Below are 72,089 nucleotides of genomic sequence, written 5' to 3' on the forward strand. Positions count from 1 at the left end.
ACAGGTTTTTCTTTGTTTGTAGACATACCGTAAAGATCTAGTTTGGCAACCATGATGAGCTGTTCTCATGAGATTTTTAACCTGAAATGGCAGAAATCTTGACTGACATTATAATGATGATAATTTTAGAGATACCTATAGATAGTAAATACATTTGTATTTGTCCGTTCTCCATAGGGTGATGAGGTGTCCAGTTTTCGACCGGAACACCCAGTCGAAAAGGGATTCTGGCGGCTCCAGTCAGCACTGCTGACTGGGCCATTGACTGTCCAGCTGGCAGGCTCCCTGCTACCCTCCATGCTGCATAGCTCCCGGGAAGCAGCCGGCATGTCCAGGTCCAAGGCTTAGGTGTGGCCAGGGGGATACGCCTGCTTCCCTGCCCTCAGACGCAGCTCCCATTGGCTGGGTCAGGGCTGGGGACGAACTAGCGCGACTCGCGAGCGCTCAGTAGGCAGCTATTGAGGGGTTGTGTGGATGCCTCTCCCGCTGCTGCTGGCCCTCTTCTTCTCCTCGTGCTCCTCCTATAGCTGTGCTCCATCTGTCATCCCATCGCTGGCACCCAGGAGTTCGAGGTATCCCCATCTCTGAGTGCTGGGAATGGGGCTGCTGGAGGAGAGGAGAGGAAAATGAGACGAATCCAGCGCCCAGCCCAGCGTAGCCTCCTCAAGGAGTCGGGGCAGGCCCGGCCCAGCAGCACCATCCCAGCACTGCCTCTGCCCTGGCAGCACTGCCTCCCCAGCCCAGGATAATCCTCCTGTGTCTGCTGCTGGCCCCAGCAGCACTTGACTCTGGGCAATTCCTCCCCCACAGCCCTGCACCCCATCACTTCATCCCTCCCCCATCCCACTCCGCCCTGCCCCTCACACCTACCCATCCCAGCCCTGTACCCCTTACAGTGCTCTACCACCCATCCTCTCCACCTCCCAGAGCTGCCACCCCCATGTCCCTCACCTCCCACAGCCCTGCACGCCATTCACCTCCATATACTGCTGCACTCCCATTTTGTCCCTATACACCCCTGTGCCCCCCACATCCTCATACACCTATACCATACACCATACACATGTAGGTTGGATATTAGGAAAAACTTTTTCACTAGGAGGGTGGTGAAACACTGCAATGCGTTGCCTAGGGAGATGGTGGAATCTCCTTCCTTAGAAGTTTTTAAGGTCAGGCTTGACAAAGCCCTGGCTGGGATGATTTAATTGGGGATGGGTCCTGCTTTTGAGCAGGGGGTTGGACTAGATGACCTACTGAGGTCCCTTCCAACCCTGATATTCTATGATTCTATGATTCTACCCTTCTGCCTCCCCCTGCATCCCCATCCTACCCACATACCCCTCCCATACTCCCTCCTCTCTCCTTCACTGCCCTCTCTCACCCTCACCCTGCTCTCATCCTTGGCCTCTTTCCCTCCCCATCCTCTCTCCTCCACACCCCCCACATCTTTTCCCCTCCAACCCACCCTCCTCCCTTCCTGGGCGGGTGATTTAGGCAGCCCCTGGAAGAGTGGAGTCCTCCTGGGCACCATCATAATCAGACAGAGAAAAAAAAAGGCAATAAAACCAGACAATAAAACTCAGCCAGCAGCCCAGGGCCCAGGCAGAGCAGAGCCCCCTCAGTGCCAGGTGGCCAATCTCTGGCCCCTTCGCTCTGGGTACCAACCTTCACACCGGGCATGGCAGTGCTGCAGCCCCCTGGTCAAGGAACCCATGGGCACGGGAAGTCTCCTGCAGATAGGGTGACCAAGCGTCAGAGGGAGGAGGGATGGAGTGAGTGGGGGACAGGGCCTCAGGAAGGGGTAGGGCTGGAGGCAGGGCATGGGTGTTCGGTTTTCTGGAATTAGAAAGTTGGCAACCCTACTTCTCCATACTCTCAAATTTCAGGAATGGGGTTACTGAGGCCCATCAGGAGTTAATAGATCCTGATTATTTCTAAATGAGAACTCTATAAATATCAAAACAGTTTTTAAAAGTCTTTGTAACTCTTTCACTAGCCACATAGTTGTATATGGTCTCTGTGAAACAGACATTTTAATGATGCTTCCTAGCAGAAGGCTCTCCGTGAAATAGGGAGGAATTCATGGCATGCAGATGCCATTTGAATGTAAAGGCAAACAGGAGACTTTTAAATTTGTTTTAAGGACAGTTCTAGCTTAAAAATATTTTAACAGCAAAAAAGAAAATGGTTTTACTATATTAACCACCGTTCAGATCTCTGGCTATACTTGTCACTGGCTAAACTGTGTATGACACAATAGTGCTTTTGTGATCTGAACCACAAAGAATTTAGGACTCCATTTACTGAAATTAAAAAACTACATATATAGGTGAGAAATCTTGTTTTTATTTCTTTTGCTTGACTGTGCTTTCGTTATTACTTACTTATTACTTATTACAAGATAAATCAGACCAAAACATTGACTTTCCATTTATTCCATAATGAATGGTTGGGCATGTATAAGGTCAGTATGCAGAAAGATGCTGAAGACTGAGTCAGGCACTGGTAGTATGAGGAATGGTTTGAAAACTGGAAATTTGAAGACTGAAGATGCCAGGAGTTAGATTTTTTAACATGCAAAGTGGAACAAAAAGCTACTCTTTGCAGCTTACCTCAGAGGGTATTCTTTTTCCCATTTTCCCTCTCCTATGTCCTCTTATTTGCTTGCTTAAACAAAAATTTGAAACTAGAGAAGTAATACTCAAGACACATCATTCCTTACTTCTTATTAATATGGAAGATGAGCTGGAATGTACTGTAGTTTCATTCTTGCATACTGTGTAACAATAGCAATTTTTAATCATATATTATTTTGTTTTAACCTACATGCTGATAAGATTAATTTGCTACTCTGTATTAAAGGAAACAAATTATAGAACAGCATGATGATTTGATAATACAAAGAAAGCTTTTTAATGGAGATAATAGCCCCTCTAGGAACTGAAATACAATCTGTTCCTGATCTCATTGACACCATTTTTACATCAGTGTAACTTCAATAACTTAACTGTTACTGACTTATTTTTTCCTCTGAGGTACTAAACAAAAATGCTGAGGGGCGGGCGGGGGAGGAGAAATATAGGAGAGTTTAAAAGTTATTACAAGTACATTTTTTCTGTAGACTATTTCAGGGGTTCTCACACTGGGGATCGGGACCGCTCAGGGGGTCGCGAGGTTATCACATGGGAGGTTGCAAGCTGTCAGCCTCCACCCCAAGCCCCGCTTTACATCCAGCATTTATAATGGTGTTAAATATACTTTAAACTGTTTTTAATTTATAAGGGAGGGTCGCACTCAGAGGCTTGCTATGTGAAAGGGGTCACCAGTACAAAAGTTGGAGAACCACTGGACTATTTTAACTTATTTCAGATGAATGTGCACCAGTCAAGTCTACCAATTTCCCATCTATTGCAAAAAGATTTTACTGCCTCTGTACCATTAGAGGAAAACTACAGTGTAATATAAAAGCTATTCTAATCAGCATACCTAATTATAAAGAAGAGTAAATCATTTGAATTTTTTAAATGCATCTTAAATTTGTCAAAGACTAAAAAAAAAATCAAGCAAGAAGCAACATACTTTTAACAGTGTGAGGATGCATGTAGAATAAGATTCTAATTCTTTCTAATTTGTTTTAAGGAAAGTTCTGATTTAAAAAAAAAAGGTATGTATGAATTTAAGGGCTTTGTCTACACAGAGATTTAAGGTTTGGCAAGTTGGGAAATAAATCAGTTGCACGCTCGCTGCTATGCAGTCCTTTCCATGAGGACCCTGCTGCCACACTTTAAAAGTTCTGTAGCATACTTTGACCTGCTGTTTTGGAAACAAAGCAACAAGGAGAGATTGGAAGCAAGGTTCTCACTGCTCACAAGTTTCAACTCAATTATTAACAAAGTTTGTATTGGGAAACTTCTGTATGATATGGTGATGAGTACAATGGAATTGGGGCGGGGGGGAATATAACAAACCGTATAGTGGCTATGAAGGACATTTGTCTCTTAAGAGAGAATGCAGCTACAGCAGCCTTCTATCCTGACTCGCCAACCAAGTGCAAACTCTCATAACACAATTCTTCCATGGAAGCAATTTGGAGGATGGGCCACCTTAATAGAGAAGAAAAAGGGATAGATTTCAATCACATCCGGCAGAAGACAGTGTTACTTCCATTAAAAGTAGCAGACGGTCATCTGTCCAGCCATTAGAACCACATTTCAGTTGCTCCAAATTGATGTTGGAAATGATTTGCTGGCTGAATTTAATAAGTATGTTAGGAGACCTGTTTGGCTATCTTGCATGTGTCCAAAGATATTGTCTTTGTATCATCATTCTGCTTTCTCTACTTATGCAGTTATGTTTTCTTTGCAGGGATAATAGTAATTAGTTCATTAATATTTTATTTTTATTATAGTGACTTGTAAAGACCCTAATCATATTGGAGCTGCATGGTACTGCGTGCTGTACAAATACATAAGACAACATAGTCCCTAGCTATGAAGAGCTTACAATCTAATTTATGACAAATAGTCTCACTTTTGGAATTATGGGATAGAGCAGTTCTTTGGTTGTAGAAGTATTTATTTCTCTTAGCTACCAGTGAACAGCAATTTCTGGTACCACACACCTTGCTTTCTTGTACAGAGGACTTCCTCTAAATTCTGTGATTTAAATTGTTTTAAGCCTGTTTATTGGCTGTCAATAGTACAAACGAAACTTTGAACATTTAGGCCCTAATTATTATTAATAATTATTATTGGTGCTCCAGTCATTAGATCTCCCTTTTAGTCAGACAGTGCATTGCACAGAGTCTGCTCATGTTTGGGAGGACCATCAGTTTGCCCTTCTTGTCTGAGTCTCTATAGTCCTATTCTGGAGACAAGGATGTTAATTTCTGTCCCATTGGGATGTACAGGTTTCCCCTTATGTTTGGTCCTTGTCCTCAAGAGGCCTGGAACCTCTTTGGTTCTTAAGTCTCTGCTAAGGAGTAGATAGGGGAACCCAGGCCCACCCACTCCACTGGTTCCTGCACAGGACCCTTAACCCAGGCAGGCAGAATCAGTGCTCAACAATTCTTCTGCTGTAACTTGAGCTCCTTCCTATCTCCCTTGGTTCTGTAGGCTTCTGCAGCCTGTGGCTCTGGTCATCCCTTCTTTGGATTGTGGTCACTCTGGGACAGTTTCTCACCAACTTTCTGCAGGACCGTCTCCTTGCACCTTGGGTGGCCATCCTGCTCTTCTGTGTCTCAGCTCTTTTATTCTCTCAGCTGCTGTTAGGCTGCTAATCAGCACTGGCTGGCAGTTCCTACATTAACTCCTTGGTTGCCAGGCCCGCGTGGGCTCTATACACCCCATAACACGGTGGAAATAATAGTGCCTTAGGGCCCCAATCGTGGATCAGCTATGATAGCAATCTGATCCATATAGGCATCTATTCCCATTAGGGTTGCCAGGCGTCCGGTTTTTCGACTGGAATGCCCGGTCGAAAAGGGACCCTGGTGGCTCCAGTCAGCACCTCTGACTGGGCCATTAAAAGACCAGTTGGCGGCGCAGCGGGGATAAGGCTGGCTCCCTGTTTACCCTGGCTCTGCACAGCTCCCTGGAAGCAGCCGGCATGTCTGGCCCCTAGGTGCAGGGGCAACCAGGGAAGTTCTGCGTGCTTCCCCCACCCCCAGCGCCATCTCCGCAGCTCCCATGGACTGGGAACCGTGGCCAATGGGAGCTCCGGGGGCGGTGCCTGCAGGTGCAGGCAGCGTATCTCCATATAGGGGCCAGACATGCTGGCCGCTTCCAGGAGAAGCGTGAAGCCGGGGCAGAGGGGGAGCCTGCCTTAACCCTGATGCGCGACCAACCAGGAGCCACCTAAGGTAAGCGCTGCCCAGCTGGAGCCTACACCCTGAGCCCCCTGCCCCAGATCGGAACCCCCTCCTGCACCCTAACTCCCTTCCAGACTACGCACCACCATCACTTGCACCACCTCCCACACCCAAACCCCTATTCCACCCCTGAGCTCACTCCCACACTCCAAACCTCTCAGCCCCAGCTCAGTGCCTCCTCCTGCATCCTAAATCCCTCATCCCCAGTCCCATCTCAGAGTCTGCACCACCAGCTGGAGCCCTCATCCCTTCCTGCACCCCAGCCCTTCTCCCCAGCCCAGTTAAAGTGAGTGAGGGTGGGGGAGAGTGAGCAATGGAGGGAGGGGGGCTGGAGTGGGTGGAGGTGGGGCCTCGGAGCAGGAGCGGGGCTAGGGTGTTTGGTTTTGTGCAATTAGAAAGTTGCCAACCCTAATCCCCATGTAGAGTTCCATTGTACAGTCATTATCACTGTACTTCCATTGTCTACTGCCAGCATGCTCATGGCCGCTATGACGTACAAGCTTACATTCTGATTGCTTAGGGGCTTGATTCAAAGCCCCTTGAAGTTGTTGCAAGTGTTTCCATTTACTACATTGGGCGTAGACCATATGGTAGCAATGGAAGTAAACCTGTATCTCTCATGTTCAATTTCTCTGAATACTGCAAGAGAATTCACTATTGTTCTGTTTTCTTCAGATCTAAGATATATTTTGAACATATCCCATTGCAGTCAATGGAACTTCTATTGACTTCAGTAGGATTTGTACAATCATAAACTTCTGGCAACCTGAGGAAATGGACTGAAGTGAAAGTTACAGTGCTGGGTACCCAGCACATCATCCTTCTGCTTGTGATGGTAGAACCTTCAAAAAGTATAAGTTCTCTAAATAACTGTAGATCACTTTGTGAAGTTCTAGGGCCATATCCTCTCCTGTCCCTCGGGAGTACTTTTTGCACTCTCCCAATGCTGAGCCTGCCAAAAGCTCAAAAGAACTGTTGGAGAAGGTGGGGATCTTATTGGCATCTGGGAGCCCAAGCAAATCCCATTGCCAGCAGATCGAGGGACGTGATCATTCCCCTCTATTCGACATTGGTGAGGCCTCATCTGGAGTACTGTGTCCAGTTTTGGGCCCCACACTACAAGAAGGATGTGGAAAAATTGGAAAGAGTCCAGCGGAGGGCAACAAAAATGATTAGGGGACTGGAATACATGACTTATGAAGAGAGGCTGAGGGAACTGGGATTGTTTAGTCTACAGAAGAGAAGAATGAGGGGGGATTTGATAGCTGCTTTCAACTACCTGAAAGGGGGTTCCAAAGAGGATGGATCTAGACTGTTCGCAGTGGTAGCTGATGACAGAACAAGGAGTAATGGTCTGAAGTTGCAGTGAGGGAGGTTTAGGTTGGATATTAGGAAAAACTTTTTCACTAGGAGGGTGGTGAAACACTGGAATGCGTTACCTGGGGAGGTGATGGAATCTCCTTCCTTAGAAGTCTTTAAGGTCAGGCTTGACAAAGCCCTGGCAGGGATGATTTAGTTGGGGATTGGTCCTGCTTTGAGCAGGGGGTTGGACTAGATGACTGTATATCAATGATGAGATAGAATGTAAAGAAATAAGAAGCGATGAAATGGATATGACTGAGTCTGTCTGGGCAATAATTAAATTGGGGAAGAAAACTATTAGAGCCTCCCCTAGGATAGTGCTTGGGGTGTGCTATAGACCACCGGGATCTAATTTGGATATGGATAGAGCCCTTTTTAATGTTTTTAATAAAGTAAATACTAATGGAAACTGTGTGATCATGGGAGACTTTAACTTCCCAGATATAGACTGGAGGATGAGTGCTAGTAATAATAATAGGGCTCAGATTTTCCTAGATGCGATAGCTGATGGATTCCTTCAACAAGTAGTTGCTGAACCGACTAGAGGGGATGCCATTTTAGATCTGGTCTTGGCGAGTAATGAGGATCTCATAGAGGAAATGGTTGTAGGGGATAATCTTGGCTCAAGTGATCATGAGCTAATTCAGTTCAAACTGAATGGAAGGATTAACAAAAATAAATCTGCAACTAGGGTTTTTGATTTCAAAAGGGCTGACTTTCAAAAATTAAGGAAATTAGTTAGGGAAGTGGATTGGACTGAAGAATTTATGGGTTTAAAGGTAGAGGAGGCCTGGGATTATTTTAAATTAAAGCTGCAGAAGCTATCGGAAGCCTGCATCCCAAGAAAGGGGAAAAAATTCATAGGCAGGAGTTGTAGACCAAGCTGGATGAGCAAGCATCTTAGAGAGGTAATTAAGAAAAAGCAGAAAGCATATAGGGAGTGGAAGAAGGGAGGGATCAGTAAGGAAAGCTACCTTATTGAGGTCAGAATATGTAGGGATAAAGTGAGACAGGCTAAAAGTCAAGTAGAGTTGGACCTTGCAAAGGGAATTAAAACCAATAGTAAAAGGTTCTATAGTCATATAAATAGGAAAAAAACAAAGAAAGAAGAAGTGGGACCGCTAAAAACTGAGGATGGAGTGGAGGTCAAGGATAATCTAGGCATGGCCCAATATCTAAACAAATACTTTGCCTCAGTCTTTAATAAGACTAAAGAGGATCTTAGGGATAATGGTAGCATGATAAATGGGAATGAGGATATGGAGGTAGACATCACCATATCTGAGGTAGAAGCGAAACTCAAACAGCTTAATGGGGCTAAATCGGGGGGCCCAGATAATCTTCATCCAAGAATATTAAAAGAATTGGCACAAGAAATTGCAAGCCCATTAGCAAGAATTTTTAATGAATCTGTAAATTCAGGGGTTGTACCATATGATTGGAGAATTGCTAACATAGTTCCTATTTTTAAGAAAGGGAAAAAAAGTGATCCAAGTAATTATAGGCCTGTTAGTTTGACATCTGTAGTATGCAAGGTCTTGGAAAAAATTTTGAAGGAGAAGGTAGTTAAGGACATTGAAGTCAATGGTAAATGGGACAAAATACAACATGGTTTTACAAAAGGTAGATCGTGCCAAACCAACCTGATTTCCTTCTTTGAGAGAGTAACAGATTTTTTAGATAAAGGAAACGCAGTGGATCTAATTTATTTAGATTTTAGTAAGGCGTTTGATACTGTGCCACATGGGGAATTATTAGTTAAATTGGATAAGATGGGCATCAATAGGAAAATTGAAAGGTGGATAGGGAATTGGTTAAAGGGGAGACTACAACGGGTCCTACTGAAAGGTGAACTGTCAAGTTGGAGGGAGGTTACCAGTGGAGTTCCTCAAGGATCAGTTTTGGGACCAATCTTATTTAATCTTTTTATTACTGACCTGGGCACAAAAAGTGGGAGTGTGCTAATAAAGTTTGCAGATGATACAAAGCTGGGAGGTATTGCTAATTTAGAGAAGGACAGGGATACCCTACAGGAGGATCTGGATGACCTTGTAAACTGGAGTAATAGGAATAGGATGAAATTTAATAGTGAGAAGTGTAAGGTCATGCATTTAGGGATTAATAACAAGAATTTTAGTTATAAGCTAGGGACGCATCAACTAGAAGTAACGGAGGAGGAAAAGGACCTTGGAGTATTGGTTGATTATAGGTTGACTATGAGCTGCCAATGTGATATGGCTGTGAAAAAAGCTAATGTCGTCTTGGGATGCATCAGGAGAGGTATTTCCAGTAGGGATAAGGAGGTTTTAGTACCGTTATATAAGGCACTGGTGAGACCTCACCTGGAATACTGTGTGCAGTTCTGGTCTCCCATGTTTAAGAAGGATGAATTCAAACTGGAACAGGTACAGAGAAGGGCTACTAGGATGATCCGAGGAATGGAAAACTTGTCTTATGAAAGGAGACTCAGGGAGCTTGGCTTGTTTAGCCTAACTAAAAGAAGGTTGAGGGGAGATATGATTGCTCTCTATAAATATATCAGAGGGATAAATACCAGAGAGGGAGAGGAATTATTTAAACTCAATACCAATGTGGACACAAGAACAAATGGATATAAACTGGCCACTAGGAAATTTAGATTAGAAATTAGACGAAGGTTTCTAACCATCAGAGGAGTGAAGTTTTGGAATAGCCTTCCGAGGGAAGTAGTGGGGGCAAAAGATCTATCTTGCTTTAAGATTAAACTCGATAAGTTTATGGAGGAGATGGTATGATGGGATAACATGGTTTTGGTAATTAAATATTCATGGTAAATAGGCCCAATGGCCTGTGATGGGTTTTTAGATGGGGTAAGATCCAAGTTACCCGGGAAAGAATTTTCTGTAGTATCTGGCTGATGAATCTTGCCCATATGCTCAGGGTTTAGCTGATCGCCATATTTGGGGTCGGGAAGGAATTTTCCTCCAGGGCAGATTGGAAGGCCCTGGAGGTTTTTCGCCTTCCTCTGTAGCATGGGGCACGGGTCACTTGCTGGAGGATTCTCTGCTCCTTGAGGTCTTCAAACTACAATTTGAGGACTTCAATAGCACAGATATAGGTGTGAGGTCTTTTTTAGGAGTGGTGGGTGAAATTCTGTGGCCTGCATTGTGCAGGAGGTCAGACTAGATGATCATAATGGTCCCTTCTGACCTAAATATCTATGAATCTATGAATCTATGAAACCTCCTGAGGTCCCTTCCAACCCTGATATTCTATGATTCTATGATGCTTTTATATTTTTATAAAGACAGAAATACAGTAAGGATACTTGTGGCCCAAGCTCATCTAGCCCTGTTCCAAGATTCTGCCCCTTTAAGCTCAATGAAAGCTAGCTCAGCTAGACAGAGATGCTGCAATCACACCTCCCAGTTGTGGTTTAGTCACACCCTGTAAGCTTATATCTCTATGTATGTAATGTAAATGTAAGCTTAAAATGTAAGCTTATATCTCTATCAGAAGAGGAGAAACCTGGAGGAAGGCTCTTTTGCAAATGGAGCAAGGCTGGAAAATCTTGCAACCTAGGAACTAGGGCTCTAGGCAAGCCCCTAGGAGGAGCGAGGAAACCCTGTGTCAAGGGATAAAAATTTATTAGGTGTATCCTCTAGAAGAAGGGCTGTAAAGAACCCTGCAACAAAGTGGAAGTGTTGTATTAGGAGTGGCGGGGCCGGGGGGGAGGATTGAGCAGGGGGAGAATAGGCTGCAGAGGACCTAAAGAACTGTGTGTTGTTTGTTTGGTGTTAGTAAATCAAATTCCCCAAAATGTGGAATTTTTTTGAACATGTGAGTATGTGTTTGTCTGAGAGGGAAGCTGGGGTTACTGAGGTGCTGTGCTGTAGCATAGCCTGTACTGGACAACACTCTGCAACATTCAGGCTTTTAGGAAAAATCAGTGCTGTGAACTCCCCTTCAAGAATGTTATCTAGCGTCTAAATTCCCTGCATGCCAATATTATGAATCTGGAGCAGTCTCCTCATAATAGTTTTATGTTTTCCTCTCCTTAAAGTAGATTTCTTTCTAAGTCTGATGTAACTTATTTCCACACATCTTCTAGCTTTATATGTTTACCACAGCAAATATAGTTGCCTTGTGCCATCTCATCATGGCTAGCTGGGACATCCAGAACATAATTCTAAAATTTTTGTTTTCTTAAAAAAATATCTTGCAGGTCACCTTTAAATAGCTCTCTAAATTTAGTTAATTTTCTCCTCATCAAGCAGTTTCTCTAAGAAATTCTCTGTCTGGTATTCTCACAATTCGTGATACTAGTTGCTACTTGATTTTTTTTTTCCTTTAGAGTATCCTACAAATTCAGAGCTAATCAGTGAATATGAGCAGTTTAGATAATTTTTGCTAATATAAATTTCCTTAATTTATCCAGGTTAAATTGCAACTGCCATCACGATGTCTGATCCCTATAGTGTTTAAATCCATCTGATCCCTATAGTGTAGTTTCTTGCAGTCCTCCTTAGTTTTTTATTAACCAAAACACTTTTGAGTCTTCCGGAATCTGTAAAAAGGGTTTAAGTGACAATTATATGACAATTATACGTATACTCTCTTGCATAATTAGTGAAACAAATAGGTGTAAAACGTAATGAGTACATTTAGACTTTACAGTTTGCTTTTCAACAAGCATAGCAGAAGCTGCTAGGGCATCAGGGATTCATCAAAGCTTTCAGTGCATCATCAGTGTAGTGTAGAATAGATGCATCTCAATGCCAATGCATCCATGCAGCCAGGTAGGGGGTGGAAATGCAGGACTTACTAGTTATAAATGAAACAACAAGTAGTCTTTGTGGCACTTAGAGACTGACAAATTTATTTGGGCATAAGCTTTCGTGGGCTAAAACCCACTTCATCAGATGCATGGAGTGGAAAATACAGGAGCAGGTATAAATACATGAAAAGATGTGAGTTGCCTTACCAAGTGTGAGGTCAGTCTAATGAGACTATTCAATTGACAGCAGGATACCAAGATTTTCCTAATTTCCCCTATACTAATTTTCCCCTACTGTTACTCACACCTTCTTGTCAACTGTCTGAAATGGGCCACTCTCATTACCACTTCAAAAGTTATTTTTCGTCCCTTGGTATCCTGCTGTCAATTGAATTGTCTCGTTAGACTGACCTCACACTTGGTAAGGGTTTCTGGGCTGCTGCAGCCCCTTGTCTATCAGTTGTGTTAATATGCCAGCTGTGTATGGTGCCTGTAAGCCTATCCAGGGGCCTATGACAGCAGTTGATTAAAAAGACTCAGAAACAGCTTATTTAAAAACAAAGCATTGTTTATTCACTCAAAGATACATAGCATGCAAAACAAAGGGATATAATAATAAATGCCTCTGTTAGGATATAGATATTCAGGCCTGTCTGTAAAGGCCTATACTTTAAGAATTTAGGTATATGTTTATCATTTAGCTAGTTATAGAGGTATAAAAGAAAGAATTAAAATCACTGTCTGCCTGTGTAAGGGCCTTCTTTTACTGTGACAGTCTGAGGCCCTGTTCTTAAGCTAAGGCCTTTTGCTAAACAGTGGGAGCAGCCATAAGCTGGAAAGCGTACGGTCATGTCCTCACACACTTACAAACCAGTCTTACTGAAATAAGGCAATCTGGGGCTGTTAGAAAGGTGAGCCGATCTATTACCTCCAGATAAAGAAAAGAGCCTCGAAGATGTAAAAGGAAATTTAGTTTGATAGTTTCCTGTTTGGTAAGAACTCACTTATCAATAGACATAGTTAAAAAAACCCTATGTCTTTATAGATGTAGTTGTAAAATCCTCACTTCTGTATTGTTTTGTCATTATAGTTCCCACTTTGCTATTGTTTATTTGCATGGTCTCTGTCTGGTTCTGTGATTGTTTTTGTCTGCTGTATAATTAATTTTGCTGGGGATAAACTAATTAAAGTGTTGGAATATAATTGGTTAGCTAATCATGTTACAATATATTAGGATTGGTTAGGTAAATTTCAGTTAAATGATTGGTTAAGGTATAGCTAAGAATATTACTATGTAAATTGGGGCAAACGGGAAGTAAATTGGGATTTGAAAATAAGGAAAAAGGAACTTGGATTTAAGCTTGCTGGAAGTTCACCCCAATAAACATCGATAACAGCTTCTATGAATGTTTCCCTATGTTTTCATCTTTTCTTACAAGCTTTGGTAAATTCCACAGAGTCCAGTTGCCTCCATCTCTGGCTGGGGGAGACAGTCAGCTCCTGCAGCCTGCACTCAGTGTCTCTCTGTCAGAGATGCCCTTCCATCCTCTACCTCTGGCTGGTCAACCCTCTTCCTTTTTCCTGGAGGTTTTTTATAACTGTTTATGACATTTTTGACATCTAGGCTTTCACCTTTGGCAAACCAGCCAAGTATAATTCTGTCTGGCACCTTGAAAATAGCATCTTCCAATTAATGGCCCAGCTTTGGTATCTTAACTCTCTTGAAATAGTTTACCCCCGTATATTTTATCTTCACCATTGTTTTGTTTCTTGTTTGTTTCTCTGCCTAACAGCCTCCTTTAATTTAACGCCAGGCAGACAGGCAGGCTCGTATCAAGCAGGTAAATTGAGCCATATATGATATTCATAAAAAATAATGCAAATAACTGTCTCATTCACCGCATTATGTTTAGATTTTTTTTCTGCTTAGGAAGTTCTGAGGTTTGGAAAAGTAAGCAGAAAACAGACCCTGCAAAATCTCTAAGCCTGGGAAGATTTGAATAGCGAAATACTCAGCTAGCTGAGAGCCCTGCACAAGGCATTAGGACCATTAATTAACCAAATTAATTATTCACATCACTTGTTTGCTTGCTTAGGAAAAAAGTCTACTACCGTAAATCATAAACTGTTTTTGTCAGGTCACAGTCAATCTGTGCTGTGGGCAATATCTGTAAATCCTAAAGTATTTCTCTTAGGGTATGTCTACACAACGAAATTAGGTCGAATTTATAGAAGTCGGTTTTTTTGAAATCGGTTTTATATATTCGAGTGTGTGTGTCCCCACAGAAAATGCTCTAAGTGCATTAAGTGCATTAACTCGGCGGAGCGCTTCCACAGTACCGAGGCAAGCGTCGACTTCTGGAGCGTTGCACTGTGGGTAGCTATCCCACAGTTTCCGCAGTCTCCGCTGCCCATTGGAATTCTGGGTTGATATCCCAATGCCTGATGGGGCTAAAACATTGTCGCGGGTGGTTCTGGGTACATATCGTCAGGACCCCGTTCCCACCCTCCCTCCCCCCATGAAAGCAAGGGCAGACAATCATTTCGCGCCTTTTTTGTCTGCTGCCAGCCAAAGATGTAAAGGATCGATGGAGTGGGTCAGAACAAGAAATAGACCAGATTTGTTTTGGACTCATTTTCCTCCTCCCCTGTCTAGATCACACTGCAGTCAGTCACAGAGAAGGCGCAGCGAGGTTAATCTAGCCATGTATCAATCAGAGGCCAGGCTAACCTCCTTGTTCCAATAAGAACGATAACTTTGGTGCACCATTTCTTATTGGAACCCTCCGTGCAGTCCTGCCTGAAATACTCCTTGATGTACAGGCACACCCTTTGTTGATTTTAGCTCCCTGAAGCCAACCCTGTAAGCCGTGTCGTCAGTCGCCCCTCCCTCCGTCAGAGCAACGGCAGACAATCGTTCCGCTCCTTCTTTCTGTGCGGACGCCATACCAAGGCAAGCATGGAGGCCGCTGAGCTCATTTTGGCAATTAGGAGCACATCAACCACCACACGCATTATCCAGCAGTATATGCAGCACCAGAACATGGCAACGCGATACCGGGCGAGGAGGCGACGTCAGCGCGGTCCCGTGAGTGATCAGGACATGGACACAGATTTCTCTGAAAGCATGGGCCCTGCCAATGCATGCATCATGGTGCTAATGGGGCAGGTTCATGCTGTGGAACGCCGATTCTGGGCTCGGGAAACAAGCACAGACTGGTGGGACCGCATAGTGTTGCAGGTCTGGGACGATTCCCAGTGGCTGCGAAACTTTCGCATGCATAAGGGCACTTTCATGGAACTTTGTGACTTGCTTTCCCCTGCCCTGAAGCGCATGAATACCAGGATGAGAGCAGCCCTCACAGTTGAGAAGCGAGTGGCGATAGCCCTGTGGAAGCTTGCAACGCCAGACAGCTACCGGTCAGTTGGGAATCAATTTGGAGTGGGCAAATCTACTGTGGGGGCTGCTGTGATGCAAGTAGCTCATGCAATCAAAGATCTGCTGATATCAAGGGTAGTGACCCTGGGAAATGTGCAGGTCATAGTGGATGGCTTTGCTGCAATGGGATTCCCTAACTGTGGTGGGGCTATAGACGGAACCCATATCCCTATCTTGGCACCAGAGCACCAAGCCGGCGAGTACATAAACCGCAAGGGGTACTTTTCGATAGTGCTGCAAGCTCTGGTGGATCACAAGGGACGTTTCACCAACATCAACGTGGGATGGCCGGGAAAGGTGCATGACGCTCGCATCTTCAGGAACTCTGGTCTGTTTCAAAAGCTGCAGGAAGGGACTTTCTTCCCAGACCAGAAAATAACTGTTGGGGATGTTGAAATGCCTATATGTATCCTTGGGGACCCAGCCTACCCCTTAATGCCCTGGCTCATGAAGCCGTACACAGGCAGCCTGGACAGTAGTCAGGAGCTGTTCAACTACAGGCTGAGCAAGTGCAGAATGGTGGTAGAATGTGCATTTGGACGTTTAAAGGCGCGCTGGCGCAGTTTACTGACTCGCTTAGACCTCAGCGAAACCAATATTCCCACTGTTATTACTGCTTGCTGTGTGCTCCACAATATCTGTGAGAGTAAGGGGGAGACGTTTATGGCGGGGTGGGAGATTGAGGCAAATCGCCTGGCTGCTGGTTACGCGCAGCCAGACACCAGGGCGGTTAGAAGAGCTCAGGAGGGCGCGGCACGCATCAGAGAAGCTTTGAAAACCAGTTTCATGACTGGCCAGGCTACAGTGTGAAAGTTCTGTTTGTTTCTCCCTGATGAAACCCCCCGCCCCTTGGTTCACTCTACTTCCCTGTAAGCTAACCACCCTCCCCTCCTCCCTTCGATCACTGCTTGCAGAGGCAATAAAGTCATTGCTGCTTCACAGTCATGCATTCGTTATTCATTCATCACACAAATAGGGGGATGACTACCAAGGTATCCCAGGAGGGGTGGTGGAGGAGGGAAGGAAAATGCCACACAGCACATTAAGCACAGCACTTTAAAAGTTTACAACTTTAAAATTTATTGAATGACAGCCTTCTTTTTTTTGGGCAATCCTCTGTTGTGGAGTGGCTGGTTGGCCGGAGGCCCCCCCACCGCGTTCTTGGGCGTCTGGGTGTGGAGGCTATGGAACTTGGGGAGGAGGGCGGTTGGTTACAGAGGGGCAGCAGTGGCAGTCTGTGCTCCAGCTGCCTTTGCTGCAGCTCAACCATACACTGGAGCATTCTGGTTTGGTCCTGCAGCAGCCTCAGCATTGAATCCTGCCTTCTCTCATCACGCTGCCGCCACATTTGAGCTTCAGCCCTGTCTTCTGCCCGCCACTTACTCTCTTCAGCCCGCCACTTACTCTCTTCAGCCCTCCACCTCTCCTCCCGGTCATTTTGTGCTTTCCTGCACTCTGACATTATTTGCCTCCACGCATTCGTCTGTGCTCTGTCAGTGTGGGAGGACAGCATTAGCTCGGAGAACATTTCATCTCGAGTGCGTTTTTTTTTTCTTTCTAAGCTTCACTAGCCTCTGGGAAGGAGAAGATCCTGTGATCATTGAAACACATCCAGCTGGTGGAGAAAAAAAAAGGGACAGCGGTATTTAAAAAGACACATTTTATAAAACAGTCGCTACACTCTTTCAGGGTAAACCTTGCTGTTAACATTACATACATAGCACATGTGCTTTCGTTACAAGGTCGCATTTTGCCTCCTCCCACCGCGTGACTACCCCCTCAACCCTCCCCCCTCCCCGTGGCTAACAGCGGGGAACATTTCTGTTCAGCCACAGGCAAACAGCACAGCAGGAATGTGTCCCTGAAGAAAAGCACCCTATTTCAACCAGGTGACCATGAATTATATCTCACTCTCCTGAGGATAACACAGAGAGAGAAAGAACAGATTTTGGTTGAATGCCAGCAAACATACACTGCAATGCTTTGTTCTACAGTGATTCCCGAGTATGTGTTACTGGCCTGGAGTGATAAAAGTGTCCTACCATGAAGGACGAAATAAGGCTGCCCTCCCCAGAAACCTTTTGCAAAGGCTTTAGGACTACATCTAGGAGAACCGCAAATGCCAGGGCAAAGTAATCCTTTCACATGCTTGCTTTTAAACCATGTATAGCATTTTAAAAGGTACACTCACCAGAGGTCCCTTCTCCGCCTGCTGGGTCCAGGAGGCAGCCTTGGGTGGGTTCGGGGGGTACTGGCTCCAGGTCTAGGGTGAGAAACAGTTCCTGGCTGTCGGGAAAACCGGTTTCTCCGCTTGCTTGCTGTGAGCCATCTACAACCTCCTCCTCCTCCTCATCTTCTTCGTCCCCAAAACCTGCTTCCGTATTGCCTCCATCTCCATTGAAGGAGTCAAACAACACGGCTGGGGTAGTGGTGGCTGAACCCCCTAAAATGGCATGCAGCTCATCATAGAAGCGGCATGTTTGGGGCTCTGACCCAGAGCGGCTGTTCGCCTCTCTGGTTTTCTGGTAGGCTTGCCTCAGCTCCTTCAGTTTCACGCGGCACTGCTTCGTGTCCCTGTTATGGCCTCTGTCCTTCATGCCCTGGGAGATTTTCACAAAGGTTTTGGCATTTCGAAAACTGGAACGGAGTTCTGATAGCACGGATTCCTCTCCCCAAACAGCGATCAGATCCCGTACCTCCCGTTCGGTCCATGCTGGAGCTCTTTTGCGATTCTGGGACTCCATCATGGTCACCTGTGCTGATGAGCTCTGCATGGTCACCTGCAGCTTGCCACGCTGGCCAAACAGGAAATGAGATTCAAAAGTTCGCGGTTCTTTTCCTGTCTACCTGGCCAGTGCATCTGAGTTGAGAGTGCTGTCCAGAGCGGTCAGAATGGAGCACTCTGGGATAGCTCCCGGAGGCCAATAACATCGAATTGTGTCCACAGTACCCCAAATTCGAGCTGGGAACGTCGATTTAAGCGCTAATCCACTTGTCAGGGGTGGAGTAAGGAAATCGATTTTAAGAGCCCTTTAAGTCGAATTAAAGGGCTTCACTGTGTGGACGGGTGCAGGTTTAAATCGATTTAACACTGCTAAATTCGACCTAAAGTCCTAGTGTAGACCAGGGCTTAGAATCTATGCCATCCTAGGCATCTTCCATTCCCCTTGAATTCAGTGGAAGTTGAAGTACTCAGTAGCTCCCAAGGCTAAATTGACTTTCAGTCTGTTCTATGGATAATATATGAAGTTTATAAATCATTATAAATTGTTTGCTTTGATCTGTGCTATTCTTTGGGTAACGTATCTGAATCCCTGTGCTACCCTGTATCTGGTCAGTGTCACTCTTCTTTGGGTAGGCCTCATACTAGAAGTCTCAAATTATAGTAATACAGATTCAAACTGCATTTTAATAAAAGCAGTCCCTCTTCTCTTTAAACTTGTTTGTAGAAGACACTCACACAATACCATCTAACTAGGAAATATTTAGCTCTGGTTTAGAAATATAAAGCCTGATCCTACAAGGTAAGAAATGCATCCTTTGAGTGACCTAACTCTCTATTGACTTCAGTGGGAAAAGAGGGTTCTGTGGATTAGTCTTAGAGGACCTGATTTCAATTTTGCTTGTAGTGGCTTTATACTTATTTACTTTCATTGAGTTCAGTACAATTACTCCAGAATTTATTCCAGTGTGAGAGAAGAATCAGACCCAGAGAACACTGGTACACAGACCACTTTGCTCTGTTTACTTTCCAAGTTACAGTTCTCTTATTGTATCATTTCTGAATGATCTTAAATAGAGATAACTGTTGAGACTTCAATTCTTGTTTTCCTAATTAATCATCCTTCAAAAACCAAAAACTAAACCCAACAAACAAACACAAATTCCCCACAAACACAAAAAAACCCCTAAAAAACTAAATACTGTGGTTCTGTCACAGCGGCAATTATTAATAAGAGCCCTGGTGATGTTTCCGCATTAGATAATGAAAAGGATAATAATGTTGCTTCTGAGGGTGAGGCAAGGCATATCAGTGGCATTAATAATTACATTGAACTCTCCTCATTTGAATTTTTCAGGCCAGCTGCTATACAATGGAAGTAATGCTGCCTGTGATTTAAGAGATAAAAGTATAGGTCTGTCCCAGTCTATCCTACCAGATCTTTCTGTAATGATTTATGGTACAAAAGAGAGACATTTATAATATTTAATAGTACGAAAGTTATATTGGTCTGAATAGAGCTGTGAGAAATATATCCATTAACTGGCCAGCAGAATGCTGAGGACACATTTACACCCAAAGCCTTTACAGTCTGGGAGGGAAAAATAAGCACTAGGAAAATCAGTTTTCCAGAGCGCTTGGAAAATTAATGGCAGGTTGGGCTATGTACACAAGTCATCTATACACAAAGCCAACATTTTTCAGTAAGTAAAACTCAACAAGATGCAAAATTCAGAGGAGAGGAGAATGCACAAAACTACTTCTAGAACTCACTAATTTATTTGATAAGAAATGGTACAACTCTTCATAGCTGCAATGATTGAAAGCAGAACCCTAACAACAACAGCTTATGGAAAGATATTACAGGTAGTCTACCAAGCTCAGGGAATTGGAAATGGAATATGGATTCTTTTATCATCAGGTTACTAGCTTAAATTCAGCCTTGGTAGATGAGGGCCATAAGTTCACTCATTATTATATGATGGCTATTGTGTTCAATGGCTTATGTGAAATGAGTTGGTGGTCTCATTCCATTTCCTCGTGAACACGTGTGCACATTACAAAAAGCCATCATCCCAATTGGCATTAATTTGCCATCCTTGTTGGCAGTCTCAGCAGAGAGGCCAAGGGCAGAGTAAGCATGGAGGCTGATGCACTCGCTAACCCCTAGAAGCCCTCCATCCAGTATAGGGTTGGGAAACTTTGGCATGTCCTAAGGGGAGAAGTTTACACTGTCACTGCCAATGCTGATAATGTCACCCTAGGTAAACAGAGGATTTTCCAGGCCTGTAAATTTTGCCGCCTTATATGAGCCTGATATTCATGTAATATATTTTTAAAAAGTGATACTGTGACTACTATTTAATGGTAAATGGTTCTGTGCTAACCCATGCCCCATCTCTCATCAAAATATAAACTGGAGTCATTCATCTTGCAAAGTGTGCGTTGTTGATGCAATGGTAAGTTAAGCAAAGCCAGTTGTGTTTTTAGTTGAAGCCTTTCAGGACAGACCACATTAAGAACAAATTATTTGTGTCAGATATATCTATTATTATTGACCAGTAAAGAGAAAATAAAAGGATTCTTGGATTTACCAAAGTTGTTGTTCTGGATGATAAAAGGCTTATTGTATTGTCCTGTGTCAAAATACTGGAAAAAAATTGGTGTTTGTGGGTCTTGTGCCATGTCTGTTTCCCAAACAGGTGATGGAAGCCAGCATAACAAATAACCATCACAGTGGACTTAAAAAGCATTTTACAGACTCTCCAATCCATTAGTCATGTCTGTCCACTGCTCTGTTCAAAAGTTAGATGTTGCTCTTTTGGCCACCTAATTTCTCTTCATGTGAGAGACCTATTCTACTATTTTTGCAAGGTGTGCATTCATTCCTTTCAATATGTGTAATACATACTAAGGCATTTAATGAGATTTAAAAAGAAACAAGATTAGCCAAACCGTGGTAACTCAAAGGGTTTGACTAGCACTAGAAGGGAATGCCAGAAAAGGGCACTAGCGGCAATGAAGAACGCTTACAAAGGCATTCTTAATTTAACTATCTACAACCACAAAAATGCAGTTAGAGTTCAGGTTGTACAAAATGCTTTGATATACAATACTAGTTTTTCTTTTTTTCTTTTTCTTTTTACTTTTTCATCTTTTATCAGGTAGTGGGATTTGCAGAAGGCCTTCACAACTTATTGAACTGGAATTGCTCACTAGTGTGCTGGCCCCACACTCTTCTAAATCTACACTACTACTGGAGGTAGCAAAGGCCCTTCTTGTTCATGATTGGCAGGAGGCAATACTTATATGCAGTGGCAATAAGTGAATTTTAGATTTGTTCCAGTTGTCAGAGAGAAGGGTTTATGGTCAAATAGTATGAACACAGGACAGGGGTCCAGGGATTCCTAAGTTCTGATCTCAGCTATTGCAGCACAGTGTTGCAGTAAAGGCACTGGAGTGAGATTCAGGAGAGCTGATTCAGTTCCTGGCTGTGACACAGACTTCCTATGTGACCTTGGGCAAATAATTTAGGCCCAGATTTTTAAATATGCAGTGGTGTTGTAGCTGTGTCATTCTCAGGATATTAGAGAGACAAGATGGGTGAATAATATCTTTTATTGGGCCAATTCCTGTCACTCACCAACAGAAGTTGGTCCAATAAAAGATATTACCTCACCCATCTTGTCTTTCTGTTTTTTAAAGCTATTTAGGTGTTGTGACACTCAACATTGCAACACTAACTGATTTAGGAGGCTGTTTCATTTTCTAAAGTGATTTAGGCACCAAAGCCTAAATACCATTGACTGTCAATGGGACTCTGGCATCTAAGTGCCTAAATCCCTTTTGAAAATGAGATTTAGGCCTGGTCTATGCTACAGAGTTATGTCGATGTCAGTCACCTTATGTTGACCAAGTTGTTCATGTGTCTGTACTCAAATTTGTCTCCAAGTAATGTAAGCACTTCATTATGCTGATGCAGTAACACCACCTCTCCAAACAGCAATAAGTTATGGTCAACCCACTGAGGTCGATCCACGTGCGTGTAGACACTGCATGACCTATTTCGACCTTAACAGACCTCCAGCAGCTGTCCCACAATGACTGACAATGACTGTTCTGGTCACAGTTGTCAACTCCACTGCCCAGAGGTCACGACCAGAAGCCATCTCCCCTTTAAAACTCCTGCATATTTTTGAAATGCCTTTTCCTGATTGCCTGCCTTGGCAAGCACATCTAGCATCCATCCATTGTTGAGAGCAACTGACCAGGCCAACTCCACACACTAGATGTGCTCCTGCCTAGAATAGACAGGCTTTATTGGATCTCCTGGGTCTGTGGGGAGAAGAGACTGTGGAAGCACAGCTATGAACAGGTAATAGAAACATAGACATCTACAAAAAAATTGAATAGGCAATGGGGTAAAACAGGGATCAGAAGCAGTGCTTCATGAAAGGAAAGGAACCTCAGCAGGCATACCACAAGGTCAGGGAGGCCAACAATCAATCTGGTGCCAAGCCACAGACCTGTCACTTTTAGAATGAGCTGTATGCCATACTTGGTGGAAAGAGCACCAATACCCTGCAGACCATTGTGAATACCTATGAACATGCTGAGACACCAAATCCTGCCTTGAACATCAAGGAGGGGGAAGAAGAGGAGGAAGGGGAACACGCGTCAGGGAGTCCATCTATGCCATGAGCTAGTATCTTTTTTCAATACTCCATTGCAATCTGGCAAGTCCCACAAGCCAAAGATGAACAAGCTTAATGAAGGGAAAGGAACCTTGGGTAACTTTGTTCATGCATTTTTCCTTACCAGTGTTTAAAAATAAAGATGGTGCCCAGCCGAACACCAAGTTAGCAGGACACAGGTATCAACTTCTCACTGTTTTACTCATACAAGAAGATGTAACAATACAACAAGCAGAGTTATTTGTTTTTAATTCCCTTGTAGGATTAGGCAGCCATTGCATGCGGAGCAGTTTATTTATGTACATAGGGCTCTTCCTTATATCCTCATGCGAGATCTTGATGAATCTTTCATGGAGGTATTCTGCAATCCTCTCGTGAAGGTTTCTAGGGATGGCAGGCAGCCTTATTTCTTCCTCCGTGGTAGGATACTTTCCCAGGCCATTCCCAATGACTTCAGCAGGCACCATTGCAGTAAACAGGCTAGTGGCATATGGGCCTAGCCAGTTTTGGGATGCCAACAGAAGCTGTGCTCTCTGTCCCTTTGCTACCTGCAGGAATGAGATAGCTAAAATCACCACCGCCTGTGGAAAACAGTGCCAGTACTCAGTGCCTTTGCCCTGTACTTGTACGCATGAAAATAGGGGCCTAAATTTTATTGTTTCATGCAACCAAACAGTTCCCTCCTCGTTTCTGCCTTCCCTCAGCCCTGGCTTCTATTGGCTCAGACTGGAGAGTGAAGCTGTGCAGAGGCGCTGCAAAGCTGAAGTGTCAATAAGCAGATCTTACTTAAAACGCTTATGGGAATAAGAGGGGGGAGTTCTGAAACTTTCCATTGTGACTGAAAATACGATACATCTATTCATTTTATCTGTGGTTGCTGCCATTGTGGCCTTGCGGGGTGCCCCCTCCACACCTGCAGAACGCCTGACCCTGATGAGGAGAAAGAAGAGCACTAGGGAAGATATGTTTAGTAAGATCCTGCAAGGCAGTTGTGACAGTAGAATGAATTATATTGAAATTATAATTCATTAAAGAAATGCTACTTGAAGGGTTTGTTAAAATATAGTTGTCAGGAAGAGAAACATTAAGGAGTGTGAGACAATGGGTCCTCAAACTAATTAACTTAGAGCTCCTACTGAGCTAGGAGATTGGTAAACGTTAGTATGCAAATAAGATATGTATGTATATTTGTCAGTTTCTGCTTCCTTTTGTCTCTTATGTTAAATTGGCTTTGGTTTATTTGTATAAATAAGTTAGCTTGAGCCTCAGAGAGGGGCTCACATATCTGGGTGCATTGGCAAAGTGCTTTGCTAATAAACAGTGTGGTCTGACAAATTATGTGAGTCCTGAATCTGACTTTGACACAGTGTTGCATCAGACCGTGAACAGAGGTTCTGGAGGGTGAATATGTCAGGCAGGCCCAGGAATCCCAGCAGGAAAAGGAGAAGGAGGACATAATGGGGATTCTCAGGCAGTAAACACTACCCTTACCTCTCCAATGTGGGACAACCGTAGCTTCACAAATACTAACCTGTGAGGGCAACAGTTCGTGTACATGTAGCCAAAATGGACTGAAATGGATATGAATATTTTCTACCATTCAAATGTTAAAGGTCTGTTCTCTTAATTTGTAATTGCACATTATTTTTGCACTCTTTTTGGTATGCAATGCATTTATATTTTTTTGGAAAAAATTAATCTTTATTTCAGAATGCATGGAGCTATTCAAAATACCCATTAGTTGTAAAAATTGTACAGAACTACAGAACTCATAGATTCAGTAAAAAACCAGTGTAATAATTATAAATGTACAGCAAGCACTGCATAATTCATAGCTTTATGAGCCAGGGGAGCATGAGGTAGGCTGGGTACCCCAGGATCACTGCTATTTGCATTTCAAATTGCCAGTGGTAATCCACTGGACAGGAAAGAATGTCCCTGTTTATAGCTTCTGAACAGTTTTGGATTCTTAAAAATGCAAGCGTCATGCACCTTCCCTGACCAGCCCATAGTGATATTGGTGAAATATCCCCAATGATCCACCAGTGCTTGCATAACCACTGACAAAGTAGCCTTTTCTATTGATGATCTCTGTGGCAAGATAAGCTGGTGCCAAAATAGGGATGTGCATGCTGTCTGTTGCTCTATTACAGTTCACCAACAACACAAGCACTGCTGGTGAGCATGCGCAGTGCAGATGCAAACAACTGCGTATGCATACACACAAGCAATATAGTGACTGCAGTGTCTTTAGGCTGACATAACTTGTGTCGACCAAAGTTTATAGTGTAGACAAGAGTGTAAGCTCTTAATATTAGTTAGGAGCGCCGAACACCTGAATACCTTTAAAAATCTGGCCTTAATCTCTCCGTGCCTCAGTTCAGCTTCCCAACCTCACAAGCTTGTAATGATGAAATATTCCTTAATCTTTGTGAGACACTCACATACTACTGTGTTGGAGACTATAAGTACCTAGAAAGGTGGACTCTGACTCCTCAGTTTCCGCATCTGTACTACATGGATAATATATACCTCAGAGGGATGTTATGAGGATTAATTAGATAAGGGTTGCACAGCACTGTGAAGATTGAAAGAGTGTTTTAGGTACTATCTTACTACTATTGGAATGGTCTTCAGTCTGTTCGCAGGGTGAAACGGTGGGACAAGATTCCCAATACTGAAATCCTTAATTCTTGTCAAATGTCTGCCATTCAAAGCTTGCTCATAAAAGCTCAGCTGCATTGGTCTGGGTTTGTCATTTGAATGGCCGACTCAAGACTACCCAAAGCCCTATTTTATGCTCAGGTGAAGCAAGACACCTGTTCTTATGGTGGCCAGTACAAACAAACAATATAAAGACACACTGAAGTCAAACTTAAAAGCATGTGAAATTGACCCCAGCAACTGGGAAGCAACAGTCCATGACAGAGCAAGGTGGTGGCAGATTTGTCATGTCACCATTAACCACTTAGAAACAAGGTGCATTCACACCTTTATGTGAAAAATATGAATAGGTCAGAGCAAGGACACAACAGCTTGCAATGGTCAAGGACAATCTTGTCTATCCCACATGTAACCTGCGTTTGTGATTCTCACATTGTCTTGACCTCCTATGTATGTGTTCATCTATGTTTGGTGAATCCTCATACACTGATGTTGATGTAAGAATCATCATAGGTACTAAATATTATAAATGTTGAATGGGGTTTTCAGGATTGTGGCTGCCACACTTCTGGAGCTCCCCCATTCAGCAGTCGTGGTTGGTTGGAAAGGAACTATGGTCAGGCTGTGTTCTTCTACTGCTCTCCACTATCTAGCTGGCTCCCCTATATGGAGTCAATCTGTAGATTTCCTGAGAAGGCTTGTATGCATTGCCACCATAGTCATCACTGGGGCAGATCTGGGACTTTCAGCATTGAAAACACCTGCCTCTACCACTTATACCAAAGGAGAACTCCTTTAACTGCAAGTAAATAGCAAGTTATAGTTGCAGGACTCAGCCATCAGAGAAAGACATGATCATAATATATTGTGCAGGAAGCACAGTGCCCTCCCATGCAGGGCCAGATCCCAAGTGTTAACCCTGTGTACTATCACTGTTAGACAGTGATAAATCTGAATCTCAATATACATTGAACACTAATATTCCTTATGTTTTCAGAGAATTGATCTTAATTCTGTTTGGCTTTAGCCAATCAAGGAAAAATTTTGAAGATCATTGTCTTCATTTCCGCTAACACTGTTGTATTTGCAGTGGGATATTTAGAACACCTCCTATGTACGGTTAATATAGTTCACCTGGATACCGCCTGTTAACTTTTTCTCTGCATTAGTTTTTGACCATTTCATATCTATGTATTTTGGACCCTGACTCAGTGTCAGTGAACTTTCTCAACAAGAGCTATTTAGCAAGTCAGTGAGAAAACAGGTTTATAACTTTTATTTTGTGAGCTACTTATGTTTTTTCCCGCTGATAAAAATCCAAGTTGTACAGTCAGAAGAGTTGTTCAAAATTACCTTGTCAAGTCTGATTCATTGGGGGATGGGAGGGAAAAAAGGGCTTGAGGGTTCTTTCTGCTGTGACTATCCATAAAACTGCTCCTGAAAAGCAGCAGGGAGTTATAGTAGTGATGTGGTCCTGAAGATCTGTTTCTGAGGAAACAAAAAATATTTCACAACATGAAGCTGAGAAATATTAGCAACGCTTCAAAAGCTGAGTTGGCAGGTACATTTGTTAACCAAAAGGGGGGAAAAAAGCATGCACAACCACCACAGTGGCTAAAACAGAGTATTTATGATTTAACACAACAAAACAGATTGATTGAAATGTGAGCTTTAGATGCTGCAGTGTTAGTGAAGTGCATTGGTTTGACAAACAGCCCTAAATGCTCCAACTAAGAGAGACACAAAAGTTAGAATAAAAAAGGTGCCATTAGACAATCAGGTCTCAAGATCAGTATTCAATTAAGACAAATACAGAATGAATGATTATAAGGATTTTTAAAATGAGCTTTGAGTAAGGATCTCAAGGATCCAGTTCAATTCCTATTGATATCAATGGAAAGACTTACATTAACTTCAGATGGAGATGGAACAGATGCTAAAGACCTATATTGCTTACAGCAAGTAATGGAAGAAGAATTACAAATTCCAGTAGTGTACAGGGAAGCAGTAAGAACACTTTGGGTCCTATTCACTTCAGACAAAGCTCCTATATACATTTAAAAAAGAGAATGAGTTCTAAATAGGGGTCTTAGTGTAGCAGAATATAAACCTAAAGGTATACTATGTGTTACCAGTTACATAATCCCCTTTATGATCTTATTTAAAATCCTGTGCATATCCAGTAAGGACAATGTATTCATAAAGTTTGTTTGTTTAATTTGAAGTATTGAGGCCTTGTCTACACCACAGAGTGGGGGGGAGATCAATGTAAGTTACGCAACTTCAGCTATGTGAATAACGTAGCTGAAGTCGATGTACTTAGATCTACTTACCGCGGGGGACACACTACGCTATGTCGATGGGAGAAACTCTCCAGTCAACTCCCCATTCAGGTGGAGTACAGGAGTCACCGGGAGAGTGATCTGCGGTCGATTTAGTGGGTCTTCACTAGACCCGCTAAATTGACTGCTGATGCATCGATCGCCACACGTCAATCCCCCAGTAAGTGTAGACAAGCCCTGAGAAAATTGAGGTTGATCCCTATTTTTCGGTTTGTTGTTAAAAGGAAAGCCAGCTGAAAAGAACAAAAGTTTCATACCGAAAGACAGTAAAGTCAGGATTTGCTTAATCTACAACAAGATCGTTTGAGGAATACCTATACTTTGTTTACTCTGATTCCAGGATTGCATGAGAGATTCTTTGGATTGTTGATGCAATTGAATTAAAGCAGTTGGATTTTAAATTATTGCTTTCTTCAGTTCATCCAACTGGCAGAAGAAAATATAAACTGCAATGGAGAAAAAATAAAGACTCAGAAGAAATGTTAGGAAGCACTTTTTTTTAATACAGTAAATCAGAAATGGGTAGAATAGTCTTTCATGGTTATTGGGTTTGTCCTGAGAAATGTCTTACAAATAATTGATACAAAAACCCAATCCTGAGCCCAGTGCAGAGCCTGCATGAGGGCCCAGTTGGAGAATGGGTATGAAGCTGTTTTGTCCCGGGAGGAGCACTGGGAGAGATTGTGGCTCAGGAGGCACAGTCGCTCCCAGCACCTCTCGCTGTGCAGAGGATTGGGGGAACCACACAGATGGTGTAGATTGGGTGCAGAATGAGGGCCAGGCCATAGCCTTAGCTCCTTCCCATGCATTTACTCTCAGGAAGGAGCAAGGACTAAGCAGTCTTTGTTCACAGGGATGGCTATTATGCTCTTTGCTTATGTGGGCCATTCAAAGGCTTGGCTTCTTGCAAGCCCCGTACATCATTTGTACAATGGGAGGCAGAACACAATTTAAGTGCACTTCAGAAGACTGTGGGGAATGGAGACGGGGCACTGGACTAGGAGTCAGAAGACGATTCTGTATGGCTATAGCACTGATCTGCTGCATGACCTTGATCGCTTAACTTCAGGGTGCTTTGCTTCTTTTTCCCCATCAGTAAATGGGGATAATGATAATTACCCTCTTATGTAAAGTGTGTTGAGATCTCCAGATGAAAAGTATTGTGTAAGAGCTAAGAATTAGCATTTGTATTTATTAGCTGATGAAAATCTGCAGTTTTCACAAACATCAATTTGTTAATGCAAATCTTTGCTTCCTTTAATGCAGAAAAATAATTTTCATCTTCTGAGCTTCGACAGCTACATCTTCAGAATTTTATAATCTAGTATATTTTTCAACAACAGTCCATGTTAAATTATGTCAAAGTGCTAATCTGCTGTAAACTGTAGATTAAGCATACGGGTTTAGAAACCAAGGCGATAGCTAGATATCTTAAGTAGATGGATTGGCAGATAGGTGATTAACTGTATTTGCAGCTAGTAGGAGCATATGCAGCTCCACTGAATTTATGTAGTTGCACCAAGTGAGGCCAATGGTGAATCTGGCCTGATATTTTAGTGAACATTAATTTTTACCTAGACCTAATTAAGCTACCTAATAGTCTTACCTGGATTCTAAACTATCTTTCACTTTAGTCTTCGAGCTACATGTTACTTAGATACACTGGTGTAAATTTAGAGCAAGTTCTCAAAAGTTAATATTACACTATATTTACACCACTGTAACTGAGAACAGAATGTCCAGCTGTATTATTAGTAGTAGTATTAGTATTTATGTTGTTATTTTCACAGCAGTCACAGTATGCGACACATTGTCCATACACATACAGGAAGACAGTAAATCTCTCAGACTGTAAGAAGAGCTAAGATTCTAAAGTCATGGTCCTGCAACTGGATTCATGAGGGTAAACCCCAAATGCAGGATCAGAAAGAACAAAGACACTGAAATTTAGCACAGAATAATCAAAGATCTAGTGCAAACCGTATACAAATGTTACTTTTTTTTCATTTCAGTGGCTCTTGCCAATTGTCCTGGCTGAAATTTGCCCCAAGGCAAAGGTTCTGCACAAGGCCTAGATACCACTTAAATGCTAAAATAGGGTTTCACTGAGCCTTAAGCAATGCATGGGCCTTGCACTTGGAGGGGAGAATTTCACCTCCACATACTTCCTATTCGCCTCACTAATTAGGCTCTTTCCGCACCCCAACTCAACGTGAGTGGCAGAGAGCCTCAACAGAGTTCTTTGCCACAGTGCTGTGGGGTTGCTGAGTTGTTTGTCTGGCCTCTCCACGTCTGGATCTACTGCACAGCAGAAACATTGTGTTTCTCCTGCGTTTTGAATCTTGTACACCTACTTGAGATCACGTGTCAGTATTTTCCCTTAACTGTACAAGCAATACTAAAGGGGTGACTGACTTGATAGATAGAACATAAACTTAAGACGATAGCATAGGATAGCTGGGAGCAATACACTAGAACCTCAGAGTTACGAACACCAGATTTACAAACTGACTGGTCAATCACTCACCTCATTTGGAACCAGAAGTACTCAGGCAGCAGCATAGACAAAAAAAGAAAAAAAAAGAAAATACAATACAGGAGGTAAACTACTAAAAAAATAAAGGGAAAGTTTAAAAAAATGGATTTGACGAGGTAAGGAAACTATTTCTGTGCCTGTTTCATTTAAATTACAATGGTTAAAAACATCATTTTTCTACTACACAGTAAAGTTTCAAAGCTGTATTAAATCAATGTTCAGTTGTAAACTTTTAAAGGAACAGCCATAACGTTTTCTTCAAAGTTACAAACATTTCAGAGTTGCGAACAACCTTCATGCCCAAGATGTTGTAACTCTGAGGTTCTACTTTACTCATATTCTACACATTGGTTTTACAGTCTGCTTTCCAAGGCCCTAAAATAAAATGTTTTTTCAGATGGATTAAAATGATAGTCAGAGGCACCACAATACAAACTCACAATAACCAAGATATAATGTAGATTTTTTCTTCATTATTCATTAGATATGGGCCCAAACCAAAGCCTTGGATTAAAACGTCCCAAACTTTGATTAACATATGTATGGATCTGAACTTTGTAGACCAGATTCTGATATGACCCTGTAAATCAATAGCAGCTCCATTGAAGAGAATGGAATTGCAATGGCTTAAGTGAGGGGAAAATCTGATTCTATGGCTCAGGCTCATCTCTAATATATATATATATATATATCATTTATGGTATGAATAATCATTCTTCTTAAGTTTTGATTCTGCCTTACAGGCATGGCCATGCATTGAAGGTGGCGCAGAGCTGCGCTATTCCAGGGACCATTCCGGTAATGATGACTCAGTACGCAAAATTATTCCTCTAGCTTACTTTTGGACTCTGGGAACATGTTTGCTGCTTCACCCCTTCCAATGGTGCAGCATACTCCTTGTTGCTCTCTGGTCCTGCTCTGTGGGTTGGTGTGTAAGCAAGGGTGGTGGTGGGTTCTTGCACCCCAGGTGAGGAAAGAGGGAGCAGATCTCACACTAAGGCCTTGTCTAGACTGCCAAGTTTCTGCACAGTAAAGCACCTTTCTGTGCTGTAACTCCCTAGGTGTACACACTGCCAAGCCACTTAGTGCGCAGAAACTGCACAGTTGTAGCACTCTAAAAAACCACCCCAACAAGAGGTGTACAGCTTTCTGCATCATGGCTATAGTGCTGCAGTGCCAGTGTAGACACCATGGCGATGATAGCACTGAGATTGGCCTCCAGGAGGTGTCCCACGATGCCTGTTCTCACCTTTCTGGTCATCGGTTTAAACTCTACTGCCCTGCCCTCAGGTGACCAACTGTCATCCCCACCCCATACATTCCTTTGCAAATTTGAAAGTCCCCTTCCTGTTTGCTCGGTGATGCATGCAGTGGTGGCCATGCCTCCTCCTCTTTCCTCCTCCTGCCTCCTCCTCTTTCCAGGTGGCCATGCCTCCTCCACACACCAGGCAATCCCCCACTTGGAGCAATGCCAAGCTACTGGACCTCATCGGCATTTGGGGTGAGGAGGCTGTGCAGTCCCAGCTGCACTCCAGCCATAGGAATTATGATACCTATGGACAGATTTCATGATGCATGATAGAAAGGGGCCATGATAGGGACACATTGCAGTGTAGGGTAAAAGTGAAGGAGCTGCGGAACGCCTACCACAAGGCACAGGAGGCAAACCGCCATGCCAGTGCTGCGCCCACGAGCTGCCAGTTCTACAAAGAGCTGGATGCGATACTTGGTGGTGACCTCACCTCTACTGCAAAGGCCCCTGTGGATACTCCATTGGCTCACGTGCCAGTTGAGAGTGGACCAAGCCAGGAGGAGGAAATCTTGGACCAGGAGGGGAAGGGAGATCCGGAGGCAGAGGATGACTCGGAGGCCAGAGATGCATGCAGTCAGGAGCTCTTTGCTACCTTGGAGGAGCTAGCCAGTCACAGCAGTCGGATCTTGGCAAAGCGCAAACAGGAGAGGAGGCCCCTGGTAAGTGGATCTGATTTTGGGAATTGCTGAAGCAAGTTGTTGGGGGCAGGAGGGTTGCAGAAAGCAGGCTTGTCTCCCACTGCATGCCTAGTCTGAGCAGCGGAACAGGCTGTTGATAAACTCCCTCCCTTCATGGGAATATCCCTCAGAGATCTCCAGGAAACTCTTGTGGCGATAGAATCATAGAACTGGAAGGGACCTCAAGAGGTCATCTAGTCCAGTCCCCTGCATTCAAGGCAGGACTAAGTATTATCTAGAGCATCCCTGACAGGTGTTTGTCCAACCTGCTCTTAAAAATTCCCAATTATGGAGATTCCACAACCTGCCTAGGCAATTTATTCAAGTGCTTAACTACTCTGACAGTTAGGAAGTTTTTCCTAATGTCCAACCTAAACCGCCCTTGCTGCAATTTAAGCCCATTGGTTCTTGTCCTATCCTCAGAGGTTAAGAAGAACAATTTTTCTCCCTCCTCCTTGTAACAAGCTCATATGTACTTGAAAACTGTTATGTTCCCTCTCAGTCTTCTCTTTTCCAGACTAAACAAACCCAATTTTTTCAATCTTCCCTCATAGGTCATGTTTTCTAGACCTTTAATCACTTTTGTTGCTCTTCTCTGGACTTTCTCCAATTTGTCCACATCTTTCCTGAAATGTGGCGCCCAGAACTGGACACAATAATCCAGTTGAGGCCTAATCAGCGCGGAGTGGAGTGGAAGAATTACTTCTCGTGTCTTGCTTACAATACTCCTGCTAATACATCCCAGAATGATGTTTTCTTTTTTTGCAGCAGCATTACACTGTTGACTCAATTTAGCGTGAGATCCACTATGACGCATAGATTCCTTTCTGCAGTACTCCTTCCTAGGCAGTCATTTCCCATTTTGTATGTGCGCAACTGATTGTTCCTTCCTAAGTGGAGTACTTTGCATTTGTTCCTATTGAATTTCATCCTATTTACTTCAGACCATTTTTCCAGTTTGTCCAGATCATTTTGAATTTTAATCCTATCCTCTAAAGCACTTACAACCCCTCCCAGCTTGGTATCGTCCACAAACTGTAAGTGTACTCTCTACGCCATTATTGAAATTATTGATGAAGATATTGAACAGAACCAGACCCAGAACCGATCCCTGCGGGACCCCACTCATTATGCCCTTCCAGCATGACTGTGAACCCCTGATAAGCACTCTCTGAGAACCATTTTCCAACCAGTTATGCACCCACCCTATAGTAGCTCCGTCTAGGTTGTATTTCCCTAGCTTGTTTATGAGAAGGTCATGAAAGACAGTATCAAAAACCTTACTAAAGTCAAGATATACCAAATCTACCACTTCCCTCCATCTACAAAGCTTGTTACCCTGTCAAAGAAAGCTATCAGGTTGGTTTGACACAATTTGTTCTTGAGAAATATATGCTGACTGTTATTTATCACCTTATTATCGTCTAGGTGTATTCAAATTGATTGCTTAATTATTTGCTCCCCATTATCTTTCCAGGTACAGAAGTTAAGCTGACTGGTCTGTAATTCCCCAGGGTTGTTCTTGTTTCCCTTTTTTATATTTGCCCTTTTGTCCTTTTCCAGGCTTCTGGAATGTCTCCCATCTTCCATAACTTTTCAAAGATAATTGCTAATGGCTCAGATATCTCCTCAGTCAGCTCCTTGAGTATTCTAGGATGCATTTCATCAGGCCCTGGTGATTTGAAGATATCTAATTTGTCTAAGTAATTTTTGACTAGTTCTTTCCCTATTTTAGATTCTGATCCTACCTCATTTGCAGTGGCATTCACTATGTTAGATGTCCAGTTGCCACCAACCTTTTCTTGGTGAAAACTGAAACAAAGAAGTCATTAAGCACCTCTGCCATTTCCACATTTTCTGTTATTGTCTTTCCCCACTCATTGAGTAACAGGTCTACTCTGTCCTTGGTCTTCCTCTTGCTTCTAATGTATTTGTAGAATGTTTTCTTGTTTCCTTTTGTGTCCCTAGCTAGTTTGATCTCATTTTGTGCCTTGGCTTTTCTAATTTTGTCCCTACATAATTGTGTTGTTTGTTTATATTCATCCTTTGTAATTTGACTGAGTTTCCACTTTTTGTAGGACTCTTTTTTGAGTTTTAGATCACTGAAGATCTCCTGGTTAAGCCAGGTTGGTCTCTTGCCATACTTCCTATATTTCCTACACAATGGGATAGTTTGCTCTTGTGCCCTTAATAATGGCTCTTTGAAAAACTGCCAAATGTCTTCAATTGTTTTTTCCCTTAGACTTGCTTCTTATGGGATTTTACCTACCAACTCCCTGAGTTTGCTGAAGTCTGCCTTCTTGAAATTCATTGTCTTTACTGTGCTGTTCTCCCTCCTACCATTCCTTAGAATCATAAACTCTACCATTTCATGATCACTTTCACCCAATTGCCTTCCACTTTCAAATTTTCAACCAGTTCCTCCCTATTTGTCAAAAACAAATCTAGAACAGGCTCCCCTCTTGTAGCTTTCTCTACTTTCTGAAATAAAAAATTGTCTCCAATACATTCCAAGAACTTGTTGGATAATTCGTGCCCTGCTGTGTTATTTTCCAAACAGATGTCTGTTCCCCCATCATCACCAAGTCCTGTGCTTTGGATGATTTTGTTAGTTGTTTAAAAAAAGCCTCATCCATCTCTTCTTCCTGGTTTGGTGGTCTGTAGTAGATACTGGGCAATCCACTGCCGCAGGTTCCTTGGTAGAGCTGCTTTGTTTCTTGCCCCATTAACAGTAACTTTCCTGCGCCACTTTCCCATCATGGGGGGGGGAGGGGGGAGGAGAGGCAAGCCACATGGGGCCAGGGCAAAAGCCGCGGGCTTGGAGAAGACCCTCCCTTGATTCCCTGCTCACCCTCAGCAGCAAGATACCTTCCATAATGATCACATCCTGTGGAAAATGTGGATGCAGGAATGATTAACCGCCCCCCCCCCCACAGTGCTGTCTCTCCCCAAGAGCAATGTGCCCAGTGTACAGCAGGGTCCAGGAAGAGTGATTTACCCTGCCCCTGCGGCTACTCACCATTTTGGGGGTCTTGTGGCTCATGTGTGCTTGTCTGGGGTCAGCCAGTTAGTGACAGGTGTGTGAGTACTGGCTGTGTTTTAAAGCACTGAATCAGTGTTGTCTGTGTTGCAAACAATACTGCTTCTGTAAAATGTTGCATTTATACTTCAGAGATGACCTTGGGAGCCGAGCCTCCCTCTTTGTTATTGATGGCAGAACGGCTGTGCAGAATTAGAAAGCGGACAAGAAGAACTAAGGACTTTCTCTGTGAGGTTATGATGCACTCTGCCGCTGAGAAACAGGAACTGAAGGAGTCGTGGGATGGTGAGAAGAGGGACCGAAAGGAGAACGCGGCACACCAGAAAGAAGCCACGGAGAGGCTCTTAAACATTATACAGCGCCAAGTGGACACGCTTCAGGTGATACTAGCTCTTCAAACTGAGCAGCTCCATGCCCGCCCTCCCCTGCAGCTGCTGTGACAAAACTCTTTCCCATGCACCCCCCAACACACCGCCAACACACCGTTATCAACCTCCTGGCTCCTCTCTCTACCTGTAGCATTCCACTCCTCCCTCCTCACAGTCCAGCACTGTGGATTCCCACTACACATTGCACTCAACACCCATCCCCCTGCAGTTTGGCCCTGCTGAAGTACAACACCCACTGCATTGTACTCCAAAGGAGACAGTTGGGTATGATCCCTGGACATACACAAATCTGTAGTCGTCCCGAGACCCCTCCTCTTCTTGAGACCTTCCCTTCCCCCATCCCCCTCTCTGCTGATGAATTTGTTCATTTGACTCTCTCCTCTGGTTGTTGTCTTTTAATAAAAGAATTGTGTTGGTTTGAAAGCAATCTTTATTCTATTAAGTGAAAGCAAAAAAAGCACTGCAAAGCAACATACAATTATGTTAAGCACCCTTCTTGCATCATGTGCACCAATCACCTCCTAGCATTACAAGCACTGCAATCCCAAGCATAGCAACAAATATTAGTGGCTTTCAGCTTTAAATTGCTGCCTCAAGACATCCCTGATCCTTATGGCCCCACGCTGTGCCCCTCTGATAGCCCTGGTCTCTGGCTATTCAAACTCAGCCTCCAGGCCCTGAGCCTCTGCAGTCCAGCCCTGAGTGAAACTTTCACTCTTCCCTTCACAAATATTACGGAGAGTACAGCACATGGCTATAAGCACAGGAATATTGTCATCATCCATGTCCAGCTTCCCATACAGGCATTGCCAGCAGGATTTTAAACAGCCAAATGCACAGTCAACAGTCATTCTGCACTTGCTCAGCCTGTTGTTGAATCAGTCCTTGCTGCTGTCATGTTGTCCCATGTATGGCTTCATAAGCCACGGCATTAAGCAACTTCTTGAACAGGCCAGTGTTCCGAAAGATGCGTGCATCATGCACCTTTCTGGACCAGCCTGCATTAATGTCTGTGAAACACCCACGGTGATCTACAAGAACTGGAGAACCATTGAAAAATACCCCTTGCAATTAATGTACTCAGTGGTTAGATGGTCTGGTACCAGAATTGGAATGAGCGTGCCATCTATTGCCCCTCCGCAGTTAGGGAAGCCCATTTGTACAAAGCCACCCACAGTGTCATGCACATTGCCCAGAATCACGGTCTTTCGGAGCAGGATGCGATTAATGGCCCTGCATACTTCCATCAGCACAACTCCAGTGGTCGACTTTCCCACTCTGAACTGGTTAGCGACCGATTGATAGCAGTCTGGAGTAGCCAGCTTCCACAGTGCAATCGCCACGCGCTTCTCCAGCGACAGGGCAGCTCTCATTCTCATGTCCTTGCGCCACAGGGCTGGGGTTAGCTCATCACACAGTCCCATGACTGTGGCTTTCCTCATGCAAAAGTTCAGCAGCCACTGCTCGTGATCCCACTATGTGATCCCACCAGTCAGCGCTTTTTTCCTGAGCCCAAAAGTGGCATTCCACTGTCTGCACCTCCGTGAATGCCACAAGCAATCTCGTGTCGTAGCTACTATGCGTGGCGAGATCGATGTCACATTCCTCTTGCCTTTGTCGTTTAAGGAATAACTCCACTGCCACTCATGACATGTTGGTCAGAGTGAGCAGCATACTGGTCAGCAGTTCGCAGTCCATTCCTGCTGCCCGAAAGAGGCAGGGTGCACAGTACACAAACTGTTGAAAGATGGCGCCAAATGCAGACAGAAGCACAGGGATTGCTGGGATGCAAAGCAATGCATCACAGGACATTGGGACAGGACCCAGGATGCTGCGCGACCCACCCCCCTCCACCTTCCCACAAGTCTTAGCAGCAAAAGAGAAAAACGTGCTCTGTGGGATAGCTGCCCAGAGTGCACCGCTCTGAATAGCACTGCAAGTGCCGCAAGTGTGAACATGTTATTGCAGCTGTCAGTGTAACACACAACAGTGGTTTTCCTTCTACGCTCTTTGAGCGGTGCTGTAACTGCAGGCGCTGTAATTTTGCCAGTGTAGACATGCCCTTAAGGAGTACAGGAACTGTGCTGGTACCCAGCCACTGTACAGGAGTGTGAGAAAGGGGAAGGATTCTTACGTGCACTTCCTTCTTCTTGTGCACTCCAAGCATAACATAGCTCTTAGCAGCTTTTTTGAAGCAAAACCCCAGAAGGGCTTCCAATTAAGCATTACTGAAACAGCTTTTAATAATGCAGCTTTTTCTGAATGGAAATAGTCACATTGTGAGCCTGTTTCCAATGTCTTTGTGGTTTTGAATGCTTATGAATAAATGCTGGCCTTGAAGTTTGTTTTACTGTGTAAGATTCAGACTGTGTGCTAAAGTGTGGTGACAGATTGGCACAGTGAATGCTTGCAAGACTCTGCTAGCCTGTGTATCCCAGCCATATATACAAAGGATTGTTTAAATTATTCATAATTTAGTATGCCTTGGGACAGAAAAGAGAAAAAAATTGCATCCAGATCCAAACTAATTAAAAGTGAGTATTTTTGGACTGGATTTATCTCTCCTGTTGCTAGGAAAGCTGTGCAGACAAATCACTTATAGCACAACTAGGGGACAAAATTTTATTTTGATGAGTTCCAAAAAAATGAAAATTTTAAAAATGTTAATTTTAAATGGCTGTTATAGACGGTGAAGGCAGTTTTTTGGTTGGAAAGGTGTCATTTTGCCATAAAGTGTTTTCCTTGCAAAAATATTTAATTTATCCTTGTGACAAAATTCACAAAAAAATCAAGAATTTTGCTCCCATGCTGGAATTCTTGCTACAGAAAATTGTTCTCACTGGCAGGAAGAGAGGCATGGGCCCTGACTTCACAGTGCTTTCGGAGCAGTTTTATACCTCTTTGCAGGGGAACCCTTAGCAATGTTCAACCATAAGTGGCTCGTGGCTACTGCTACTGGCCTAGGTAATGTGTTCAAAGAAAAGAAGGTGTGACTAGTGCTCCCTTATGTCCTAGGTGCTAGAACTGCCCCTTGGAAGACTGCTCTAATGTATGCTGTCATAAATATAAAGGGAAGGATAAACACCTTTAAATCCCTCCTGGCCAGAGGAAAAACCCTTTCACCTGTTAAGGGTTAAGAAGCTAAGATAACCTCGCTGTCACCTGACCAAAATGACCAATGAGGAGACAAGTTACTTTCAAAGCTGGAGTGGGGGAGGGAAACAAAGGGTCTCTCTCTGTCTGTATGATGCTTTTGCTGGGACTAGAGCAGGAATGCAGGTCAGAACTCCTGTAAAGAGTTAGTAAGCAATCTAGTTAGATATGCATTAGATTCTGTTTTGTTTAAATGGCTGATAAAATAAGTTGTGCTGAATGGGATGTATATTCCTGTTTTTGTGTCTTTTTATAACTTAAGGTTTTGCCTAGAGGGATTCTCTATGTTTTGAATCTGATTACCCTGTATGGTATTTACCATCCTGATTTTACAGAGGTGATTCTTTTGCTTTTTCTTTAAGTAAAATTCTTCTTTTAAGAACCTGATTGCTTTTTCATTGTTCTTAAGATCCAAGGGTTTGGGTCTGTGTTCACCTATGCAAATTGGTGAGGATTTTTATCAAGCCTTCCCCAGGAAAGGGGGTGTAGTGCTTGGGGGGATATTTTAAGGGGGAGAGACTTTTTCAAGTGGGCACTTCCCCTGTTCTTTGTGTAACACTTTAGTGGTGGCAGTGTTTAACCTAAGCTGGTAAGAATAAGCTTAGGGGATCTTTCATGCAGGTCCCCACATCTGTACCCTAGAGTTCAGAGTGGGGAAGGAACCTTGACATATGCCATGGACTGGACCAGTGCCAGGATTGTCCCAGAACTGGGGTGTTGAAAGGAGGATTAAGGCCACCTTTGCACTCCACCCTCTTGAACTGCCCTGGTTGAAGCTCAGGATTTGGACCATTCAGTCTGGACCAAATTTGTGAAAAATCCCTAATGCAGATATTAAAGCATAATGGTTTACAAGGAAATACGTCAAAGCAAAGACTGATTACCTCAGTTCTAGCTGGAATATCGATTCTGGGTGTGTATTGCTGAAAATGAAGGCCCTGGAACTGTTGATCTGCTTTGAAAGTTGACTTTGAAAAAATGTGAGGTCTTATGTTTATTGTCTGGCATTTAACTTCAGATCAAATATGGAAAGCCTGGAAAAAAAATTGTTTATTTCTAACTGGTAGCTCTACAGATTCATCCTGGAATCTGAAAGTCAGGCTGAGTTCTTTGTGGCTCCTGTGTCGTCAGCTTTACAGATGCTGCACTCTGAACTTATTTAAGTTAGTTCTCTAGGTGATGAAACAGTCAAAATAGAATCCAGCTCTCGCTCGCTCTCGTAGCTGCTTTGGCTCTGCTATGCCAATGGAAGTAAAAAGGAGTAGATATTTTCTCCAGTCAGTAAAGTCTGAATACACATAGGGAGCAGATTGGTTGAATAAGAAGTTGCTGTTTTTTTACAAATCATAGTCAGTCTTCTGAGTAGAATGCCTCTTTAAAATATGAAATACTGTTATCCTAGTCTAATACGGGTCAGTGGTTTGAAAATGACTATTCTATTCTAAAACTTATCTAATTAATTGAAATTTAAACTTGTCACATCTTTTTTTAAGGATGACATTGTAGTTGTGTTAAAACATCTGTCATCTTGTCATCTGTACGAACATTTTTTCTTAATGGTCAGCTTGCCACAGTTAATTAGTCTTTAGACATATGGACAGTTATAAAGCAATGTGACTTTGAAAATCCTTTCTAGTTACCTGTAACATAGAACTCTAGAGAGACAATGCACTCACTGGATATTTGTACCACAAAGCCCCTTCACAATGTGAGTTGTAGTTTGCACTTTGCTGAGGGAATACATGTTTCTCCATGGGAAACATTTCTTGTTTCTGTTATTATTTCCTATGTGTATGTTTCCAGCACAGAACTTTGTATTGATTTTGACTAGAGATTGGCTCCAGCTGCAAAATGCAAATCCAGACCAGAATTTTGAAGCCCTTCCCACAACATCTGGGGTCCAGTCTATCATTAGTGCCTAGAGTTTTTTGTGCACCTTAATTTCTGGGCGCCCAACTTGACATATTTTAAAGGGGGATTGATTTGCAGAAAATACTTGCCTTCTGAAAACCAAGTCCCTTTATGCGTGGCCCAAATTGGCACCCACCATCCCTAGTCACTTTGAAAAACCTTGACCAGGATGAGTTCAGATTTATGGGGTTTGATTTTGTCCATTATAAAAGTATGGGCTGTTTGCAAAATATAACTCTGATCCAGACTTGTACTTTGGAGGTGTTCAAAGCCCAAGTGGGTTCAGATTCAGGATTTTGGTTCAGCCCCATCCATCTCTTGTTTTGAATGTTGAATGTGTACATACAGCCATATTGCATAATACAATGTGGTGCATATGTATGAGCCTGATTCTGCAGGGAGGTAAAGGCCTCCTGCAAGGTGCTGAACTCCCTCAAGTCTTCCTGACTTCAGTGTGTATTGAGTGCACTGACCACCTTGCAGAAGGCACATCAGCTACTTGCAAGATTGGGCTTTCTGATGTATTTGCCATAAAGGCAGACAGAAAAGTAGCAAAATCTATAATAATTCTTGTCCGTTCACAGAGGTCCAGGAACTGAGACTAGGTGGTATTGAAAATATCTAAACTGATCAATATTTTGAAAGATGTTCTTTCCTTTACAGCAACAGTTCATTTGCCCTTTTTACATATATGATGATTCCCATTTCACAAGAATTAATTTCTTTTCATATCGGAATCAGTTTTGTAAAGTCTTTGGCTATGATGTTATGAAAATAGATAAGTCCCTGTGATGGACTGTTGACCCCACACTTGCCCTGAAGGGGTTAATGGAGGTCAGATGAGCCAATTAACCTATTAGGCTGAAGGATGAGAGGAGAGCCCTGATTAGGGAAGTTTACCTCTGCAGGAACAGGCATGGCTTCTATAAAGCCAGGGAGCGGATAGCAGGAAGGAGGCTGTGGGGAGGTAGTCTCTAGTCACTTCCTGGGAGAAGTGTTTGGAGGCTATTAGAGACAAATAGCCCACAATTGCTTCTTGGGAGGAGGGAGTAGAAAGGCCTGCAAACCCCAGGCAGAGGGGAGTGCCAGGATAGGAAGCAGCCTAGGGAGTAAGCAGCAAGGTTGGGGACTGAACAGACCTTGGCTGCATGTTGTAGGGTCCCTGGGCTGAAACCCAGCATAGAGGGTGGGTCCAGGGTCCCCCATCTGCCACTGTGGAAGTGGCACTGTTGGGACAGTGAGCTGGAAGACTGCCTGGGTCTCTGTGGGAGTGATAGACTTCAAAGGACTATATGCCAGAAAGCAGGGGAGGGGGTGGGAACACTGAATGACCTGGCTGCAGGACCAAGCACAAAGAGGCCACAGCAGCTCCTGGAGTGAGAGAGGGGCTGCAGACAGTGACAGAGGAGAAGGGATGGTGTCATGCAACAGCAGGAAGGGGCATCAACCTGGGCTATTCCCCAGAGTGACCAAGGAGAAGGTGCCATCCTAGCAGTGAGTGGAGCACCCTGTGAAAATCCCCCAAAACAGAGACCAATGCTAAATTTAGGCCCATAATTAATTTTATCCAGACAATAACCCCGTCTCCAAAAATATTTTAATGTGTGTATTTGAAACTATACAGCTGGTCTGTCTTCACTTTCCTGTATTCTCTAATGGATTTTTAAAACATTCATGAGAATGGAGAAGGGATTAATTGTTGTTGTAAGGGGCCACCAGACCACACCACAGGCAGCATCTGTTCTAATGTTGTCATTGATACCCTTTTATTTTTAAGAGAGTGGTAGGACCTGCATAAATTCCAGCAGACAAAAGATCTCCTCAATGGTTTGTGCAGAAATAGTCAGACCCTCCCATGGCACTGTTTCCTCCCTATTTGGGGACCAAAAAATGGCTCTTTTCTGAGTCCGGGACCCCTGTGTGCTGGTGGGGATGAGGCTGGACCTGGTGCAGGGCAGGGGGCACAGGTTCTGTCCAAGCACCTGATGAATACTCAGTAAAGCTAATATCTGCAGTCCCTTCCATGCTGTACAACCCTTCTCTCCTCCCTCTCCCCGTGCCCCCAAGAGGGGGAGGGGTGTTCCAGAAGCAGCCACAGGCTAGGATGTCACTGGCACCATGAATTAATTAGAGTTGTGTTGCTAGGGAGCAGGAGAGGCTCCAGATGGTGTGGAGTCACAGGGCCTCCATGCTGACAGCCCTTTCCTCAGGCAGACCTCAGAAATCTGGGCAGATCTTGGGAAATCTGTGGGCTCCTGGGGCTGAACCTCTTACTTCTGTGCAGAGGGTCCTATTCCTGCTCAAGAATTCAGAGAAAAACCTGTGAGGTTCTCCCTCCTGGCTCCTTGAGACAGGTTTTAACAGACAAAGCGGTGTTTGGGGCAATGTGATTAAATCCTTCAGTGAGCACAGGAGGATATTTTCCCATGATAACCGTAATTCAATTTTGTGTGAATTTGTGTCTCCCCAGCACCTGATCAGCATGTCACAATATTGCCATGTAATGCAGTGATTCTTCTCTTTGAATCAAGCATTCAGCATGCAGCCTGGCTGCTGTATAAGAGATCCATGACAAAATTACAGAACACTCTCATAACTACTTTTATGAATCAAGTCCTGAGCCTTTGTACTCCTTCACATACACTCTAAAACAGGCACTGTCATGAAATGTTTTGGACATTGAAACAGTTTGCCAAATGCCGGAGTAACACAACACAATAAACAGATTAGCAAAATGGAATCATGATACTCCGAAAAATGCTTAATACACTGCATGTCTGATATTAGACTTGAAGAGTCAGATTCTCAACTGGTGTAGATCAGCAGAGGTTCATTGACCTCCATGAATTTACACTAGTTGTGAGTGTGGACCTAAATTTGTATATTCCTTCCTCCCTATAGCATGATCTGTGAGCCCTGCTTGTAGAGATTGAAGATCGTGCATATTTTGTTAGGATCATGATGCAAACTTCGGATCAGACACTACAAGGTACTAAGCACCTGCAATGTTCATTGATTTGTCCTGGCTCAAAGAGCTGCTGCTCAGCACTTCTCTTTATTTGGTCCATAATCAGGCACACTTCCCTCCAGCAGCACTGAGAGTCAGGACAAATCATTAAAAGGTGGCTAACACAATCTCAGAGCTCCTCTTTAGACCTTGATGGACATGTTATAGCTGTTTTTCATTCCATACAGGTGATGGAGGTTTCCCTATGAAATCATGTTTGATGATATGCATTCTAAATTACTATACCTCTGCAGAGTTGAGGTATTAACAAGGTTTGTAAGATCTTCATATTAGTGATACCAGAGACATTTGGCATTCAGACAATGTTTCAGATGTGTAGATAGATCTGGTGATATGTTACCCTGTAGCCTCAAAGTCTGTAAGCTGCTGCTTGCATGCTGTAGTTTATTTAATATAGTTATCAACCACAGAATACCTTTAATGGAAGCAAGGATATTAATATACAAAGAATCACAGCAATTGGAATTGGTATATATGTTAATACCTGTCTACTCACACAGTCAGTGTGTTTGCACATGCAGTTATGGGGTTGGCCCTGCATATTAGGGTCTAGGTCAATGTACATATTTTGCACAGGGACCACAGCCTCCATCCTTTTAAACATTTGACTCTAAATATGGAAGAAAATCCTGCTTTCACTTTGCCAACTCTTCCTGTCTGTACTGATGTTCTGCTTATCTGTGACAACACAGTATTTGCAGGTGTACTCTCAAAGTTTGTATGGCCTACACATGTATTTTCCCAAGACAAAATAATAAAATGCTTTCCTAGCACAGAGGTCAGGATACTTATCAATAATTCATGAAGCATAAGGTGAAAATCAAATATAACAGAGATGGGAAAAACTAATATCCTAGATCCAAGTACTCCTGAACTTCAGTAAAGCTAAGCTTGAGAGCTGTGCTTTGCAGCCCACTTTGCTCAGGCCCAAGTCTAGAATAATTAAGAAAAAAGTCCCCATGCCAATGTCCCATGTAATCCATGTCAGGTACTATAGCAACTTGAGTCTTATTGAAGCTTTTGTGTGTGGAATCTTACTAGTGCTACAATATGCAGCTCAATATATAACAGCAGGTGATTTACAGTTGAGTTGAATTGCTTTACTGCATTTATTATGTCTTCACCTCTCCACAGTGGAATTAAAACTATGATTTAATCAGTTGCTGATCTGAAGTATATACATTCAGATAAAAATCCGTCCGATCTCTGATTTCAAAAAATAACATTCTCCTTATATAAGGTATCCTTTTTTGCAATGCACAACTCATCTAAGCCTCTCTGTCGACCGTGCAACTTTAGAGAAGCATGCTTAATGGCTTCAAGCAACCTTCATACTCCCTAGTTTGGGGGTTGCCGGGCACCCAGTGAATCAGAAGGAAAAATGCAAAGTACTACAGTTAGGAAGGAGTAATCAACTGCACAAATACAAAATGGAAAATGACTGCTTAGGAAGGAGTACTGCAGAAAAGGATTGAGGGGTTTGTAATACTGTTGCCAAAAAATGTAAACATCATTCTGGGATGTATTAGCATTCAGAGTTGTAAACAAGACACAAGAAGTAATTCTTCCATTCTACACAGCACTAATAAAGCCTCAGGTGGAATATTGTGTCCAGTTCTGGGTACCACACTTTGGAAAGATGTGGACAAATTGGAGGAAGTCTAGGTGGGAGCAACAAAAATGATTAAAGGTCTAGAAAACACGACCTACAAGGAAAGATTGAAAAAAAAATTGTTTAGTCCGAAAGGGGACAACTGAGGGGGAACATAAGTCTACAAGTACATGAAAAGCTGTTATAAAGAGGAAGGTGATAAACCTTAACTACTGGGGACAGGACAAGGAGTAATTGGTGTAAATTGTAGCAAGGGAGATTTGTTAGATATTAGGAAAAACTTCTGAACTTTAAGAGTAGTTAAAGACCTGGAACAGATTTGACCTAGAGACTTTGTGGAATCTCCATCACTGCGGGTTTTTAAGAACAGGTTAGACAAACTTGTCAGGGACAATCTGGACTAGATGGGGGACTGGACTAGATGACCTATTAACGTCCCTTCCAATCCTACATTTTTATGATTCTATAAGGTGCAGTTCAAAGCTCCCTTTAAGTTGCAAAGCAGCCCACAGACTCTTGTGTATGATCTTCAGAACTCATCTTCCTGATCCATGGAAATCCTTTAAGTTTCCAGGAGATAATGCATTCTGAATTGAGGGAATCCATGATTTGGAATTTCCCAAGCCACCAGCTACTGTTTGGTATGTCACATTTCCCTTTACGTCCAAAAAGTGGCCTATTAAGTTTGTGACTCTTATTTGTTTTAAATAAACACAAATGCAAAATTTTCCTCTAAGATTATGCTACTTAACAGACACCCATGTACTTGTTAACAAAGGCCTCATTCTCCCCTATGTGGGAGTTATCCATAGTGGGAGGGAGAGAACTGCACCAATTCTGACTTGCAAACTTTCCTAGGAATTCTTCTGTTTATGGAGGTAAGCTTTTCTCCCTCCCTTTGGAAAAAGCAAGAAGTTCATTCCCTGAACATACTGATTTCCAGAGGTCTGCATAATCTTGGGGATCTCAATTACTTGTAAACACCATGTGTGTGGACACACTGTGCATCTGCACTAGCTTTGGACCCTGGTGTTCCTGGACAGTGCACCTCCACTGAGGCCACTCAGAGAGAGGTTGCCAGGCATCCAGTTTTTGACAAAACACCCGGTCAAAAAGGGACTCTGGCAGCTCCAGTCAGCACTGCTGACTGAGCCGTTAAAAGTCCGGTCAGCAGCGCAGTGGGGCTAAGGCAGGCTTCCTGCCAGCTGTGGCTCCGCCCAGCTCCTGGAAGCAGCAGCATGTCCCCCTTACTGCTCTTAAGCATAAGGGCAGCCTCAGCCTTGAGCCCCCTCCCATACTCTGAGCCCCTTGGCTTCACCCCCCAGCCCAGAGCTCCCTCCTGTACCGCAAACCCCTCATCCCCAGCCCCACCCCACAGCCTGCTCCTCTAGACTGAGCCCTCACTCTACCAACCCCCAGCCCAGAGCCCCTTCCTGCACCCCTCATTTCTGGCCCCATGCTGGAACCCACACCCCTAGCCAGAGCCATCACTCCCTCCTGCACCCTAACCCCCTGAGCCAGCCTGGTGAAAATGAGTGAGTGAGGGTGGGGGAGAGCAAGCCACAGAGGTAGGGGATGAAGTGAGCAGGGGTAGAGCCTCAGAGGAGGGGTGGGCAGGGGTAGGGCAAGGGTGTTTGGTTTTGTGCTAGTAGAAGGTTGGCAACCCTACTCAGAGTAAGTCACCCACCACAGTTTTTTTTTTTTTGGAGTTCCATAGTACAGATATAGTACAAATTGGCGGCGGGGGGGGGGGGGGAAGAAACAGCTGGAGGCTATGATAACTTCTCTTTCCCCCCCACCCTGGCTACAGTTTTTGGGGAAAAGAAATTAGAAGAGAGGCCATGGCTCCCCTGTCTATTTGTTTGACTGAGGATCCCTGTGAACAACAATCCTGGGTGTTTATTTTATCCACTACATTTTTTGCCAGATAGCCACGAGGCAAACTTCTTTGCCAAGGTTCCCTTAAACTGACATTTTACCAGCTATGGATCTTTATATTTCATTACCTCCTCCACTAGCATTAAAGTTTGTTTCCTTCAGAGAAAAGCTTAGTTTCCTGGAAACTGGCATTTCTCTTGGCTCATGATCCCCTGCCCAGATGTTAAAACTTCCTCTCTGTTTCTTCAAAGGTGTCTTGTAGACTACTGAAGCTTGTCTAGGGACCCACAGGATCTTTACATAGGACTCCACACAGCTTATGCTTCATTCAATTTCTTTCTTACCTCCTCAAGTTATGCAGTATAAATAAAACCAGAAAAGTTAGAACTTAATATGGCTGGTGACACCCTTAATAGACATTGATGCCTAACAGCATTTCAGTGAGGAATTTTGCTTGAAAAAAATCAGTCCAAATGCAAGTGTGCATCACAGATTAGTGACAGCATGGAAAAGGGGGACAGGTAACTACAGCATTGCCAAATGCCAGTGCTTTCAGCATCAAAGCAGCTCATGAAAAAGTACATTTTGATTTGCATGGGTTTGTATCCTGGACATTTGGTTTGGAATTTCCACTTTGATTTTTAGGTTAGGACACCCCTAAAGCTCAAAACAATTCAGCCAACAATGCTCAATTTCACCTGATTTTCTATCCAAACTCCTACATTTTAGCACTTTGGCTCCAGATCTGAACTTTGCCAAAGCAAAACCCTGGAGTCAGACAAGAATTTTGAGAACATTTGCAGCTTTGTTTAGATCTGAACTTTGAATTTCAGGTTCAACCCTAGCTTCCAGAAATCAGCCCAGGTTTGCACAATGCTGTTCTCAGATTCTCTTGAAAAAGGTTCACAAACTTTTTAATGACTTGAGCTGAGTTTCAAGTTCGTTATGGAATTTGAAAACTAGGCAAGGTTGGCATGGTTTTAGGGTTTGATAAGAACATTTTTCACAGCTCTGCATTGGTCAATGCTTGAGACATTAAGTGAGTTTCTTGAAAAGCAAATATTTTCCAAATTTTCAAGTATGTGTTGTGGGAACAACAGGCAGTTTCACCTTTGTTACAGCCATATTCTTGTCTGCCAGAAATAAAGTGGCTGAACAGATCACTAGTACCTCCAGAAAAATTTCAAGTGGAAAAAAATTTCTTCTGGGTTCCTTCTGCTGCTGACCCTATGCTTGTAATGTGTAACTTTTTGGCATCTTCATCCAAAACTGTAATATGTAGGGGAGATGCCATTATAAATGAATCTGAAGGACTCCCTTTCTCTGCACTCTTCCCAGCACATATGGGGAAATAAAGATACCATGCAGTCTAGTTGAGGTATACACATTCTTTGCAATACACATGTTTCTTGGATGCCACATGTGACAGAACACTTAGCAGCATATTTCCATGCAGCTGTCACAGTCTCTTCAGTTCAGTCTATGCCAAAATTCTGCTTCCAAGTTGAAAGAGGCTTTATTTATGACTTGATTTAAAACTGTACTGAAGATTAAGAGTACTTAGTAATTTAATGGTAAAAATCCAAACAGCATAGTTACAAACTCCCATCCAGACAAACCAAACCAACTTTTAGCAGGACAAGAAATACAGAATTAAATACAGAATTACCCTCCAAACATTTGAGATTCACAGTAAGGTACCCATACACAGCCTTAAATCTGTGCCTACAATGAGGCCAGCCTCCCAGTTTCCTTCTTTATTCCTTTCATACCTACTAGGATACATTTGCTATTTTTGGATCCATAATGTTTTAAGAGGAACTTAAGTCTAACTGATTGCAGATATTTTACATTTTGGGGAAAAAACCTGTCCTGATACATGACAATACCATTTCCATCCTCCAGCCTTCCATTCCTTACCTTCTTTCACAAAGCCTTTAGTTTGTCTAGCTGGATGCATCTTCAGTTTAGATCAGCTGGTTCTTCTTCAAGTGATGGTCCCTATTGTAGACCACTTTGGGTTGTGCGCGCGCATCATGTGCCTGGAGCTGGAGAATTTGAAAGTAGTGTCTGCTGGTCCATGCATGCGCTCTAGTTCATCTTGTGCCTCTGTCCAAAAAGATAAAGAGCTGGGTGGACCAACTGTCTGTACAGTTCCTTCTCACTGACATGGTTAAGGCTAAGATTTTGTCATGGATATTTTTAGTAAAAGTCATGGATGGGTCATGGATAAAAGAGAAAAATTCACGGAAGCAGTGCCCTGTCCATAACTTTTACTAAAAATATCCATGACAAAATGGGGATCTGTGGGTCCCCACTCTGCCTGAAGCGGGACAGCTGCTCAGGGGATAGGAGCTTCCTGCAGTAGCTGGAGGCTGTGGGGTACCCCCACCACCCGCAGCTCCAGAGGCTGGGGCAGCTGGGAGCTGCAGGCTTCCCCCAGTGGCCGGGAGCTGCAATGCTCCCCACTGCTCTCAGCAGTTTGGAGCTCCGGGGGCCACCACAGCTCCCTGTCCCATGGGTGGCAGGAGACCCTGCAGCTCCCAACTAGCACAGGCTGAAATCATGGAGGTCACTGGAAGTCATAGATTCCGTGACTTCCACGACTTCTGTGACTAAATCGTAACCTTACACATGGTCCAGATTGGAACCTTCAGTGTCCATAGCTTTAGCTTCATCCTACAAAATAAGAATTAGATCTAGTTTTGTAATTAGTTTTTACAGTCTACAGTTTAGTGTCTTATAGATCTATTAGTGCAGTAGTCACCATCCAGTCGATCGTGATCGACTGGTCGATCCTAGAGGATCTCCCAGTTGATGGCGATCTCTGGCGGCACAGCGGGGCTGCTGCTAAGGCTGGCTCCCTGCCTGCCCTGGCTCCACGCCTCTCCCAGAAGTCCCAGAGACGGGGCAGGGGTCTCCCTCCAAGTGCTGCTCCTGCCTGCAAGCACCACCCCTGCAGCGCCCATTGGCTGGGAATGGGGAGCTGTGGCCAATGGGAGCTGTGGGGATGGTGCTTGCAGAGAGATGCAGCGCATGGAGCCACATGCCCACCACCCAGGGACCACAGGGGCACATTGGCCCTTTCCAGGAGTGGCGTGGGGCTGGGATAGGCAGGGAGCCTGCCTTAGCCTCACTGCGCTGCTGACCGGGAGCCACCCAAAGTAAGTGCTGCCTGGCAGGAGGCTGCACCGCAACCCCCAGCCCTGAGACCCCTCCCAGAGCCAGCACCCATTCCTGCACCCCAACACATTGCGCCAGCCGGAGCCCCTTCCTGCACCCAAACTCCCTCCCAGAGCTTGCACCCCTCACCCTTTCCTGCACCCTAAACTCCTGTCCCAGGTTCAGCCCAGACCCCCTCCCACACTGCGAACCCCTCAGCCCCAGCTCAGAGCCTAGACCCCCTCCCGTACCCCCACCTGCTGCCCCAGCCTGGTGAAAGTGAGTGAGGGTAGCGGAGAGCGAGCAATGAAGGTGGGAGGGGATGGAGTAGGCAGGGCTTTGGGGAAGGGGCAGGGCCTCGGGTAAGAGGCAGGGTCAGATCCTGGGTTGCCCTTAAATTCAAAAAGTGAAGTTGGGCATAAAAAGGTTGGAGACTGCTGTATTAGTGTATAGTCTTTTGGGGAACTGCCCCTGGTACCAGGCTGTTCTTGTACTGGACTGTGCCTAGGATTCTAGGCTTCAAACTCTGTGCTTCCTCCCCAGGATCCTTCTCAGTCAGCTATGGCCACCAGTGCTGTCTGTACTGCCCTGGGGGAGCCATATCTGAGATGGGTAGGAACTTCATCTTCACAAATGGCTCAAGGAGAAGGCCATGAGATCCTAATCAGATCCAGACCAGGTACCCCCTGTACATCAGCCTCATTCAGCAAGGCTTGAGCCTCCTGCTGCAAAGTCTGACTCTGGTGTGGGAGAATCTTACCCCCCCTCCACCCCAGACCCCACAGTGGGGTCTTAGGAATCCAGGAAGCACTCTTATAAGCATGAGACTAAGACTTCCTCTAAATCCACTTTGAAGAAGTTCAGTTTGGCTCTAAACAAGCCCATCAACTCAGGATGTCCTAAGTCCTCATGGGCCAAGTCCAAGAGGCACAAAAAGAAGCCCATAAGTGTTGTGATCTGTCAGGACTGTCTCCTTGGCACCTCCCAAACCTTGGGATCCGTCACCACCAACAAAGTCCGATCATTGTCAACTTCAGGCACCTTCTTCCTCACCAGCTCCAGTAGCTTGAACAAGTAGAACCCCTCAATCTGAATCAGTTGCTGCCCCACAGGACATTTTCGCTCCCCCAGATCCAGAATCTTTTTCTTTGGGCCCCTCCGTCTCCAGAGAGATAACACTATTGAGAGAGTCAGCTGCTGGAGGGAGTTTGTTGCCCACCCCATGCATAGAATGCAGCTTCCCTCCAGTGGCACCAATGGTACTGCCACTTGGCCAGAAGTCAGCCTTCTTTTCATGGGGAGATTTCAAATCACCTCACGAACCTTTCCCCTCCATCCTATATAGCATCCGCTGCCCAAAAGAACTGCAACCTCTGCCTCAGTGAACTCAGAGCTATTGGTACCCCCATGCCAGGGCTACTTTGTCTTCATGCATCCATGGACCACTAGATTCTGGAAAGGCCCAATCAGAACCTTCCTACCTATTCAGAAGCCCTACTCCCCAGTGGGACCTAAACCTTGTTCTCTCAGTACTCACAAGGCCCCGCCTTTTGAACCTTTGGCTTCTTGCTCCACATTTCTCCTTTCCATAAAGGTTGCTTTCCTTGTAGCCATCACCTCAGCTAGATGAGCTGGCAAGCTTGGAATGGCAGATGCTCCATAAGGATAAAGTTTCTTTGCATCTACACCCCAAATTCATTCTAGAGTAGTTTCAGAATGTCACTTTACCCATTCAATTCACTTACCTGTGTTCTTCCCAAAACCACATGCTTCTGCAAAGGAATAAAAACTCCACTCCTTCAATTTTTGGTGGGCCTTGCCTTTTTACCTGCAAAGAACAAAACCAATCAGAAAATCCCTGTTGATTGCTATAGCAGAAAGAGTCAGGGGACACACCATCTCCAAATGGATCTCTGGCTGCATTCCACTCCACCAGCTAGCAAACCATCCCCTCTCCCCAACCCCCATGTGGTAAGAACTTATTCCACCAGAGCACAAGCAACACTTATAGCATCACTTCAGGAGGGACCCCTCCTTGACACCTGTAAAGTGATAATGCGGGCCTCCGTTCATATGTTTGTGAGACATTAAGCCCTGGTGCAGAACTCCTCTGCTGATGTCTCCTTTGGGACAGTGGTACTCCACTCAGCTCTCTCTACATCCTCATACCCGCCTTCTACTTAGGTACTGCTTGTCAGTCAGCCACAGTGGAATACAATAGGGACCATCACTCGAAGAAGGTTAGCATCTTCCTATAATAAGTCTTAATGACACAATTGTGCACAGCGTATCCTCAAACATGAAGAGTCCCATTGACTTCATTAGTACTCTGCATGCATTTGGATCATGTGCAATATTGGGCTCATAGATGCCAGGTCAAACTGTATACCCTTAATAGTAAACACTCTATGGGAACAAATCACAGGTACATAATTATGATCTCCTGCTGTGACAGAGCTCTTATGTTTTAACTGCATTGAAGCATCATGGTAGTTACTTGGCTACATTAGGTCACATTTTGTAAAGAATTGTATTGATAATACAGTGATAAATGTATCAGTATACCACGAAAAGGTCTGTCAGGAGCATTTACAGCTTCCATTTCCCAGGGACATGTTCATCAAAGGGGTAACAAGTAGATACTTTTCATTTTGGAATTTTAATGAATAAAATTCCACTATCATTCTGCTGCTTAAAATGGAAACGTCTATAAATAATTAATCATTCTAGTGATAGCTACAAACTACAGTTCATAGATGCCATTTTTATCTAAATATGAGATACCGTAGTTAACAGTATATTTCAGTATTTTGTGTAGTGCCAGTTTTCTGTAACCACTAACTCAGTTGATATCACTTTAATGGTTTGTTATTGAGATGCTTCTAAATAATAAGGAAGCAGAAAACTACTTGGCATTAATTTTGGATGAACAGGAAATCTCCCCTCTTATTGCTTTATTGGACAGGGCTGCTTGAAGAAATGGAAATTCCATCCTGTGGCCCAGATCCTGCAAGTGGCTCACCAGGAGTAGATCCCTGATAAATCAGTGGGGCTCTGCAGCAGTCTACCTGAAGGAAACAGCATGCAGGATCAGGGCCTACTTTGCTAGCAATCTACTGTATGGACATGAGTCCATGCCTCAGAACAAACAGGGTCATGGTGGCAACAACTATATTAATTAAGCAAGGAAAAAATCTCCCTGCAGTTATGTAGCTCTGTTTTCTAAGGAGAGTTAAAGTGATTTGAATTCTATGGTTAGAGCTCCACACTTTGAGAGTTCTCCAGACACATTAAAAAGTTTGATTCACCTTATCCCAAACTCAGCTTGTTTTTACTCTGCAAAATAAATAAATGCAAACACTTGTGTTGTGACCTAACTCTCTCAATCAGTGTAAAGCATCTTAAATTTAAAAACGTGGTCATTATTCTCAACCCCCGGTTTATCTATGCGACTCAAGATTTGTCTGATTCATAAAAATGACATCTTACAGGGATAAAGCAAACCTTTTACATTTATTGAGTGAACATTTTAGTGGTCTCAAGGTTATATTTTCTTAAACAGCAGCAGGACTCTGAGTTTCATTGTTTGAAATTGATAGTTATGCATATTACCATATCCTTTTTGGAACCTGAATCATAATAAATGTATGAGCCATTTATCAATTTACTCAGTAATGTGTCTGCTGCACGGATTTAACCACTTTTGCCCATGCACAAATAGTTACATCTTGTATTAATTTTGATGGAATAAAAGGCCCAAAGAGTCACATGTTAACATAACCCAGTCACTGTCCAACATGAAACAACTTTATACAAGACTCAGGGTCTGGTATACAGAGACCTCAGCCTACTTGGCAAACACCATTAAAATCTCTTTTAACCTTATATTAAAGATACTGAAAAGGAAGAAAAACTGTTAAATCATTTGAAATGTAAAGTATTAAATAAGGCAATCATTTTAACAACATCCCCTTTTCCCTTTATCTGGAGATTTTTTTTTAAATGAAAACCCCTCATGTCTGAGGGACTCTTAGGGGTATGGCTACACAGCAAATAAAAACCCATGGCTGGCCTGGGCCAGCCGATTCAGGCTTGCAGGGCGGGTCTGTTTCATTGCTTTGTAGACTTCCGGGCTCAGGCTGGAGTCTGGTCTCTAGGATCCTGCAGGGTGGGAGAGTCTTTGCTGTGTAGAAATACCCTTAGTTGCTATTAAAGCTAGACGACAAATACACATAAGAAGGAGAGAGAAAAATAAACAGCAAAGATAGAAAATGTAACTTCTGCCTCTGGTGTTGACTCTCACATGTAACTTCACTGCTGGAAAAACACAGGCTCAGCACATTGTGTTATCAGCTTCTCTGAGACCTGGCAAACTTGTACTAGCATTGAACTGTTTAGGATATTGCTTTTAGCTGCCTCTTTCTGGTCACAGGCTTACAGCCGTGTTGTAAAATATGCAGGCTTGACTGGCTAAGTCAGATTCTTATTAGACAGTATGTTGGGACTTCACTTACCATGCTGGTGCCTCCTGCTGGGCATCTTGGGGATTAGCTCTGCAGGTCAGCATGCCCTCTCCAGAAGGTGCCTCACCTGCTGTCATGTCTGCTCCCAGACCCCCTCCCCCACATCACTCCAAAGACTGCAGCATCCTCTTCATGGCACAGCCTCTGGGGGTCCTGCTGTCAACTGTCCAGCCACTTCCAAGTGGTGGGGAGCCAGGCCCACCCACTACTCTGGTCCTGACCCAGGGACCATGTAGATGGCAGCCACGTGCAAACACCTCAGTACATTTTCCTGGGCCACTTCCCCACAACCTTCTTCACCCTTTCCTCAGGGCCTCAGCATGCCAGTCCTAGCCGCCAGCCTGGAGCTCCCTCTCATTCCCCTGTTCCTACCCAGCACTGCTTTGTCCTGGGTGGTAACTTCCATCCACTTGCAAGGCACCACTTCTTCCTCCTTGAACTCCAGAGAGTAACTGATTCTGCTGTGCTATACCCTGCCCTGCTGCTCTTTTTATATGGACCTGCTGGGCCCTGATTGGCTGCTCCTCACAGCCCCTCTCCTATTGGCTGCTCCCTGTGCAGTCTCCCTAGGGCTCTATTAACCCCTTGCATGGCAGTGTGGGACAGACACTCCATCATAGACAGAAGGGAAAACGAGAGAAAGAGGAAATAAGGTAGGGAGAAAAGGAACACATTTTGGGAAGCAGGGATAGTCTCATACCCAGATGGTTTTTGGGAGGGGTGCTGGCAAAGGTGGGAATGTCAGCTGGGTCCCTCTTTCTGACCTGATCTGGTTAGGACATCTCTCAGGAGCAGGATGAAGAAAGCTTATGGGCCCGGGGGAGGTAGCAGCCATGGTGAAGAATCTTGCTCCAGAAGCCAGTTTTCCCCCCGCAAAGTTTTTCTTTAAGGACCCCAAAAGAGAGCGATGGATGGAATAGCTCTATCCCTTCATTGTTTTGTCCACCAACTAGACCTAATTTCTAACTCCCCAATTTTGGTAATTGATTTCTGGTTCTTTACTCCTCTTGTTTACCAAGCATGATCTTAACATAATCCTTGAGTTACATAAGTAAGACTGGTGGGCTAATTCAGCCTTTCTGTCTCCTGTTTGCATCTTTTCCCATCAACATGTGTTGTTATAGGTTAATACTGTATTAAATTTTATAAACTTTCACTCACTTTTCACAGCTGAGCTCACAAAGAGGGCAAATTTGTAGGCCCAATTGTCACAACATACATCATCTGATTCTGTTCCCTTTGTAGATGCAGTCTTACCTCCCATATGAAACATTCTGATATTTATTAACTCTTTTGTTGCTTTATCTCCTTCCCTTCTCTTTCCCCTCACAAGTATAACTCCTCTACTGCCACTTTAAATTAATATTTCAATGAAACCAGAATATATTGGATAAGAGCCTAGGTATGACTAGTCATTACTCACACACAGAGTCACTGAAGTCAATATGAAAAGGAGTGCTTGTGGCACCTTAGAGACTAACCAATTTATTTGAGCATAAGCTTTCGTGAGCTACAGCTCACTTCATCGGATGCATTCAGTGGAAAATACAGTGAGGAGATTTATATACACACAGAACATGAAAAAATGGGTGTTTATCATGCACACTGTAAGGAGAGTGATCACTTAAGATGAGCTGTTACCGGCAGGAGAGTGGGAAGGGGGGAGAAAACCCTTTGTAGTGATAATCAAGATGGGTCATTTCCAGCAGTTAACAAGAATGTCTGAGGAACAGTGGGGGGGGGGGAGGGGGGGATAAACAAGGGGAAATAGTTTTACTTTGTGTAATGACTCAACCACTCCCAGTCTCTATTCAAGCCTAAGTTAATTGTATCCAATTTGCAAATTAATTCCAATTCAGCAGTCTCTCATTGGAGTCTGTTTTCGAAGTTTTTTTGTTGAAGAATTGCCACTTTTAGGTCAGAAATCAAGTGACCAGAGAGATTGAAGTGTTCTCCGACTGGTTTATGAATGTTATAATTCTTGACATCTGATTTGTGTCCATTTATTCTCTTACGTAGAGACTGTCCAGTTTGACCAATGTACATGGCAGAGGTGCATTGCTGGCACATGATGGCATATATCACATTGGTAGATGTGCAGGTGAACAAGCCTCTGATAGTGTGGCTGATGTGATTAGGCCCTATGATGGTGTCCCCTGAATAAATATGTGGACACAGTAGGCAACGGGCTTTGTTGCAAGGATAGGTTCCTGGGTTAGTGGTTCTGGTGTGTGGTTGCTGGTGAGTATTTGCTTCAGGTTGGGGGGCTGTCTGTAGGCAAGGACTGGCCTGTCTCCCAAGATTTGTGAGAGTGATGGGTCGTCCTTCCTGATAGGTTGTAGATCCTTGATGATGCGTTGGAGAGGTTTTAGTTGGGGGCTGAAAGTGACGGCTAGTGGCGTTCTGTTATTTTCTTTGTTGGGCCTGTCCTGTGGTAGGTGACTTCTGGGTACTCTTCTGGCTCTGTCAATCTGTTTCTTCACTTCAGCAGGTGGGTATTGTAGTTGTAAGAATGCTTGATAGAGATCTTGTAGGCGTTTGTCTCTGTCTGAGGGGTTGGAGCAAATGCGGTTGTATCGTAGAGCTTGGCTGTAGACAGTGGATTGTGTGGTGTGCTCTGGGTGAAAGCTGGAGGCATGTAGGTAGGAATAGCGGTCAGTAGGTTTCCGGTATAGGGTGGTGTTTATGTGTCCATCGCTTATTAGCACCGTAGTGTCCAGGAAGTGGATCTCTTGCATGGACTGGTCCAGGCTGAGGTTTATGGTGGGATGGAAATTGTTGAAATCATGGTGGAATTCCTCAAGGGCTTCTTTTCCATGGGTCCAGATGATGAAGATGTCATCAATATAGCGCAAGTAGAGTAGGGGCATTAGGGGACGAGAGCTGAGGAAGTGTTGTTCTAAGTCAGCCATAAAAATGTTGGCATACTGTGGGGCCATGTGGGTACCCATAGCAGTGCCGCTGGTTTGAAGGTATACATTGTCCCCAAATGTGAAATAGTTATGGGTGAGGACAAAGTCACAAAGTTCAGCCACCAGGTTTGCCGTGACATTATCAGGGATAGTGTTCCTGACGGCTTGTAGTCCATCTTTGTGTGGAATGTTGGTATAGAGGGCTTCTACATCCATAGTGGCCAGGATGGTGTTTTCAGTAAGATCACCGATGGATTGTAGTTTCCTCAGGAAGTCAGTGGTGTCTTGAAGATAGCTGGGAGTGCTGGTAGCATAGGGCCTGAGGAGGGAGTCTACATAGCCAGACAATCCTGCTGTCAGGGTGCCAATGCCTGAGATGGTGGGGCACCCAGGATTTCCAGGTTTATGGATCTTGGGTAGCAGATAGAATACCCCTGGTCAGGGTTCCAGGGGTGTGTCTGTGCGGATTTGTTCTTGTGCTTTTCCAGGGAGTTTCTTGAGCAAATGCTGTAGTTTCTTTAGTCAATATGCATTCAGGATGACATTTTCAAAAGCACCTAAGGGTATCTATACTCTGCAGTTATATACCCGCAGCTGGTCCGTGCCAGCTGACTTAGGCTCGCGGGGCTTGGTCTGTGCGACTGTTTAATTGTGGTGTAGATGTTCTGGTTCAGATTGCAGCCCGAGCTCTGGGATCCTCCCACCTCGCAAGGTCATAGAGCCTGGGCTTCACCCCGAACCCGGACATCTACTGGCAATTAAACAGCCCCATAGCTGGAGCCCTGCAAGCCTGAGTCAGCTGGCACGGGCCAGCCGTGGGTTTTTAATTGCATTGTAGACAAACTCAGTGAATTAGGAACCTAAGGCCCATTTTCAAAATTCACATAGACTGTGTCTACGCTGCACACTAAGCCCGGGCTCTGACTCAGGTTTGAGCCCAAGCCCTCCTTCACACAAATCAGTCTGGTTTGAGTCAGCAAGTACTCAGGACCCTGGTCCTAGAATGCTGTTTGTGGGGTGGGTCAGCACCAGAGTCCCGTATCCAAACCCTGTCATTTTGCAGTGTGGACTCAGTTCAAGCCACAGCCCCGATTCAGAAGGTCTGTGTCGTGAAGTATGGATGTGTTAGCACAGCTGAGAGACCCTGGTCCAGCAATTGTAAACCCAGCTTTACAATGCAGTGTGGACACACAAGCATGAAATTAGAAACCCCAAATCCACAAGCCTGGGTTTACAGTGCACTGTAGACTACCCTTAGGCACTTAGGATCTTTAAATCCCATTGACTTTCAGTGAGAATCAATGCAATATAGGCTCCAATGGCTAGATTTTCAAAGGTATTTAGGCACCTAAAAGCAGATATGTGTCTACTAAGTTTTACACAAATGATTTTCAATGAAGTTAGGCACCTGTCTTGCTCGGGCACTTTTGCAGATCCCGCTAGGAACTTCTCTGCATATTTAGGCACTGAAATAGTTTTGAAGATCTAGTCCAACATGCCCATCTGCTAAATAAAGATAAATAACTTTGTAAATCTGGGCCTAAGTCACTTTTAAAAATGGGACTTAGGTTCCTAAATTACTTAGGTACTTCTGGAAAATTTTATCTTTGCTCTAATTATGGTCATGTAAATAAGGATTTGCAAGGTATGGAAGCCTCTTATTTAAAAAGAAAATCTTGAAAAAATGCCAAAAATCCAGAGAAAAATAGTGGATTGGATTTTTATTTTCTTCTGTATTTACCTGTTTAATAAAAAGATACTTACCTTAGAAATCCCTAAAACACATGACATATTGTGCAAACAATTTTCCTGTGACAAGACTGCTTCTGCTTCTTTACAGCTGTGTAACCTGTATCTTTCTCTAAATTCTTTTTCACAGTAACTTAAAATGAATTAGATTTTGGTTCTTCCGAGTTATATAGGGAGTGTAGTCTGCTCCTAATAATTAAGGGTTCTATAACTCATATGGAAATTTGATTTCCAAGGGTTTGGCCACAAAGATAACATCTGGCTCCACCTGGAATCCTACAGAATTTAGTTTTAATTTAGGATCCAAAATTCATTTGATGCCTCCTCTTCTGAATGCAGACTATGGACTCATGGGAAAAAACAACATTGAGTGTCTCACAGCAATAATAATCCTTTTGTACTTTGTAGTCAGAACACAGAAATAATACAAAGGGACTTAAGGAGATTAGAAACGTGGGCAGAAAAATAACACAAAGAGATTTAGTTTAGAAAAATACAAACTGATATACCAGAAGAAAAAGAATCCAAAATGATAGCATCTGATGCTCTTTCAATAAAGGGTATGTGTGTACTGGAGAATTGGACCATCACTAATTGAACCTGTGACCTTGCACCTCTGTAAATAGTAACGCTGTTGTGCAGCGACATTAATTGTCCTTTTTTGGGTGCAGTTCCGCCCTATTTCCATATACGGCATCCTAGTCAAATGTGGATACCTATCCTACAGTGATCATTTCAGCTCTCTGAAGCAGTTGCTTTGTGGGGGTTTTGAATAGCCTGCAAGAAATCCAAGGGAATCATATGAAAAGTCAAACTCCCGTAATGCCTTAGGAAACACAGCCATTCGTATGGTATATTGGAAAAAAAATAGCTAAGATGAATTACCAGAATTCACTGCTATGAGAGACAATTTTCTACTGGTGGTCCTGAAATGTAACCAGGAAGCATTTCAGGTGACCCATGCAAGACAATGGTATGTCTTGGTAATCTATCTGGGTAGCTAAAGACTAAGACCAGCATCTAATGGAATTCATGCTGCAAGTCTATTCATATTTCCTTCTCCTTCAGCCTGGAATAAGCAGTTGTGTGCACCATTCACTGAGCTCAGCCCTGCTTTTGGTCATGACTTTTACACAAACAGGTGGGATTGAGTTGTTCTTGGGTTAAGCAGCAGTGGCCACAGAACTTCCAAATGAAGACAAATTAGGCTCATGTGCTCAATAAGAGGGAGAAAGCTGTAAAGCCTTAATGCTGAAAGGGACCTTTGGATGATAGTGAACATTAGACCAGAATTTGCAATATGACATGACTGTAAAAAAGGAATACACTTTTTGGGTTGCATACAGTGAGGCATTACATTGCAGAGTAAAGAACTAATATTACTCAGTGACTCCATCTTGATCACAAGGAATGTAGAACTCCGGGATACAGTTAATGGATAAACCCCTGGGCTAAATAGCCTCAATTTCATGAGTGGCCACCTTGGGATGGTGCATATTATACTTGTCAATACCATGAAGTAAGAGCTTGCCTGGAAGTTGTTTTCTTGACATTTTAAATCCAATGAAAGGCTAGCATCAGAAACTGTGAAGCAATAATGGTTCTAATTTCACTGACTGATGGTATGCACAGGTGAGGGCTGGTTTAAAATGTTCTGTCTAAACTATGACTAAATGAAATTTTTCATAAAAAGTATCTGCATTCTGCATAAAAGTTTTACTTTTCATCAAAAAACAACACATCCAAAAGATTTCAGCTGAAAACCAAACACTTTAGATTTAGAAATGCTGCCACAGGACTGCACAGGAGTTACAGTTCTGCTGCTTCATGCTGCCTTTCATCTCTGAGAGTTGGATTCCACAGCCAGACTACATCTCCCATGATGCACTGCAGCCAGGGACTCCCATGATGTTCCGGTGCCACTATAAAGGAGGATTAATGCCTGGAGACCAGGGATTCCCTGGGTAGTGTAGAGTTGGTGTGATAGCTTTACACCACCCCTTTTTCTCAGACCCCCATGTGTGGCCAGGCTAAAGGAAGCATGGCCAGAGAGCAACTATTCTTGGCGGCTGGAATGACTCCTTAGGGCTATGAGCAGCTGATTGTAAATGTGAGCAGCCTTGAGACTGTTCTGATTCATACAGGGGGCTGAGCAAATTAGCCAGATCTGAGAATTGGATTCAGCAGGTTTGGAGTAAATATCTAACTTTGCTTATCCAGACTATAGTGAACCTTCTACGTTTTTCATTTGATTAAACAGGATTTTCCCATCCAGAAGGCATGTTTGTCATGTGGGGGAACATGCCTCCCAGGCAAGGATGTTATGGGAACTTCTTGTTCATTCTTCCAATGTCTCCTTTCCAAAGGAAAGCTCTTCAGCTGTTACAAATGGTCATAGTTCAACTGAAGTCAATTGCAGCCATGCCAATTTTATACTAACCACGGATCTGCCCCCAAGTATCTAATTATCATATATGTACATGATGCTTCATGGTACAGCAGAAAATATAAAGTGTTCAAGAACTCAGGTTAACTTTCTTCTGCTCTTCTGATCTATTTTTAAGTTAATTTTACCAAAGCAATTATCCAAGACTAAATTGTCAGGATTGTTTGGAATGGGGGGACTAGTTCATGTATTAATATATCATTCTTTTTAATTAGACTTTTATACTACAGTGTTTATGGGCCATGTATTCATACAAACTTTTTTTAAAATTGTGGAAATAATGTCTGTACTATTAAAAAAATAGCAATGGATTGTTTTCAGTTGGGGTCCAATTTAGATCTCATTTATACCAGCATAACTCTAGAATAACTAGGGCTTCAAAAGATTGTTTTTTTTAAAGAAGCGCTGAGACCCCTTCTATAAAACTTAATAGTAGCTACAGGTGTTTAGACTCTTTGAATATAGGATAACAGAAATGCCTAGATACAATGATAAGAGGCACACTTGAAATGCCTAAGACTAAGAAATACATTAGATAACTCAAATTGTTATTTGGCTTTAGATGTGGTTTATTGAACTCTTAGGTATCAGTTTAGATGGGATTCAGCTGCTGGTGTAGCTGAATGAGTGCAAACCCCTAGAGTAGATAAGGAAAGCTGCCATTTTTCACCAGTTAAGTTTATTGCATCTTGAACTGGGGTAAGCTCAACCGGTGCAATTAATGGCTTTTCTGGTTTACACTAAGTGTTTCCACTAGTGCATTGGTACCCATGCCTAATACTACTAGGCTGATTTGGGCTAATCCCAGGATAGATGTGGCCTTGTTAGAAAGGGGGAATAGCAAAAGGTTCAAAGTTCAATGGGGCTAAGCAACCAACAGTTCAAATGCTTGTCCAAACATCATGCTAACCATTCAAACCTCTTGAATCTACAACGCTTGAGTTTTAAATCTCAAGAGAATAGGTTTCCTTGTGAAATTTCCTGTACTTTTTGGCTTTTGTTTCTAGTCAGGCCAGAACATAGAGTCAGGTGAGCTGCTTCCAATCAAATTAGAAATGACTTGTTTGAATAACTTTTTCCCCAATATTTCTCATATTCCAGCCAAATCTGTAAGTGGAAGCTCTGAAATACCAGAAGAGTATTCTGACAACAGTTTTTGCCCAGCTAGAAGTAGGATGAGTGGAGTGGGGGAAGGGATAAGAGAGATTTGCAGCCCAATTTATGGATCCTCAGAGTTTCAGAATGTTCTACTAAGGTTTGGTCAAGTCCTTAGGTTTTGGCTGTTTATCTTAATGGACATTTCGAATCTTTTGGCGGTTAAGAGACAATCTTATTGTGAGAACACTGCTGTTGCATGTGAAGTTCTTCGACTCGTGATGTGTTACCCATGCAATAGCCATACCAGTATTGCCAATTCTTACGATTTTTTTTTCACAAGTGATGGGATTTCAGACTGGGCTGAAGCTTGTCTTGTGATGATGCAAGAAGCTCCAGCACCTTTGCGAAGTTCTGCCCTGTTGGAAGACGGCAGAGTCTCTTCCCTCTGCCCATCGTTCTCACAGGGGAGAGGAGGAATCAAGGAGCTCAGCAGCTCAGCTCAGTTCTGCTCCCTTCTGCCCTCCTGTGAGCAACAGGAGAAAGACAGCGCTTCTGCTCCTCTGCCCTTCCCCGTGCAGCACCCAGCCTGGGGAGAGGTAGAGTTGGGGTAAAGAGCCCCCTGGACCTACCCACCCAGTCTGGGAAGTAGAAGAGGAGATACAACTGCAGCCCCCATAGCTGAACTCCAGGGGGAGCAAAGGTGAGTCTGGCAGGGCTGAGGGGGTTTGGACTGAAGGGGGGGATGAACTGATAGGAGGGCTGAGTGGAGACAGAACTGATAGGAGGGCTGAGGGACAGGATGAATTGCTGGGCAGGGGATGGGCAGATGTTTCTGTAGTGAGGACCAAAATTAATTGGCAACATTAGGCAACACTAATTGTCTGTCTCTCTCTCACATACACACACACACACATGTTAGGGATGGGAAGGAACAGTTCAAAAATCAAAAGACAGATGGAAAAACACAAGACATACATATCTATATCTAGATATTGATATATATCATGATATTTGGGGGTCTGAGTCCTAAGTGCATACCTGGTACTTCATTTGCTCTGTCTCATCTTAGATGGCTGTCCTCTTATGGGAAAGTCTTGTAGAATGTAGTAAACAATGTTAACCTTTTAATAAAGGTTTGAGTCTTCCTATGTAATAGGAGGCCAGATAACACTGGGTTTCCAGTTCTAACAGTGCAAAGGAGCTGGAACAGGCCCAGAAATCTGGCCCTGTGGTATCTATCAATTAACATGCATTTGTCAGCTGTGTTTCCTACATATTTCTTGTGACAGTCCTTATTACTATGAAGGTTATAAAATGGAAAAGGAATAGTGATATGGAAAAGCCATTATGTACGTGCTTGGACAATACAACACTGCAAAAAAACCCACAAACACGGATGCACATTCATCTTCATTTTAGGTGATGGAAAAGTGATTAAGGGAGTGTCAAGAAAGCTAACATCCAATCACTTTCGGTTTAGCTCTGGCTCATTATATGTGTGTTTGAATTCCGTACAGACAGAGAGTGAACTTAGACTCTTATTAAAATACTTAGGGTATAATAAAAAAAACCATGCATTCAGCATTTTGATTGGGGTAGGAGAATACTGTTGTTTGTCTCTCATAATTCATGTAGCTGAGGGAAATGTTTGTGTGTAAAATATTCATAGACATTCCCTTCTCTTTTGGTCTTTCAACTTGTAGCACCACATCTATACTCATAAACTCTAGAGTTGATAAACTGAAGAGTATTTTGACTGCTTCCTTACAGCAGGTTGCAATACTGATTTCTTATGATCTCTTAAGAATAATTAATTTCTTGTAAATATTTTGTGGCCTGAACTCTGTTGGCATTAGATAAGAAAGTTCAACTGATGAACAAAACAGGTATTGTTGCTTAACTCTTATTCCTAATTGGAGGCACTGCTCTTCAACCTTTTGTAGAAAATTGTTGTTAATATTCTTTGATCTGGTGTATATTTGTCCTTACTTTATCTCCACCAATCCAGTTAGAAGTCCTTCAAGTAAGTGTGTCCAGTGTATCTTGGTAGGGAAGCCCAGAGGTAACATACACAATATATCCCTTCATTTGGGTTGAAAGGTACATTGGCCAAGCTGGACAGTCTCGACGTAAAAGAATAAATGGACACAAATCAGATGTGAAGAATTATAACATTCAAAAACCAGTCGGAGAACACTTCAGTCTCTTTGGTCCCTCGATTACAGACCTAAAAGTGGCAATTCTTCAACAGAAAAACTTCAAAAACAGACTCCAACGAGAGACTGCTGAATTGGAATTAATTTGCAAACTGGATACAATTAACTTAGGCGTGAATAGAGACTGGGAGTGGATGTGTCATTACACAAAGTAAAACTATTTCCCCATATTTATTCTCCTTCCCCCCCCCGGCTGTTCCTCACACGTTCTTGTCAACTGCTGGAAATGGCCCACCTTGATTATCACTACAAAAGGTTCCCCCCCGCGCTCCCCCACCCCGCTCTCCTGCTGATAATAGCTCACCTTACCTGATCACTCTGGTTACAGTGTGTATGGTAACACCCATTGTTTCATGTTCTCTGTGTATATAAATCTCCCCACTGTATTTTCCACTGAATGCATCCAATGAAGTGAACTGTAGCTCACGAAAGCTTATGCTCAAAGAAATTTGTTAGTCTCTAAGGTGCCACAAGTCCTCCTTTTCTTTTTGTGGATACAGACTAACATGGCTGCTACTCTGAAACCTGTCATTATGCGAGGCACTGAATTTAGCCGCATGGAGTGGAAATCTATCAACTTTATGAAAAAACTCGTACAGATACAGACAGACATCATCTTCCTTTCCAAATGCAAACAGATGGACATCATACCAAAAGGACTGAAGGTAAAAAATCCATTACAATTTACATACCACACAAATTATGCTGACAGCTTGTGCCACGCGTTCTCAAAGAAACTGCGGAACCACCTGATCAACATCGTCTACAGCAAACAGGGAAAGATTAAGAATGAGCTCTCAAAACTGGATACTCTCATAAAAAAACAACCTTCCACACAAACTTCCTCATGGCTGGACTTTATAAAAACTAGACAAGCCATTTACAACACAGACTTTGCTTCTTTATAAAAGAAAAAGGACACTAAACTATCTAAACTACTACATGCCACAAGGGGTCACAACAGTGGTTCCCTTAACCTGCCCAGCAACATTGTTAATCTATCCAACTATACTCTTAGCCCAGCAGAAGAATCTGTCCTTTCTCAGGGCCTCTCCTTCTGCCCTGCAACCTCCACAAGCATGATACAGTTCTGTGGTGACCTACAATCCTATTTTCAACGTCTCCGACTCAAGGAATATTTCCAACACATCTCTGAACAACATACTAACCCACAGAGACCTTCCTACCAAGACCACAAAAAGAAGGATTCTGGATAGACTCCTCCTGAAAGTCGAAACAACAGACTGGACTTCGACATAGAGTGCCTCCGCTGATGTGCATGGGCTGAAATTGTGGAAAAGCAGCATCACTTGCGCCATAACCTCAGCCGTGCGGAACACAATGCCATCCACAGCCTCAGAAACAACTCTGACATCATAATCAAAAAGGCTGACACAGGAGGTGCTGTCGTCATCATAAATAGGTCAGAATATGAACAAGAGGCTGCTAGGCAGCTCTCCAACACCACTTTCTACAAGCCATTACCCTCTGATCTCACTGAGGGTTACCAAAAGAAACTACAGCATTTGCTCAAGAAACTCCCCGAAAAAGCACAAGAACAAATCCGCACAGACACACCCCTGGAACTCTGACCAGGGGTATTCTATCTGCTACCCAAGATCCATAAACCTGGAAATCCTGGACGCCCCATCATCTCAGGCATTGGCACCCTGACAGCAGGATTGTCTGGCTATGTAGACTCCCCCCTCAGGCCCTAAGCTACCAGCACTCCCAGCTATCTTCGAGACACCACTGACTTCCTGAGGAAACTACAATCCATCGGTGATCTTTCTGAAAACACCATTCTAGCCACGATGGATGTGGAAGCCCTCTACACCAACATTCCACACAAAGATGGACTACAAGCCATCAGGAACAGTATCCCCGATAATGTCACGGCAGACCTGGTGGCTGAACTTTGTGACTTTGTCCTCACCCATAACTATTTCACGTTTGGGGACAATGTATACCTTCAAACCAGTGGCACTGCTATGGGTACCCGCATGGCCCCACAGTATGCCAACGTTTTTATGGCTGACTTAGAAAAACGCTTCCTCCGCTCTCGTCCCCTAATGCCCCTACTCTACTTGCGCTACATTGATGACATCTTCATCATCTGGACCCATGGAAAAAAAGCCCTTGAGGAATTCCACCATGATTTCAACAATTTCCATCACACCATTAACCTCAGCCTGGACCAGTCCACACAAGAGATCCACTTCCTGGACACTACGGTGCTAATAAGCGATGGACACATAAACACCACCCTATACCGGAAACCTACTGACCGCTATGCTTACCTACATGTCTCCAGCTTTCATCCAGACCATTGTCTACAGCCAAGCTCTACGATACAACCGCATTTGCTCCAACCCCTCAGACAGAGACAAACAAGATCTCTATCAAGCATTCTTACAACTACAATACCCACCTGCTGAAGTGAAGAAACAGATTGACAGAGCCAGAAGAGTACCCAGAAGTCACCTACCACAGGACAGGCCCAACAAAGAAAATAACAGAACGCCACTAGCCGTCACCTTCAGCCCCCAACTAAAACCTCTCCAACGCATCATCAAGGATCTACAACCTATCAGGCAGGACGACCCATCACTCTCGGAGATCTTGGGAGATAGGCCAGTCCTTGCTTACAGACAGCCCCCCAACCTGAAGCAAATACTCACCAGCAACCACACAATACACAACAAAAACACTAACCAGGAAATTATCCTTGCAACAAAGCCTGTTGCCAACTGTGTCCACATATCTATTCAGGAGACACCATCATAGGGCCTAATCACATCAGCCATGCTATCAGAGACTCGTTCACCTGCACATCTACCAATGTGATATATGCCATCATGTGACAGCAATGCCCCTCTGCCATGTACATTGGCCAAACCGGACAGTCTCTACGTAAAAGAATAAATGGACACAAATCAGACATCAAGAATTATTACATTCAAAAACCAGTCGGAGAACACTTCAATCTCTTTGGTCACTCGATTACAGACTTAAAAGTGGCAATTCTTCGACAAAAAAACTTCAAAAACAGACTCCAATTAGAGACTGCTGAATTGGAATTAATTTGCAAACTGGATACAATTAACTTAAGCTTGAATAAAGACTGGGAGTGGATGGGTCATTACACAAAGTAAAATATTCCCCATGTTTATTTCCCTCCCCCCCACACACACACTGTTCCTCACACGTTCTTGTCAACTGCTGGAAATGGCCCATCTTGATTATCACTACAAAAGGTTCCCCCCACTCCTGCTCTCCTGCTGGTAATAACTCACCTTACCTGATCACTCTTGTTACAGTGTGTATTGTAACACCCATTGTTTCATGTTCTCTGTGTATATAAATCTCCCCACTGTATTTTCCACTGCATGCATCTGATGAAGTGAGCTGTAGCTCACAAAAGCTTATGCTCAAATAAATTTGTTAGTCTCTAAGGTGCCACAAATACTCCTTTTCTGTTTGCGATACAGACTAACACGGCTGCTACTCTGAAACCTGGCAATATTAATGTTTCCCTTTCCCTCTGCAAGATTACATCAGCCTCCTCTTTCTTTTTTCAGAAGCTAGAAATAACACTGATTTAATGCCCTCAATGTCTGCATGTGATTTATGACAATTGACATGTTTCATGGTGTTCAGGTTGTTTGGTTTTTTTATTATTTTTAATGTCCTAGGCCTGGCAAAATAAGTGGCAACCACCCTCCTCCTCCTTCTCAATTTGTTTCTGCCTGTCTCTCATTAAGGACTGAGAAAATATAATCTGATATGAAAATCCAATTGAAATTTCTTTTAAAATGTTCCCTGTATTCAAAATGGTTACAATGCTTAGAGCTGTGTGAATAACTGATTTTTTTCCTGGTATGCTGGTCGTGTTGAAAAATCCTAAATTTTTTAAATTTAACATCTTGCTTTATTTTCAAGCTTCTTTAGCTTTATTTTTTTAAATAAAATTGTTGTATCTCTATAAACCAAGTAATTTTGTATTGAACTGTTTCATTTTGAAAATATGAAAAAATTGTTTATTTTTAGAACTTTTTTAGGTTTTTAGTTTGAAACAATTTGATGAATTCTACACAAATGTGAAAAAGATTTCAGTCAACCCAAATCTGCATTTTTTAGCAAAAAAAAAGATTTGTCTGAAAAATTTTGCCCAGCTCTAATCAACTTTATGTATCTTTCTGAGACTGTCTGAGTTTGATATGTTTCAGAGTGGTAACTGTGTTAGTCTGTATCAGCAAAAACAACGAGGAGTCCTTGTGGCACCTTTGAGACTAACAAATTTATTTGGGCATAAGCTTTCGTGGGCTAAAACCCACTTCATCAGATGTTCATGATGAAGTGGGTTTTAGCCCATGAAAGTTTATGCCCAAATAAATTTGTTAGTCTCTAAGGTACCACAAGGACTACTTGTTGTTTTTGCTGAGTTAGATGTGGTTTCTCCTGATCCCTTATAAATGTGACTACTGGTGAGAATTTCTGGCTAACTCAAATATGAAATTAAAGACATGACAGAGTTAAGCAAGTGTTCTGTTCATTAGAGAGAAAACACAAGTTTCAACACAATTTTGGGGTGGGGGACCTTAGCTAGATCCATCTAGTAACCCAATTAAGGTCAGGCTTGACAAAGCCCTGGCTGGGATGATTTAGTTGGGGATTGGTCCTTCTTTGAGCAGGGGGTTGGACTAAATGATCTCCTGAGGTCCCTTCCAACCCTGATATTCTATGATTCTAAACTGAACTGCAAGCTGGATTTTTTTTAAAGTCCTCCTCCTCCTCTCTAATACCTTTGAACATGTAGAACTATTGAACTTGCATCCAAACCTTTCCTAATTTTCTTCTGAAAGGTCTGGCTAATTTTTAACCTCTATTTGTCAGCTAAGACTGGAAGTAAAAGTCTAAAAGATAATATTTCCCTGGCAACATTCTTTTAACGCTAATGCTTGCAGAGAGAGATATGTGGTGGGCAGTAGGGAAGAAGAGGGAAAGTCTGTCAACATCTTGGGGGTCCAGACTAAGCATAAACTGCGAACTGTAGTTGGCTGGTAGTATCCCTGAACCTTCCCATTGTTTTGTAGTGATAGGAAATCTCAAAAGTTTTACATGGTAAGAAAGGTTTGGATAAGCCCCAAAATGTTTGTATTCTTTATTCCCTCAAATTACCGCATTCACACCTGCTTTCCCATTTACTAGGGTTGGCTGAAAAATGAGGAGTTGCTTTGTTGCAGATTTTCCAACCAGATCTACCATTAACCCATTTCCTGCACCTATATCCATGATCCCCTTCCTCATGATAATTGTCTGCCACAAACTCTCTTGCCGAGCTAATCTTCTGATCCAAATATCTTCCCTCCACACACACCTTCGGTATAGTTGATTCCCAAGATAAGCCATTCCAGATCCTGTCAGTGCTACCTACTGTCAATGGTACACAATTTAAATGGAATAACTCTATCAAAATTGCACTTAATATCTTACTGGCATTTTAGAATAGAATATAGACTATCATGGTTGTAAGGGACCTCAGGAGATCATTTAGTCCAATCCCCTGCTCAAAGCATCTTAAAGTGATCCACTTTTTAATCTAATGAGAAAATCTCAATTAAACTATATCTAGACAGCTGTGTAGCAACTCTAACATTATAGTCACAATTTTACATTCTACCTGTAAATGTCAGTTTTGTTTATGTTCTAAGCCAGTAAAATGATAACCCTTGGGAGCCTGTGTTATCAAAAAAGTGAATCCTAATGTAATCTGATGCTACTGGAGCATGATCAAAAACTGCTAATATGAAAGAGAGTAATGTGCCTGAATCTGGGAAAACATAATGTACTTGATCTTTTGAGACTTTAAAAACAAATTAAAACCTACCACATGGCACCCAGAAGCATTGTAAAAAAATAAAGTTTGTCATCTCTATAGTTACATATTTTTTAAAAATCATTTAAATACATTGGGATTGAATAGTTAGAGGTTTTTGAGCCATTGAATGAACCACCACTGGGGGGCGTGAAGTCAGAAACAAAAAATAAGATGTAAAGACTGAAGACAAGCACTTTCACTGTTGATCACTGAAGAGATATCAAGAGTCCTTTAATGTATGGAAATTAAGCTGAGAGAGACCAATAGATAAGAGTATTTAGAAGCACCCTTTCAGTTTCCTGACACAAAATTAGAAGTACCAGAAGATTCAGCTTCTACCTCTGACAGCTTTTTCCACATTTGCGGGGGGGGGGGGGGGGGTCATTTTAATCAAAATGAAAGGCACATCCTATTAAGACAGCTTTGCTGAGAAATAATTAAGATGAATCACTAGCATAGACTTGTCCCAGCTGCCTTGTTGGTGTCAGTTTGTAGCAGGCATGTAAGGTTTACAGTATATGCTTTGCTTTTTAAATGCGATTTACAACCTAACTCGCCATCTTAACTACCTGAGAAGATTTTAATCCTAAACCTGTCACTACATATTATTTTCACAGACTCCCAACACTTCTACATTAAAACAGGATATAAGTAAAAGTTAACAGGTTCTTGGAATAAAAGATTTATGTTTCACACAATGAAACAATCAACATTCTTT

General features: G+C 43.3%; 1 protein-coding gene across 1 annotated transcript; it reads right to left on the minus strand.

Annotated features, from left to right (window-relative positions):
• Positions 1 to 16,380: 16,380 nt before the first annotated feature.
• Positions 16,381 to 18,468, minus strand: LOC140909967 (myb/SANT-like DNA-binding domain-containing protein 7). The gene is made up of 2 exons (XM_073340064.1): positions 17,618 to 18,468; positions 16,381 to 17,041 (listed from the first exon to the last, which is right to left on the minus strand). Exons 1-2 carry the CDS (start codon positions 18,198 to 18,200, stop codon positions 16,956 to 16,958), a joined length of 669 nt encoding a protein of 222 aa, XP_073196165.1. The 5' UTR covers positions 18,201 to 18,468; the 3' UTR covers positions 16,381 to 16,955.
• Positions 18,469 to 72,089: the final 53,621 nt, after the last annotated feature.

Source organism: Lepidochelys kempii, chromosome 4 (assembly GCF_965140285.1).
Source record: "Lepidochelys kempii isolate rLepKem1 chromosome 4, rLepKem1.hap1, whole genome shotgun sequence".
Taxonomy (NCBI): Eukaryota; Metazoa; Chordata; order Testudines; family Cheloniidae; genus Lepidochelys; species Lepidochelys kempii.

Excerpts from the sequence above, each read along its gene's own strand:
- LOC140909967 (XM_073340064.1), bottom strand. The coding sequence starts at position 18,200 with ATGCAGAGCTCATCAGCACAGGTGACCATGATGGAGTCCCAGAATCGC. Across the intron at positions 17,042-17,617 it reads AGGCGGAGAAGGGACCTCTG|CTGGATGTGTTTCAATGATC; the intron begins GTGAGTGTACCT and ends TTTCTCCACCAG.